At 50.9% G+C, this 72,089-nt stretch overlaps 4 protein-coding genes; 1 reads left to right on the forward strand and 3 right to left on the reverse strand.

Moving 5' to 3' along the window:
• Positions 1-29,740: 29,740 nt before the first annotated feature.
• CHC_T00001568001 (hypothetical protein) lies at positions 29,741-29,974 on the reverse strand. Its single transcript, XM_005712410.1, has one exon. It carries the CDS (start codon positions 29,972-29,974, stop codon positions 29,741-29,743), a length of 234 nt encoding a protein of 77 aa, XP_005712467.1.
• A 7,706-nt stretch (positions 29,975-37,680) lies between these two features.
• CHC_T00001569001 (hypothetical protein) lies at positions 37,681-38,880 on the forward strand. The gene has a single exon (XM_005712411.1). The coding sequence runs from the start codon at positions 37,681-37,683 to the stop codon at positions 38,878-38,880; it is 1,200 nt and encodes a 399-aa protein (XP_005712468.1).
• A 1,852-nt stretch (positions 38,881-40,732) lies between these two features.
• On the reverse strand, positions 40,733-42,142 carry CHC_T00001570001 (hypothetical protein). XM_005712412.1 is given in 2 exon segments: positions 40,733-41,872; positions 41,873-42,142. 1 exon segment carries the CDS (start codon positions 42,140-42,142, stop codon positions 41,873-41,875), a length of 270 nt encoding a protein of 89 aa, XP_005712469.1. The 3' UTR covers positions 40,733-41,872.
• Positions 42,143-44,234: 2,092 nt separating this feature from the next.
• CHC_T00001571001 (hypothetical protein) lies at positions 44,235-44,639 on the reverse strand. The gene has a single exon (XM_005712413.1). It carries the CDS (start codon positions 44,637-44,639, stop codon positions 44,235-44,237), a length of 405 nt encoding a protein of 134 aa, XP_005712470.1.
• Positions 44,640-72,089: the final 27,450 nt, after the last annotated feature.

Consider the following 72,089-nt stretch of genomic DNA (forward strand, 5'->3'; position numbering starts at 1 on the left):
TGAAACCTTCCATCCGACGAATAGGCCTTCCGTCCGAGATTCGGGACTTCCATCCGCCACGGAGCGTGGGGAGTGTTTTGGCCCGTGCTTTGATATAATTTTTGCAGATATTTTATGGAGCCAGTAGGCCTTTCATCCCAGGAATTTTCAATAGCGATGCCATTTTCAGCGCCTAACCTCCCATCCGTCCAACCCATGGGTATAGGCCCCAAGAAAGTACATAGGTTGAAGTAAACTGATCAGAATGTTCTTTTCCATGTTGCCCACTACCTAGAGCGGGAAAATTGCGCGACACAACATTCTATACTCCTACAACCAGGCTCATTCAGCATGCAGTCGAGAGCCTGCCTTTAAATCCCCATGTAGACGTTCTTGAACCCCTTCTTTTCCGCTGTCCCTGACTTCCCAAATAGAAAATATCTCTTACAGGACACCCTCACCGGTAAGGCGCGAGGTTTACTCTCCGCTGCGCGCAGGGTCTACTTTTTCAACAAGTACTACCAACTTTTCAAGGCATTCCTACTTCGACCCTAGTCAGATTTCTTCTCCTCATACTCATCTAAATCTGGTGTTACCTCCTGTTCCTGGGTATCAGGATTGGCAATTGGACAGGATTCCCACCTGAAGTCCCAACAGCAGCTTTCGCGGTCGAGCTACCCTCTTTGAGAATTTGCACTGGCTGAGTAGCAGGTACTACCTCCGTCATTACAACATCATCCCCTTCTCCATCGACTTCCACATCATCCACATAACCGTCATCCCCATCCACATCCCCTTCGCCGACAACCTCGCCGGTTGCATCATCCTCACCGTCATTTACGTCTTCGTCCGTATCGTCGTCCAGGTTGGTCTTCATAATGGGATCAAACTTTTGGAGCATATGAACACCATACTCCAAGCGATGGCTCATTGGCACAAAATACAGGTGATATCGAAGGCAGCTCCCGTCCCCTGCTGAATCTCCATATCCGGCACCAGCATGAAACATGTCCCCACGACCGACGAAGATAGAGTACGGCGGTATCCTGAGGATTCCTGCCACACTCCCTTTCGACATAGCGCGAATACCTCGTTCTGGGGCCATCGACACCGTCTTATGCGAGAACGGACAAACCCAGACCGGCACTTCTAAACTGCCGGTGGTGATAGTAAAGTAACCGGGGTTTCTCTTGCCACGAACGGTGTCCGTTCTGCTCATAGAAGGAAAATCCGTATGCAGTGCCTGGCGCTTGCACCCTTTCGCCGTCAGCAACCACCGCCCACCGGTCTTCGGAATTTACATCTCCTCGCTACCGCTCTTATTTTTCCATACCACCAACGCCGCCAGAGCTTGCGAAATACGGATGTGCAAAAGCGCTCTCAGCCGAGCAGTCAGCACCGTGCTTGCGTTTTGCTCTAGATGAGTAGTCACCTCGAAATTGGTAGTGGTGTAGCGAGCAATCCCTTTCTCACCCTTCACAGCATCGACATCGAAACCCTCATTCACAATCCAATTCCACACCGTGCGATTGTCGGGATCCCTCAGAGCCTGAGCGCCAGGAAAAGAGGCCTGCACTTCAGCCCGAAGACGTGAGAAAACATGCCGGTCCCCATCCATCTGCGGTATTGTCACCGACCCCACCTTCTCCGGGTTGCGTCCATCATCCAGAAAGTTGCTCAGAACGCAGTACCCCTGAGATTCAAGCTCTCCTCGTTTCTCAGCGAAATATGCGAGAGCAGCGTAGTCATTTGCAATGGCAGACGCCCAAGGAAGCAGGTTCTTGGGGACTTCAGTAAAGCGTTCATCGCCATCGGGAACGACCTCTTCTTGTGGATGATCGACAAGGTAGTTCAGCGCTGCACGCCAGAAGACCAAGTGGTGATTATCTCGAAGCACATCGGCTGCACTGTTAAAAAACACGTTCGCCCGGTGTTCATGCGGAACGACTATCGTCTCCAAAAACGGCATAGCATGACCAATAGGGTTCTTCTTTGGCCATTGACTAGGGAATAGAAAAGCAAACCGGCACCATTGCGGATGCTCTAAACCTTCGTATGGAACCGGGTCGTCATACCCTATCGGCAGTACAGCTGCAACTTCATCTTTAAAGCCGCTTCCATCCGTGGAGGCAAACTTCCCTTCATCTCGAACAGTTTCCTTTTCCGGACGAGAGACGACATCCAGACCAAGGGCATCCATAATCCGAATAACCTCGTTCTCAGGCAAGCCTTCTAGAGCACGCACCAGATCATCTCGCGGCATATACCCGGACCCCTCATCCGTGGCAGCAGGATTGACATCATCTTTCCCCGTCCCCGCAATCTTCGGCTTTTTTCTCTGTCTTCCCCTTCCGGAGTCGGGCTCGAAATCCTCTTCATCTTCCCCGCGCTCGCTGTAGTTCCGCTTTTTACTCTTTCGCTTAGGTCGCTGACTGGAGCCTTCAGTTTGCTTGGTCCCATTCCCTTGTGGCTGTTTCGGCTCCTTAGCCAGCTCAGAGTTCTGGGCAGGGTCCGGAGTCTGCTTCGGCCGCAATGAATCTCCTGGTTCGGAATTAGGAGGTGTTCCTGGAGGCGACTCCGATTCTTGCTCATGGTCGCCATCATTCCTCCCTGACGATTCTGAGGTAGTGAGGGTTATATATCCTCCCTCCACCTCCGAATCTGATTCCGACTCAGCCTCGTAGTCTTCGACTCCAGGCAATGCCTTCAGACGCTTCTTCAGATTTGTCAGCTTGGTTTTCATAACGCCCTTCATCTTCTGACCTTCGTCAAACCTTCCCATGCCCGTCCGAATGCTCTCTTCAACTGTTACCTTCGTCTTTCCTACCGTACGCTGCAAAAACTCACGGACGGGCCACCCGCAGAACTCTGCAGCTTTTTTGACCTCACCGTATTGTTCGGCCACTGCATTGTAGAATGCTCTGCTTAGTCGATCAAACCTTCCAGTGGCCCTCCATCCGGTTTGTTTTGCAGTTTCAATTCTCTGCTTCACGCACTGCAGTCCAAGCCTGAACCCTTCCAAGTCCATACCAAGGAGAACATCCGATGCCACGTGACTAAGATTCAAATTCAATTGAGTGTTCGTCTCCTCTAAAAAGATATCAAACATGGCCTGGTTCTGAGCAAGTTTCAGGCCAATCATTCCGTAACGTTGCAACTGCCTCATCTTCTGCTTCCCTAAAGTCTTTCCGGCGAAGAGGGCAGTCGCCAGATGGGAAGAATTAGATGCGCGAATATCAACGTCTTCTCTGGCATCAAGCGTCCTTGCTAAAGACACACAAGCATGAATCTGGTCCTGCAAGGTCATCTCTCTGTTCGTAGAGGTACTCTTGTTCAAAAAGGCACCAATGCTAACAATCTCCGCAGAGTGGAGACACGGAACATCTCGACGAGGAATCCACAGCGTCACTTTGACAGTTGGATTCTCTCTCTGATGATCACGATGAGCCGGTGCCGCCCATCAATCAACCACACCTCCCTGGTGATCTTCCCATTCGTAATCATCTCTTCAGCCAAGGCACAGGTTAACCCGTTGCCCTCCTTCAGTGTTACCGATAGCGTGCCAGAGCTGGTCATGTATCCATTTTCTTTGATGGACTGGCGCATCTCTCTGAGGTGCTCCTCATCCACCAAACGAATGCTCTGCTTTGGCTCACTTATCAAAGAAACATCGATTTCGAGAATACACTGGCGGTAGTTGTTCAAATCTACCTCAGGAGCCAGCAGGGGATTGTCATTCTTAAGCCTGTCCTGCGCAGCACGCTCCTCTTCGTCAGAGTCCACAATTATGACGTCAGCAGCTTCTTCCGATATTCCAACACCGTCTGAACCCTCCCGCCTGTAACCAGACCTTCCTGCTGTTTCCGTATCGGTTAGGGTTCTGGTTCCTTCCTCAGCGGAATTTGATGCTGCTCTCTTGATCGTTTGGCCTCCCTTCTTTCGGGGTCGAGGTGGACTGCGCACGCGCAGAACAACTGGTCCAACGGATATGGGCATCGCAGTCGTAGCCGCTGCTCTGCCCACGGACGCAGCATCCTCAGCGGCACCGCGTGCAGCAACACTGGCGCTCTTGCCTGCGACGGAAGCCGTTTCTTCTCCACCTTCACTCCCATCATTCGCAGCACGCGCACTACGACCACCACGGCCATCACGAGTACCACGAGTGCCACGAGTACCACGAGCACCGCGAGAACCACGACGACCACGACCACGACGACCTCTGCGCCCCCTTTCAGCACTCGCCCCATTGCCAGAGCTATTGTCGGTCCGAGCACTAGCTACGGTACCAGCTGCTTCTTCATTCTCAGCACGAGCGCGTCTTTCTCCCCTATCCAATCGTTTCCGACTCGAATCCTGGTTCATTTCGCCTTCTGAACCGCTTTCAGATCCACCTTGACGTTCCTCATCCGCAACTGGTCTCCCGTCCACTATATCAGAGCTTTTAAACAGCCTGATAGTACGCAAAGTGAATCACTCTTACTCAACGCAGCCACACTACAGCTCTCGTGCCAAGATTCCAAGCAACGGTCGCGATTCAGCGTGATCCACGTAAACCAAATACAACTCCAATGCGCAGCAGCTCTCGTCCAGCGATTCCCGAACGATTCACCTAAGCGTTCGCGAATCCCCCTAGTATAAGCCCCACGTTCAAAGCAGGAACGACAGAAATCCTCTCAACACACTCTTCAACCGGTCGCCTGGGCACACTCATTCGAGATAGAAGCCGTTGATGGGACCATCAATAGAGTAGGAGAGTGGACGCCACCACCAGCAAGGGCCGTTACATTGAGCCCCTCCATCCCGCCAATCAGCGCCCTCCACGTGCGCAAGCCGGCATGGAAGCCAGGGCATTCCCCGCTCATCCCCCAAAATTTACGTCGGTCGACCTGGCGGGCGCTTCGAGTATGATTGCCCAATCATACTGGGAAAGACCTACTTTTCAGTAATTTTTTGGGGGTTCCGGCCAGTATGATTCGGCAATCATACTCGGCCAAGCATGTTTTAATAATAAAATTTCCCACTCTTTGCCAGTATGATTGCCAAATCATACTACACCTGAAACCAATGTCGTACTACGCTGTACTACGTCATCTCAACCCAACTTCCCATCGCCCTCCACACGTCTTTTCTTCGCCCTCCCTCGCCCTCCCACGCCGACTAAGCACGCTCAAACCCCATTTTATGACCATTCTCCACCTCGCGATCCCTCGATTCATCAGAGGATTAGCGTTATCCGTCGCTGTGCCTCCCCCACCCCAACAAACACGCTTGGGATCCCCTTCTCTGACCACTGCGCTAATCCGTCTTTGAAAGTCTCGGTCGACCCATTCACCTCATCCGGCTGACTTATCGTCACATTTCCACTGCCGTGTCCCTCTTCAGATCCTTCGACCATTCCCCTTCATTCTTCCAACAACTACAATCTTCAAAGCGTCTCCCATCCAGCGTCGGCACACGTCGTTCCCCATTCGTCGCACTTACCCGATTGCTATCCGGCGCCTTCCTACTTCTTTTGTTGCCCCAATTTAAAAAGACTACCGACAACAGAATCCACGCCGCCCTCGCACGAGTCAATCACCACCCCTGCCTTCTACCTAATATATCCTCCCATCCTTCATCTCATAGCATTACCATGGCAAAGCTCACTACTTTTGCAAAGCTTTCAATAGCCGTTCGGGATGCTTGGGATGCTTTGGAACCCACCGCGAAAGCCAGAGACCTTCCTTTTGCAAAGTTCTGCGAATGGGTCCAGAAGGTTTTCGCTAACCGTGCAGAAATGGAGATGCCACCAGCCGTCAAGGACATACTCCTTTTTGTTACCGAAGGCAACGACTACAGAAACTACGAAAAGACTCAGCTCATTGCCAAGCTCCAAACTAGTAGCAATGGATTGTACTTTCGCACTGCTGCCGCCGTTGATATGATGCACAATGAAACCGATAGGCGACTTCGAGACGTATTCGAGCACACATCACGCGAAGGATTCCGTTTAAATCACAGGCACTTGGTTTGCTCTTTCTTCACAGATAGTGGCCTTTCATGGACGGAGCCTAAAAAAGATAAAACCTACGCCTACAAAACGGAACCTGTCACCCGATTTGAGCAGCTCATTTTCGTATCCGTGATTATTGACATTACGAAGAGCATCAACGAGGAGAGGCCTGCAAAGAAAAGGAAAATAACAAGATCAATAGCACAACCGACCTCGTACCCTCCCAGCTTAACCGTGAGCGCCCTCACTACCGAAAAAGCAGTTAGAATAGGAGCTGCAATTCAGCAAGTGGTCAGAGCGTGGGATACGTATGCTGCCAGCTTCGGTTTTGACGGTGTCGAAAGCATGTTCCTCCCATATCTTCAGTTGACCTCGGATTTCGTTCAGTTTGGGGTCATTCAGTCACGTACAGAAGGCTTTCTCAGAAGCTCGCAAGCGAAGCGATTTGAGCCCCATGCTTCTCTGACACACAAGAAAGAAGAAACGTTCGCACACGTCTGTGATAGAACCAACAGCCTGGATGAGTGCCTACGCACTCTTGCCACAGAGTTCTTCCAAGACATTCATTCAATGACGCATGCGCACGAGCTCTACGCACTGCCATCTCACATCAAATGGCCCGGTTTCGTAAGGTTCAAAGTGCACAACGAAGGAGTTCCTCAACGCTTTTCTAAAATACCGCTTCGCCTTACCAACACAGTTCGAAAGGAGTTAGAGACGGAGATGAGATTGCGGTCAGCTGTACAAAACTACGTACGTACAGCCCCTCAAGTCAAGGAAATTGTTGGCAACATTATTCCAGTAAGACCTGAGCGGTCGGCTGCTGAGACTCCACTCGAACCATTCTCTACCAAGATCCCAGCCAATGGAACTCGCGCCATTTCAAACCAAGCAATAAAGAAAAAGATGGAAGAGTTGGAAGATGCACTGAAACCATATCTGAGGCTGTACCGGTCAAGCTTCGAAGAAATCATCGAGCTGGAAGATTTAATCGCACCTACGGACCCTTTAAGTTCTTCAGGAGCTCAATTGCTTCTATGTGACCCTCCCTATAACACGAGAAGACAGTCGGACAAGAAAAACTCGGCCCATGATTGCCTCACAAATGAAGACATGGACGAGGTCGTGAAAACTGCAACTATGGTCCTTAGAAAAGGTGGACACGGCATCATTTTCTGCTCGATACAGCAATTCATGACATGGCGTAGAACGTTCAAAGCCTCGACTACAGACCTCGGTAGGGGCCAAAAGACGCCCACATTCACTGTGGATTTGATGCCTTGATAGTCGAGAGACATCCCTCAGTCATCACAGTACCCCCGGGAAAGAAGTGTTCACTCGTAAATGGGGCCGAATTGGCAGTCCATATCAAGAAAAACGGTCTTACATACAAAGAGGAAGAAGCGATGGTTAACTACAAGAACTTTAACTACGTCCCTTCAACATTTCCGGCCTTCAAGAACGTCATTAACAATTTCATGTGGCTTCTTCCCGGTGGACAGCTCCGAGGATGCAACAGCAACGACCCATCAAAAACCTTTGCTCTCCGCGCAGAGCAGAAACCAGTTGCCCTCCTCAAGGAACTCATCTGCAGGTTCTCTCAGCCAGGTGATATCGTGGTGGATTTATTCGCCGGTACCTTCTCAACTGCCCATGCTTGCATGACTCTCCCCAATCATCGCAGATTTGTCGGGTGCGAAGTAGATGAGGCATGCTTTGCTGTGGCTTCCAACCATGTCTTACGAAGAACAGCATCAGCCATTGCTACCAAGGCCACAGATATCAAACTATTGTCGAAGTTCCTTCCTTTAGTTTGTTCTGTGCATGAACAGTACGCCCCTCCAGAGATGCTTGATCCCAGGTGGAACGCTCCAAAAGGAATGCCACCATACCAATGCTTCCCCGACCATATTCTGTCTCATCTAGCATCCACTTGGGATAATCGAGGATTCCTGATTGACCGCATGAACAAGCCATTCCATGAATGGCCCCGTCAATACCAAGGCCTGCTTGAGCAATCAGACACGAAACAACTTTTGCAGATTGATGCAGCTGCCAACGGTTTGTTCGTCGCAACCTCAACCATCAAGCACCAAATGGCTGGTCAGGGTGTATTTGCGGCAAAGACTTTTCAGAAGGGGGACCTAATCTGTTCGTACTTTGGTACGTTGGTATACCACGATCTCGGAAAGCCCAGGCAGATGGCAAAGAAATATGGCGGCGGTGTACTCGGGGTAGACATACATCGCTACAACAAATATGCGCTGCAAGTGAATATACGCGGACACGGATTCAACGCCGTCAAGGACCTGCTGAACGGTCGAAAGGCAATATGCGTTGTCCCTACACCATTCACAATGGGTTGTTACATCAACGACGCGCGCTATCACCACGACGACGAAGAATTCGAAGCACATAGACAGGGGCAGCTGCTGTTTCCCCGCCCAAAAAACGCAAAGTTAATGGCACCGCAAGCTCCCACTCATCCGTCCCAATTAGTCCAGCCGACTATTTTGGTCGTGGAAGCACAGACCCTAATCAGTCCAGGATCTGAAATTTTCGTAGACTACGGTATAGAGGGCTTCGTCTACCACAGCAACGGTAACGGTGGGGATTCCATGTAAAGTTCCAATACTGACAGGGTCTTAACAAAAAAAAAGCAATTTCCTGCACTTCCAAACCAAGTTTGAGATTATGTGATTACGGTGGACATGAAGATGATTCACTACGCTATGGCGGGTGCGTCCATGTAAGACGGGTAAGTCCCTGGCGCGCTCTTGCGGCAGTACATAACCGCAGCAAAAGAGTAGCACGACCAACATAATAGCCACTACAGTAGTCCCTCGCTATCAAAACTACCCCGTGTTTCTTACCGAGGTGTGTTTCTCAGAATATTGGAATTTTGAATACATTTACGCAAGTCCGCCCTGGTGGTTGAATAGTAACCAGTGTCTTCCTTTCGTTACTAATTAGCGCATGTTGTAATCATTATATATTTGTTAATATTGAGTTTTCAATTAGTTAGAATTTTCCTGGACTTGGGAAGCCGTCAGCGTAGGAAAGTCGGTCGAAGAATTTTTTGGAAGTATACAGCCACCGGCCCCCAGTGTTAGGAATGTACATGGACAACTGTGTTCCCGTAATCCCCCTCCTCCCCCTAATCTCAAATTCGAGATGCACACTCATAACTTCAACCAAAAGCAAAATTGCTCAACCTGCACCCCATTCAGACTCTGGCAAACCACAGATCAAATTCACATCCCCGCTCCCTTCTGACGCCATACAACGACGTGTTTCCCTAACTCACGTAATCCCCCTTAATTGCATGACCCTACTTCCTTGACACCCACAACTACTGTAACTATGCCAAATTCTCCACATCATCGTAGAACTTCACCACGTATCGGAACGTCAACCCTTCCTTTCTGTGCTACCCAGGCTCCCCGTTCTCCTACTCAGTATGAGCCCCTCGCAGGTCTTATTTCGACGCAATGTTTACATATACAGGGTTCTCGTACTCACTGACCCCCCGCTCTCTCTCTTTCCCTCTTCTCTTCTTCCCCAGCGTTTCGCATCCCCGAAACCCCTCACCTCTCGCCTCCTTTCCCGCTCTCTCCTGACTTCACGCGCAATGACTACGCCATCGCATGCCGCCGCTTTCGTCCGCAACGATCCTCGGGTGCCACCGCATCTCGCACCTACGTCCTTTTCTGTTGGTTTCCATTCCATCCCCCTCATCCTTGTCTGCGTCGATTGCAAGAGCGGGTCCCCCAGCGCAAGGGCCTTCAGCGACCACTTGCGCCACGTTCACAACATCCCTACTCCCCAGGCCGCACAGCGCTCTAGACTCGCAGAAGAAGCCCTCTCCTTCCACCGTACCTCTGTTTCCGATTCTCCGCTCCTTTCCACCTACCTGCAGGCTCCCCAATTCCTCCCCGATCCGGCAATCACTCTTCCGATCAAGAGCCTCCCCCCGCTTCAAGGATTCACTTGCAAATTAGTCTACTTCTGTCCTCTTTGAAAGCTCTCCAAGGGCACCCCGAAACGGCTTCGACAGCATATGAACTGCGTCCACCCGCCTGATGCACCGGGAAACCCCTCGCCGACTGAGGTTGATCAAATCATTGGCCGCGGTGCTGTTCGCGCCCAGTCTCTGTTTAGTGGTGCCAAGACCAAATACTTTCCCGTTACGGCCGAAGAGCCAATCGGGGAAATGGTCACCGTCTCCCAAGTCCCCGTCGGCATTCCTGACTCAGAAGAAGAAGATCCCATCCAATCCGCCCCGGTGTCGTCACCCCTCCCCATGGACACAACAACCGACTCAACTCTAGACCTCATCACTCCAGACCCCAACTCCCCGTCTTATGAGCTCCACAGATGTGCCGCCGACGTACTGGCCCGTCTAACGAGTTCCAGTTCGGACCTGGCCCCGGGTCGACGATTTCATACCGAATTGGAGGAAAATGACGCAGACTCCGGCATCGCCCTCCGCAACACATTCCTGTCGATCACCGACTTTGATGAAGCTCTCGACGCTCTGCCTTTACGCTGTGAGAAGGCAGCTCAACTCACGAGTGCCCTCACGACGGAGGACGTTCAAGCGACTTTATCCACGGTTGCAACCTGCGTCCATCTATACTTTCAAAGTATCGCCAAGGTCGTCAGGGACGTCACGCATGGATTTCGTCAAGCGATAAACCTCCACGGCACTACGCCCTTCCGACTGGTTCAATCCGTGGCAGAACGAAGATATGCTAGTCATGTCGCCCGTCTCCTCTTCTTCACCCATCAGACACGGGACGACGACATTTCCCGTAATGAACAGACTTCCGTCGCGATCGACGCCTTCTTTCATGAGCTCAATTGCACATCTCTCCACGAGACCCCAGGTGAAACTCTCGCCCACGCCTTACACAGTCGCCTTCACGATGCCATGAAAAGCTTGCTCCTCGTCCGGCTCAGGCATGTCGACCTCCTCACCAACTTGGCCGTTCGTAATTTTGTTGTCGCCGCTACCGTCGTTGCAAGTTCCGCCCAACTCTTCGCCGAGACTTCCCCGACCCTCAGACTCGCCGAAGCCGGTGACATGAGTCACATTCTTGCCGCCCTCCAATACGCTGTTTCCGTGACAGCGATTCAAGAACTCCGCCGAGTAGCAGAAACGCCCCTTCCGGCCGCCCACCTCAACGAGAACCACCAAGATCCAGCTGCTGCCATCATCGCAACCGTCGATCAAAATGCCAACACTGGCGCTACATTCATACGAAAAACTTTGGATGTCATCATGCGAATCATAAAACATGAGGAAGGTCTAATCTCTTTCGCCGTCTGTGCCATTCACAAGCAACACCCTTGTGGAATCATCAAATCTCACCACCTCTCCATGCCTCTTTTGGAGACGATCATCACAAACCAACACAAGACTTTCGACAAGTTCTTCTACGAACACTGTCTTCTGGGGGCCGAGCTTCCTCCTGATTTCCAACGACTCGTTTTATCTCTGCGTGAAGACCCCACGAACCGCACTCCTGGCTTTTCCTTTCTCTCCTCCCTCACTCACCACGCTTCCTGGGTGCAGGCCAACGTTTCCCATCTCCTCCATGCTCTAATGAATCCATCGTCCGATTACCTCCATCGCACACCTTGCGTCCACCCCACATGTTCCTTTCCGCGCAGGGTTCCTACACAAGACGAGGCATCCGGTCTTGGCCCATCCCCTACCTCTACTGCTTCCTCTGGCCAAGACCGAGAAATTCAAGTCGCTGGTGTTCGAATGACGAAAACAGGAGTCTTGCAGTTTCTCGCTCATTGCCAAATCATCCGAGACTCCCTACTTGCTATGATGCATTTTTCGTCCGGATCTCCCTGTCGAGCAACCGAGATATGCACTTATAGGCTACAAAATGGGGAGAACAACATCCGGAACATCTTCATCGGCCACCACTCGGAAATTTTGTTCAACCCTGGCTACTGCAAGTCAAGGGCCGCGCTCGGTTACAACCGCGCGGTGTACCGATTTCTCGACAAGCAAACTTCGTTCCGAATGATCTCATACTTGTCGGTCATTCGCCCCTTGGAATGCGAAATGGTCAGAGCTCTCCATGGTGACGAAGCCATGAGAACCCATTGGACATTCTTATTCGCCAACAACGGCCAACGTTTCTCACCGGCACGTGTCACAAAGGTCATCAGGACTGCCCTGCAATCCAGGAGCATTCACATCTCCTTCAAGGATTACAGGCAGTTTACCGGTGGAATGGTTCCGCTTATATGTCAGAATAAGCTCCACAGCAGCATGAATGACATATTGGCAGAACACACCACAGCCAGACACCAACAAGCTGCGCATACCTCCTCTATCGCCCACAAACACTACGGACGAACTACCTCGCTAATGCCCGACTGTCCCGCCGCCACGCTAACAAAGCACCGCCAATTCTCCCATGAATGGCACCGCCATCTGAAGCTGCCGTCATTTTATAGTGACCGCGCTTCTTCACAACCGCTCCCCCTCCAAAATTCACAGCAACCCCAGTCTCGAGTGACCTCGCTATCCCAACATGAGCCGCAGCCTGTCTTCCAGGTTCATCAACCGAAACGCCTCCTTCATGCTCTCAACGGAAGCACAGCAAACGAACTGCAACAACTGCAGCCAAACCCCTCTGCTCTCAAATTCCCCAACAATTTCTCTGTAGGGTCCCACTCCAATCACAGTATTCGCCTCGATAACCCCCCCGAACCATATCCTCCCTCCCCTCGTCAGGCCTCTACTGTCCGCTCTCAAAAAGGCCACACGTTCTAAATCTGCGGAATTCATGTCTCAAACGAAGTTTGCTGTCACAGCCACTGTGTCCGCGTCGCAGAACAACACCCTTGTACTGATGCCCACCGCATCAGGCAAGTCTATGGCAGTCCTTCTACCTGCTTTCATGGAAAAGAATATCAAGTCCACTATCGTAGTCGTTCCCCTCAAGGCCCTTGTATCGGAGTACATGAGGCGCGCGACAAACTTCGCCCTACTCGCATCACATTGCGCGAATGGACAAGGATCACTGGAATTTGCCGACCTCTACATCTTCACGGCCGAACAGTTGTCGCGGCCGTCCTTCAAAGAGCTGGTTGTTCGACTTATGGATACTAACAGGCTCGCTCGAGTAGTCATTGATGAGGCTCATCTCACAGCCATGTGGCAACATTTACGCCCTGAATTGAAGTTTTTGCGTCGATCCCTTTCTATCGTCCCAAAGTCAGTCCCTCGTGTACTCCTCAGTGCCACCGTCCCACCCTGCGAGAGAAGAATCATTCTAGAGCGCCACGGCATTAACACAGCCTTCCTTTTCTCAATGCTTTCTCAAAGAATGAATCTCGAGTTTGTTGTTCATACCTTCAGAGACGACTCTGACCCGGGCCTAAACACTCGCACTCCTGAAGGCTCCTTTGCCACCGCTCAAGAAGTCATGAAGATGAATGCAGTAAGCTTTCTGCATCAGCACTTCCTCGATTGCACCGACGCCCCAAAGCCGTTGCCCAAAATATATAGAATCATCGCTTTCGCCCTGACCCGCCAAGAAACAACTTCTCTCCACAAAGCCCTGACGGCCACATATGCACAAGGAAGTGTTGCCCACTCCAATCAACGCATCGCAGTCGAGCCGCTCATATATCATGCTGGCCTCACTAAAGAAGCTCGCGAAAAGGCCCACAACGACTGGACAGCAAACGAAGAGCTCTACGACATCATAACAACCAAGGACCTCGTACCTTCAACTCTGTTCCGTATTATGGTTTGTACGTCCGACTTCGGTACGGGAATAGATGTTCCAGATGTTCGAGCAACAGTTCATCTTGGCGCCGCAAGAAGCCTCGTCGAGTTTGCACAGGAGAGTGGCCGGTCTGGACGCGACGGACACCACGCATTTGTCTTCGTCCTAAACTCAACCCAGTACAATAAGAGCTTCGAAACCTCCCTTCTCAAAAAGGGCAACATTGACGAAAATGATCTCGCAGTAACGAACCGAAACGAGATGATGAATTGGGTCCTCAGTACCACAGATTGCCGCAAAGATGCACTTTACACAGCCATGGATGGCCAAGTCTCTGGTGTCTATCGCTTCGACAAGCACGCAGTCTGGTGCGATGTTTGCAGATCTATGTTCCCCTCCCAGCCAACTAATGCACCGCACACCCCTCAGAGTTCACAATTTCACACACCGGATACCTCTAGACCTTGGGATGCAAATTCGCAATCCCAGTCTCAGCAACATTCGCTTCCCACCACATCATCGCAATCGCAGTTGCCACCTCCACATCAAGATCAAAATCAAAACCATCTCCAGCCTCAACGGCAAAACCAAATCGGAGCCACCACATCCACGCAGCACAACTTCGATGAAATGCTTCTCTTGCTTGAGCAATCCGCTCCAACCAACCCCCCTCCAGCCCCTCCAGTTCGAAGAATCCTTAGCTTCTCCCCACAACAATCAAGTGAACGCTTGCTGCCTTCAGCATCACCTTCAATGCAGCAAGCACCATTTCCAGTCCGTCCACGGTCACTTCCGACGGCGTCACCATCTTTGAGGCAAGTCCTTTCGGGCAAACGGCCCGCATCACTTCTACCATCGGGAAGAAATTCATTCAAGAGCTTACGAACTTCTCCCAGTATGGCGGGCCAAACCCAACCTAATGTTCTCACAAACCCTTTCCCTTCTCCGTCACCTCCCCTATCGTTGCCATTTAGTCACTTCCAGGCAATTGACACCGAATCCACGGTTCATTTAGTAACTCAATTCCTCTTCCTAACCAAGAAGACGTGTCTCTTATGCCACGCTTCTCCCCGCCGTTCCGGTACGGAACATCCTCAGAATGACTGTCCATTCATGGAAAGAAGCTGCTATGCCTGTTTCTCTACGACCCATTTCGTCCCGTCTTGCCCCGTCCCAAGAAAAGTCCCTCTCAAGTGCTATGATTGCCGCCTCTCGCACTGCCTTGGCCAACCACTTCACCCCACATTCGGCCAATACGGTCGTTGCGATCTACGTCCTATGATATCACTCGCCTGGAACCTTTGGCGAATGAAGTCTTTCCAGCAACAGATCGCCAAAAACCTGTTCCCTTCCGAAATCCTTTGCCGCTTCAACTCCGTTCTCCGTGACCGCCCGGCCCGGGTCACTGCGAAGGACTTAGCCGTCATCTTCTCGGATGCATCCATAGAGTCCGCTGACGAGAATAACAACGATATGCCTCTGACAATATGGCTCCCACTGGCTTGGGCCATACATCAAGGTCTTCTCCAACTGGACTGCCAGTAGTTTTCGATATCCACATACTGCAGTATTAGGACCACATTTTCAATAAACTCTCAACGATAGAAAGCTTCAATCTTCTCGAAAACGGAACCATTCACATGTCACAGCGATCCTCACATTTCCATGTGCCCGTGCGATCACTACACGCCGTTTTTGTTGAATCATTCATTTATACATCTTCTACGTCGCGCCATATCCAACTGCTATGCTCACCAATTGTGCTGTTTTGCTGTTTCTCCACTACACAAACAACCCCACAAAATTTACACTTGTGCTTTCGTAACGGCCATCTACTACAGAAGTAGCTGAAACAGAAAAGAAACATGCAAACGCACCGTTCAGGCCCCTTTCAGGACGCGTCTTGCGAGTAGCCCTCTCCAAAGTATCATTCTCCCACCCTTCCAAAACGCATCGTTCTCGCGCCCCTCCAGAACGCATCATGGGCGCACCCCTCTCGAACGTATCATTCTTGCACCCCTTTAGAACGCATCGTGGGTGCACCCGTCCCGAACGTATCATTCTCGCACCCTTCCAAAATGCATTGTTCTCGCGCCCCTCCAGACCGCATCATGGGCGCACCCCTCCCGAACGCATCAATCTCGCACCCCCTTAGAACGCGTCGTGGGCGCACCCCTCTCGAACGTATCATTCTGGCATCCCTCTAAAATGAATGATGAGCGCACCACTATAGAACACATCACGAGCGCACCCCTCTCCAACGTAGCATTCTGGCACCCCTTCCAACGCATCATTCTCGCACCCCCGCAGCTCGCATCCTAGACGCACCTCTCCAGAACGCATCGCGCGCGCATCCCTCCCCAACGCATCTCTGACACAACTGTCCAAAATGCGTCGTTGAGGCAACGATCATCGAAACCTGCATACGGCGCTTTTCAATTTCGCGCAGTAAATACCTAAGAAAGCTTTGATGTTCAGGACATAAATTACGCCGCTTTATTGTGTAATTCGTACATGCGCATTGGGACACTGTTAGTGCAGTATAAGGCCCTGCCACTAAATCTGCCTGCTGTAATTGCCACCCCAGCACGATACGTTTTGAGCATCTGACAATCTTGGCAGACGAGGGACATGGTACGTGATAAAATATGAAGTTAATAATATTGCTCATGCGCCTCTAATCGCACACGGCTAAAACTAGATTTTGCGCACTGACATTTTATTGGCTGTGCGCCGCTGTCGGTAAACTTTTAGTCAGAAATTGCCAACAGCAATGTTGCAAATACAGCGCGTATGATGGTGCCGCCGTGTAAATCGGCCTAAAACGTATCGTCCCACCAGAAAACTGTCGCCGTTAAAACCGCCCGGCACGATAAGTTTTGGGCCATATACCGTAGGCAGTACCAAAATCGCACATACGTCGAATCAGGCCTGGACGATACGTTTTTTGTCATTACGTATCGATCTTGACATGTGCCCAAAACGTATCGTCCCGCGGGAACTGACGCCGGAACTAAACATAGGACGCGGTCCCTTAACGATTGTGGTATCACCACTTGCACAAACTCGGCCGCCGTACGGCATAGAGTTCCTTCGAATTCCACTGCCTTCGTTGTGAACGTCCTCGCTTTTCCAGCGTTCATCTCCTCCTTAATTCGACTGCAGAAAGGGTCGACGGCCTGCTCGCAAATAAGCTCCTCCGGAGCGACAGCTTGGAAGTGATCGACGCGATCAGAGGCGGCCTCCCTCAAGAGCGAGGATGTTGTCCAGCCTTTCAAAATCTTCCTCATCGTCTTCTGTAGCGTCGGCCGGTTCGGCCATGAAACATGGGATTTCATCGTCGATTTCGTCGACGGTTTCTCCTTGCGTTAACAGCCTTGACAAGGCGTCAGCCTGGCTGTTTGCCTTTCCTTTCTTGTACTTGATTTCGAAGTCGAATTCCGAGAGGCGTAGCTTCCATCGGATTAATCTCCCACTTGGGTCCGTCACGTTCATCAACCACCTGAACGAGGCATGGTCGGTATGCACAATAAAGTGCTCGCCATATAGATATGCTCTTAGGGTTTGGACGGCCCAAATAACCGCTAAAAATTCCTTCTCTGATACAGAAGAATTCCTCTCGGCTGCAGCCAACGTTCTGGAAAAGAACCCGATGGGTTTTCGTTGTGCATCCGAATACGTTTGAAATAATGCAGCTCCGATTTGATAATCACTTGTGTCGGTATCCACTGAATATGGAAGGTCCTTCTTTGGCAGCGCCAGCACCGGTGGTGCCAAGATGGCCTCCTTGAGCTTATGAAAAGCTTTCTTGCACGGTTCGCCGAATCCTTCCAACTGGACTGGTTGTCCTTCTTCAATAGTTGATTGAGCGGATGCGCGATTTTCGCGTAATGTGGGACAAACCGACGGTACACATTACAAATTCCCAAAAAGCTTCTGAGCTGGGTCTGCGTTTGAGGGTACCTCACTTGTTCCAACGACGCAATGCGAGCGGCATCGACCTCCAACGTACCTGGCAGAACGACATGGCCCAGGTACTTGATCTTTTCGACGAAAAATTCACACTTGCGAAGCTTGAGCTTCACTCCTGCCTTCTCCAATACAGACAGTATTTCATCAACATGAACAATATGTTATTCTCATGACTTACTGAAAATGATTATGTCATCGAAATATACCAAACACGACTTCCATCGGAACAGAGAGAGCAGGATATCCATAGCTCCCTGAAACGTCGTCGGCGCGTTGGTAAGCCCTAAGGGCATTCTTGAGAATATGTAGAGACCTGAGTGACATGAAAAAGCTGTCTTGTCGCGGTCCGCTTCCGGAATAGGCATCGGCCAATACCCCGAAATCGCGTCCAACGCGGAGAAACCCTTGGTGTCACCAAGCCAGTCCAGACACTCGTCCATGCGCGGCAAAGGGTACGTGTCCTTCACCGTCACCGCGTTTAACCTGCGGTAGTCTACGCAAAAGCGCATTGAACCGTCCGGCTTGGGCACTAATAAGACAGGCGACGCCCAATCTGACTGCGACGGTTCGATGACTCCTGCTTCAAACATCTTCTGTAATTCTGCGTCCTCGACCTCCCGAGCCTTTGGACCGGCTCGGTAGGGAGCTTGTGCGATGGGCCTGGTCGCCGGAACCAGCCCGATCCGGTGGACCGTGGTATTAATTTCACCAAGGGTCCCATCCCACATCTTAGAGTATTTCTTCAACATCCGTCGGAACCGCTCGCGCAGCCGTTCCGGCACGTGGCTCAGGTCGAGGTCCTCCACGTTCGGCGGTGGGGGCTCAATCCGCTGCTACGGTTTCGACGATGCTGTCGCAGAGAGTCCACTCGATCGTTCTTCTGGCTGGTCCTCGTGCCGTTGATCCGACGGTTTGCATCTTTTCTCGCCCGTAGGCGTCTTGGTGGAATTAGGAAAAATTTCCTTCCTCCTTTTTGGAATTCCGAGAACTTCACCGATGGTGGTTTTGCTCTCAAGCACGTCCCTCGGGTGCGGTAATAATTCTGCCACTACTTGGCCTTTTTGCACCCTGACAGGGTACGTCCTAAAATTCGCAACGAGTAAACGAAATGGCCTGTCAGGCTCAACCTGAACGACACCATTCGTGCACGTCAACCCGTGCCTTTCGTACAACGACGAGTACGGCTGAACCACAACGAAGCCCGCCCTCTTCGAGGTGCATTCCACGACGCGTTGCGTCCCTGGCTCGATAGTCGTGGCTCTTGCCACTTTTACCTTAGGGGAAATTCGCTCCCCCTTTCCATCATTCTCGTCTTCTCCCGGGACGAGATTCTTCTTCCCTTTTCTCGGCGAGAACCGCCTAACTATCGGAACCTCCGAGAAATCCGCCACCTCAACCGTTTTCTTCCTTAGATAAATTGTTTCCACGAACCGGTCACAGTAGTCCGCGCCTAGAATTAGCGGGACTGCGAGTTTTTCACGTACAATAAACTCGGCTGCGGCCACGAAACGTCCAAGCCTCACAGGCATTTTAATTGTGCCGAGGGTTTGAAGTGGCCGGTTGTTTGCATCGCCGACGTTCTGGGTCGGTCCGAAGGACACTAGAGATTCCATTCCAGCCGGGAGTTCCGATTTTCGCACAAGGTTTGGTCCCGCGCCGGTGTCTTATACAGACAACACCCGGCTCATCAATCCAACCGTTGGTCCAATGTCCGCGTAAACGTTGTAATTTTTTCGCGCAAGAACCAAGATCTTCTCGGGACTCTCCCTTCGCTTAACCCTGTACCAGGGTCTCCGAATTTCTTCCAGCGGACGATCCTTGACTCGACGCAAGATTTTCTTGACTTGAGTCGGCCCCTTCGGCTTATCCACCCAGCCGACAACCTCCTCAGCGAGGCCTGATTTTTCCCTTAGAGACGAGGAACGGGGCTGAGCCCCGGGCACAGTACGTCGACCCTGTGCCTCTCGCGACTCAGGCGAGATTCTCCTCACTAGCTTTCCTGCTGCTGTGGGTTTTTCTTATCCCCCAACCAGGGCCCCGCGGCTGGCCCTCTTGACGGTCGGTTCGGCCCGTTCGCGGAGGCACTCGGTGTGCTCGCCGTCTGAGACTCGAACCAATTATTGACCCTCAAATAGTTGGTCGATGGAATCCCCAATCTCTCCATCGGAGACAACGCCTCGTTGTTCCCCAGAACCTTGTGCATTTCCGGAAGGGAAAGTATGCACTTGGGCGCGGCGAGCCCCTTTTCGGAGCAATGAAATCATATGAGCCCATGCTTCTTGACGGGGTACTGCGGTCTCGGCCTTCCGTTGACCTGCGGCCTTCCTGTCCAGCCTGGACGTCGGAACTGAGTACCCCTGTCCTCCATCGGGGGGCGCGGCGTCGGCGTGTGGCCGCGCCCTTGGAACGCTAACACCGGATTCGCGGTGTCGTTGTACGACTCCGTCGCGCACGTGGGCGTCTGTAGAGTGGACGTCCCACTCCCTCCGTATCCTCCGTATCCGTAGCCCTCCGATGGCTCATAAAAGTCACCTCCGGCGACAAAAGCTCGGTCAAAATAATTTTCGTTGCTCCTTTGCGCACTGCGTCCCTCCGAGCTGTAGTATAACCCCTTGGGACTAGATTTAGATTAGATCAGCTACTGTAGAGCCCGAGCTCTACAGTACGACGCGCACGGGCGCGCGCGCTGTCAGTACCGAATGCTGACAGCCTTACAGTACGCACGACCAGCACCCACTACTGTAGCGACCACATTAGCACTACAGTCGAGTACGTACTGTACTGTAGTATGATAGGACTTAATTGTACATTAAATAGGCGAGCGGACCGACGGCGGACGGGGGAGGACAAGCACGAGCTTGTCCGGGACCCACGCCTCTGGTCAAGCTCGCCCTGCTTATTCTAGAACGGGTTCCCACTAGCCCGTATCTAGTTAGGAGCCGAGCGGGCAGGGGACGTGCGAGCACGCGAGCGAGCCTAGATCCGCCTCCGCCCGTCAGCGCTGGTACGTCACCCAGCGCTGCGCTGGGGCGTCGAGGCGTAGATCGGCCTGCGCGTGCGCGCGTCCCCTACCGTACCCGCTCTACCACTGCTACCCGGGCTCGCCCGGTTCCGTTAGCTGGGGTTGCTTCCCTTCTCCGATCAGAGTCTAGCAGGACTGTGCATACACCCCCTCGACGTTGGGGTGTTTATGCTACACGAGCCTGAAATTGAATCTGCCAGATGGACCTGCGGCGCGACTTTTCCCAATCGGGTGAGGTGCCTTCGGCTTGCTCCCCACCCTCAGCGTTGCTGGTGCTTGGATCGTGACCTTTTTGGTCTTCCTCTCCTTGGCGCGGCTCGCCGAGCCATGCGCCTTAGCGTAATTTACTAGCCTTAGAAACGAAATGTCCCGATTATCTTGACGATACTGAGACACCATGGGCTTGATGCCCGCATCTAGCCCCTCGATGAACATAGTAATCTGCTCTTCCATGGAATAGACATTTCCACATCTATTATTCGCGTCTGTCGGACGGATGTAGAATTCCATCTCGTCTTCAGACGGTCTCTGCTGAACTTATCGCAACGCGAGAACGGCTTGGCGGATCGCCTCATCGGTGGCGAAACTTCTCAATAACCACTGTACGGCCTCCGGCCGGACTGACACCTTCCCATGATGAGACCCGGCCGTCTGTGACACAGAAGTGTACTGTCTCAAGGCGATGCCTCCAAGGAAGTCGGGCAGCAAGCGAATTGCTTGCCCCTCATTCATTTCCTGAGTATAAAATTCCTGAACCAACTTGGCCAAAAAAATCCAACACAAGGACCCCGTCTTCTCCAGAAAACGTGTTATCCCTCTTCACCTTCGGTGGTATGTCTCTTCTAATTTTTCGCACGGCGGTCCGCCGAGAACTTGACAAATATGTCTGTGGGTTTCTCAGACGGTACTTCCGGTACGATCACAACTTCTTGAAGAGGTAGTTGGTCCGATTCAGCTCCTCCAACTCCTCCCAACGCGGCCCGCGTCGCGTTGCGACATCCTCTTGCTCAGCGTCCTTGTCCCTCCGCGAGGCGGACGAAGTGATCCCGCCCCGTCTGGAGGTAATCTTCTTGCCCTGCGAAATTCCGTTTCCTTCCTCCGAACGATGTTCGGAATTACTGGCATGGTTCGACGAACCGCCGTCACCATCTTCGGAAAGACCATTCGACTCGGTCATTGAGTCTTGGTCCTCCGGCTCTTCACTACAGTGATTCTTGCTCATGCGTCGCAGATTCTTCTTCGAAGTCTTCGACTTGAAACCCCGCTGTACAGCGGCCTTGTCCTTCTTCGATCGACGGTCGCCTTCTCGACCCGTAGGGAGCGGCTCTTACCCGGCGGCCTGTTCAAGGTCCTTGAGGCGATGAGCGGCGCGGTCAAACCTGTCGTCGATACTGGCTCTAAATTTTCGCAAGGACTCCAAAGCTTGATTCGCGTCGCGCCTTGCGTCCTTGACTGAAAGCTTCAACGAAGCTAGGGCCACCGGCTCCGGACCGTCGGTCGCATCACCTCGGTCCTTCTCGACGAGATCCACTCGAGCCGATAGCTCTCCTAAAACGGTGTGGAACTCGGATGCTTGCAACTCCAGTTGCTTCCGGACGAGGGCTAATTCAGCCTCGAGAGTTTTCGTCATCTCTTGGCAAATTTCCTCGCCCATCTTCTCGAACCTGTAGGATAGGTTATCCTTGTCGGCTTCAATCTCCGTCGGGGATTCCTGACCTTCGGGATCCGTGGCCGTATTGGCCTGGCTTCGGGTGCGAGGACCTCGCGGGATCCTCGACGACCTTGCCGATCCGATTCTGCTCGCCCCGGGACCGACGTCCCCGGGGGCGCTTGTCGACATGGTTCGTTTCCAAAAACGAACGTAACTTAACACAAAAGAATAGAAAATGCTACAGCACCTAAATAAACTTACGTCGCAGAGACAACTCCTATAGTCCGTTTCAGCTTACGCAGTTTCTAGGTCGGGGTCTCCTGTACCCTAATTCTAGGTCGAGAGACCACTTTTGTAGTGCAATGCGCCTGGCAGGCCGCGAACACAGTCCGACGGTCAAACAAAAAGAAGAAAAACAGCAACAGAAACAACCACTGCCGATGGCACGCGCTACGGAGCGTTCGAGACTCCCTTTCCGCTTGTGTGGGCTTGCGGCCCACAGTAGCTCGACTCCGACGGGGGGGGGGTTAAGGAAAGATGCCGGGCCCGGGAGGATAATGGTGGTAGAGACTTATGAAGACTTGGGTGCTCGGCGAGTGCGGGTTGGGCTTGTGTACGAGAATGTAACCGCGGTTCGCTGGGTTGTAAGGCCAATGCTCGACGAGCGTCTTCAGCACCTTGCGTATAATTCAAGGTCTTCGACGGGGGATCGATTAGCACTACCCGACGGGAACGCAACTATGTAGCAACGCTACGACCAACGTGTTGCCCGATGGCAAAACACCGACACCAATACGATCGCAATCGCGGTTGGTGGTACCAACACTGTCTTGTATGATAAGACCTTCGAAGGAGGCGTCGTAGCAACAGCCTTCCGACGGAACAGGACACTGTAGCAGCGCTACGAACTACGTGCAGCCCGATGGAAATCACACCAACACCGGATCGGTCGCGACCGACTCCAATGGAACCAACACAATTAAGGGAAAAATAGATGTGGAGATAGAAAAGGATAGGAATTAGAGATAGAAAAGGTAAAAGGATAAGGAAAGGGGACCCCGAGCAATAAAGGATGTCGGTAGCAGCGTAGAATTGAAGCGCGTCGCGTGAACGGAAGCGGTCTTCGACGAAGGCGAGATCTAACTCCGGCAACTCGGGTTACCTTTACTGACTTGGTGGTCAGCGGGCTAAGGTATATATCGCACAGCCGGAGCCACTACAGTAGCTCACGGCGCTAGATCCTAGATCTAATCTAAAGTCAGCAAAATTAATACTGACTAATTAACTAAATAAAATTAATAATTAAAATAAAAACTGTGCAAATATTCACACGTGTGTCCCCCAATCCCGGACTACAGTATTCACATTCCAACTTAGTTTCTTTTCCCTTCACCCCCTTGTGCAACCCCTTATTGCACTACAGTATTGCTAGATGAGTGGATCGCTGTTTTTGGACCAATGGAGAGGCTGATCACGGATGGAGGCACCAACCTCGTCAGCAAGGTGGTCGAAAATCTGGTGGATCAGTTAAGCGTGGGGAGAAGGAGGACCTATACCTGGCATCCTCAAGCTAATGGCACTGTTGAGCGATGGAACCGGACCCTAGCAAAAGGATATCACTGCTTTTATGGCCACCGGACAGAGTGACTGGGATGAGCATGTGGCGCTGGCTTGTCTACGCTACAACACGAGCAGAAACACGGCTACCGCATTGTCTCCCTTTCAAGCCATGTTTGGAATTGACGCTTTGGAGGCCTGGAGTGAGGTGGATCTTGGGGGAACAGATGAGGAACCGGAGAGTCTAGCTGAGAGGTTGGCCACGCTGCACAAGAAGCTGCTGTCACACGGAAAGTAGTCACGGTCATACGGGAAGTCACAGTACGACAAGGTGGTGAATGAGACTCAGTATCAGATTGGAGACAGGGCCCTGATGTGGTCTTCTAAACTAGGGAAGGATGAAGGGAAGAAGGTGGTGCGGCCATGGATCGGGCCGTACGTGATGAAGCAAAAGCTCGGGCGAGTTGGATATGAGCTAGTATCTGAGGTGGGCGCAAAGATAGTGCGAGTACATGTGAACCGGCTGAGAAAGATTGGCTCGGAGATTGTGGAATCTGGGGACCCGCAAGACGGCGTATTCCCGGACAATTTGCGATTGTTCCAGCGTATCGAGGCCTGCCAGGTCAGGCGCCGCCCAAACTCGGAGGAGATGGACTGGTGGTTCAAGGTCAGGATAAACCGGCGTCGCTCTTCTTCTTCGATGTAGTATAACGACCGGCGAGCGCGCGGGGAGGTTATTAACCGTGCGGCCGTGCACGGTGCACACGTGGACGGGTGTGCCCACGTGTAGGGAGCGCGCGCGTTGAACGACCGGCCGTGGCGTGGCGCACGTGTACAGTAGCACACGTGTCGTCCGTGCCGTAGTCTACGCGTGTTACGTGTGCGCGTTAGCACACGTGTCGTCCGTGTGGTAGTCTGTAAGCAACACGCGTGTACAGTAGTGCAGACGTGTAGTAGCAGCGTCCGTACGGTAGTAGTAATTATGGCGCTAGCTTTTTAATTGTGTACAGTACGCGGCACGCACTAGGCGGCAGGTACTGTACTACTGTACTGGGATAGATGTCCGAGGCGTCCCTCTGAGAGGTTAAGACCTGACACCCGTCCCCACCAGTAAACTGGGGCAAGCTCGCCCCCGTCCCTTTCGTGCCTATAAACGTCCGTTTCGGTTGTCTATCACGCGCGCTGGCTTCTAACCCGTTACCGGTCGCTCTCGTTCATGCACCACGGGGCGACTGCGCGTAACCGGCCAGTGAGCCACTCCCTTTTCGCGAGCTCGTCCGATCAGTTCAATTAGCGCGTCGCGTCCGCGCCGCGTGCTCCCTCGCTAAAGCCTCCGCCTCTCACCCAACCCAGGGCGGAGAGGAGTTATCCCACATTGGACAAAGGAATCGGATCTACCTGAGACGGTGGTCAGGCTGTTTGATGCGAAGGACCAAGCCGATGCTCATCAGCAGATATCTAGGGCAGATGGTCCGTCCGGGAAAAGCCCTCTTGCATCCATTTGGCCTCAAACAATCTTTGATATGAACCCCAAACTCCGCACTGCGGACCAGGACAGCGTGGGCCCGTGATGTGACCAGGACAGCGATGGCATGTGACGTGACAAAGGACGTGTGTTGTATTGTTGGATGAGCGCGGCACAGCATCTCACGGCCGGTGTTTCAGGATCGAGATCTGCCCGGATAAATGATCCCGATTGGTATACACTGTACGGTGGTGTGAGCTCCGTGCAAGGAAGTACAGAATCGTTGAACGGAGGCTCAATGTTGTCCGCCGGCAGACCGTTGGGATGCGGACTGGGCGACGGAAGAGCGTAGTCTGATACAATTCCCAACCGCTCGAGCAAGGCGAGTCTGGGGACGCTGTGTGGGGGCGAGGACGCGAACGGGTATCGATACGCCCCCGTCCGTTGGAGAGGAGGAAGACAGGGGCTGTGAGGAACGTTGTGGGGGATGCAAACTGTAGGGGAAAAGTGTAGAGCTTCTGAAGTCTATATGAGCGTAGGCAGGAACGCGAAAGGGAAAGGCGGCATCGATCGGGGGCACGAGAATGGGAACTGGAATCTGCGGCTGTTGTGTCGCTATTTTAGCTGCTTGCTACTGAAGTTGCTGTCGCCTCTCGTCGGTCTTGTCGCGACTGTTGCTCGTTGCACGGCTGTTCGTCGTTGTTGTCGCCTGAGGTGGCGGCTGGAGGCACGTTATATGTTTCTATGATACGTGCAGAACTAAAGTGAATGCTGTTTCTTTTGTCTTTGTTTACCTATTTGATTGTTCTTTGGGAGTTTGGTCTGAAGATTTCAACCAAGAACACTTGGAAGTCTTACTGCGAATACGCTTGCAGTTGGTATCTGCAACAGTACCCATGGTACAGTATCCGTCCTCCCGTCCTCCCCTCCTCCCTCTGGAGGAGCGACAGCGGAACTCCTATATACAGTACAGTGCCTCCTAAGATATAGTGCTATAGCGTGAAAGACTTCTAGCTATGGCACTATTCGAGGGATGGCACTATATAAAGCAGGCTCATAACCATATATTTGGAAACAACACACAATCCATTAACACTGCCCAACCGTAACATATTTACATCTTAAAGAAGTCATCTATGACCGCTTGTCTTGTATCATGTTTCTTGGCATGAGCCCGGGCAGAGATGAAGGCCTGTTTGGCTTTCCTCAAGTGCATAGCCGCTTCCGATACATCCCACTCGTACGCTAGAGATTCTAAGTTGATAAACATGTCTGATAGTTGCAACGAATTTGGGACCGGTAACAACATCCTCTGGTCATTTGATTCGACATCATCGTCGGTGCAGTCGGATTCGTTATTGTAAAGGGTGCCATCCAGCTCGACTGCATCATCCATGGCATCATTCAGAATTCCCTCACGGGTAGTACTCTGTGTCTCCACCTCAATCCACTCCTCAACTGCGCCACAGGTCAATCCCTCGTCCCTGTATATCGCTAACGGATCCGTTTCACAAATATTTATGGATAGACATCTCATCATTGAAATTATGTCATCCAGCACGCCTTTTTTCAATTGTCAGCGGACTGCTGCGCATTTTCCCGTGTGTCGCAGCCAAACTGGCCTGCATTTCCAACGGCAATATGTCCGCTTTATTCCAACACCGAACTATCGTTTGCTGTGTGACCTCCCTCCACGTGTCAAAGACCATCTCCGCGACATCGAGCATGTAGGGGTCATACCCTTCCCCAATACCTCTCGTGCCCCTCTTTTTCGCCTTATTTGTCTCTCGCCTCTCAGGTCGATGCTCTATATCCATAACGATTTTCCTCAGCATGCAATGCCTATACTTGCTCTTCCATGACGCAATTATTCCCAAGTCCATAGGCTGGTGAACAGCAGTGCAGTTAGGAGGTAATGTTATAATTTGTATATGTCCTATGTGGTCTACGATATCTGTGCCGTGAGGACCACAGTTATCCATGAGGAGAACAACTGGCTTGGACGTTTTGCTTCGCACAAAGGGTATAAACAAATTATAAAGCCATTTATTGAATGTCACTGAGTCGGACCATGCGTTGCCCCGACTAAAATACGGAACAAGTGATGTCCCAAGCCTAAAGCATCTCGGATTCATAGGCTTTCCAATAATTTCCATAGGCAATTTACATGTACCATCTGCGTTCGTACCCACATACGCAGTGATACGATCCTTTGCCTTCATAGCTTTCGTGCCACGTACAGACTTCTTGTGCTCATTTGTACAAATGTAAGTTCTGCGGGGAAAAAGTTTAAAAAACAATCCCGTCTCGTCAACGTTATATATATTTGATGGTTCATACTCGCGAAGCTTTTCCCGCAAGGCTACAATATCAGCAGCAACACCAGTCACGTCAACACTTCCGGCTTCTCCATGGAGCGCTACCGAACGCAACTAATGACGCCTTGCGAATTTATCCGTTCATCCCCGGGAAGCTGTAAAAGTTTCAAGCATACTTGCTTCGTCAACAGAAATGTCTTGCTTGAGAAATTCCTCTTTCAAGCATAATGCTTTGGCTGGTATTATGGCATGATTGACAGGCATATTAGCAGAGCGAGCAAGGGATATAAAATGCATAATTTGTGTTTCGAGCTTGGGAAATTGCGCAGACCTCATCGTCTTGGTATGCATCGACACGTTTGCTGCCTGCGCTTTCTTCATAATTGCGTCAATGTTTGAAGATATGTTGGTTACAGTTTGCCGTGACACATGATAATTCTTCATGATATGCTCAGCTGAATGACCGAGTTTGAGCAAACGTCCCGCCTCAATTTTCTCACTTAGAGTGAGTCGTGTGCGGGCATGTTGTGGGAGTTGGCGAACTGAAACTTGAACGTTATTGATAGGCGACATTGAGGTTGTTGATAAGGGATCAAGTGGTGATGGGTTGAAAGACAATGGGGGAAAGGGGAGAGCGCCAATTGTACCAGGGCTGTCGCAGGCATTACTTGACTGAAGCTGATCCTGATACAGGTGAGCACTCGTCGCCATGTTTTCCCGCCGCCGCACCTCCATATCGTAACATTGAACCATGCCAGATGATACACGTGTGGGCTTATGATAACCTGTGCAAGAGGCTGAGGCATAGCACTATATCACGGGCCTGCTGGAGAAAGAGGTGCTGTGGGGGAGGCTTCTTCGGCCCGAGCACTATATGATATGATCGCTGATGAAGGGGAGACAGCCGCAAAGGGCAAAGGAAAACCGGAGACGGATGCGGAGAAGGAGAAGGCGGGGGGCGAGAACAAGGCGAAAGGGGAGACGTCGAAGAAGGACGCGGGCGGGGACGCCAAGCAGGTGGAAAGGAAGAAGATCATTCGGAGAAGAAACGGGCAGCGCTGGATGGTGCCGCACATGAAGAACAAGGACATGCCAAGGCTGTTCACGCCGCCCACTGGCACTGAGTTTGGACTCTTCTCGGCTAGAAGGGATCGCAATGAGGCTCGCGTTCTGGATCTCGAGCTTGCTTGTCGTTGTCTGGGGGATGCTCGCGAGCCAGACTTGCGCCTCGCCGCATCTTGTTTTCGTCGTTGGGCAGAAGTCTCCTTCTTTCTACCGGATTCCAACTTGCGCCCGACCTATAGTGTTTTCAACGGCCTAGGCGTTCACACGCGGCCATCTTCCTATCTCCCACTCCCCTCCCTCCCCGTCCCAGCTTCCCCATATGTCCCCGTCCGTCATCACGGTAAGTCTGCACATCACTCTTCTCGTCCTGCACGCCCTTTCCATGCGCGCGTTTTCCCTCAAATCGATCAGTCTGGGTTGTGTGCTTGACGAGACGCCGATCTTGGGTTGAGACGTTCGATGTTTCCTCACGTCGGGCCGCCCTCGTCCTGCATTTGCTTATCCCATTCGCACTCTGGGCACGTCATATCAATGGCGCATATGCCCTTTCGTGAGACTGTAGAGCGATTTCATACTGTATATTCTATGACTTGGTTGCAGCGGCTTAAATTTGCTGCCGCGGTGGAGATGCTCTAAGAGCATCTCCACCGCGGCAGCAAATTCGATCCAAATATGATATTTACCAAGTCAGGGTAAAGTTTGGTCTCCACCGCGACACAAGAACGCAAATTGCATCGTAAATCGAATTCTAAATCGGCGTTTGGAGTTTTTCTCGTGGCAAATCAGGCCGATTTGCAACGAGATATATCCCAAAGCGATGATTGCCACGAGCTCGTCACAAGCTGATTAGGGCGCGCGACCATTAATTCTGATTAAATCTCACAGTAGAAACACCTGGGGTGGCGGGAAGCCAGCTAGCAACTACATGTGGGCGCGAAAAACAGAACAGCTGGTCCTCAAAAGGCATCCGAAATCACGTCATCCTCGTCATCGTCTGTAAGGAAGTCCTCAATGTCGCACTCGTCATTCCCCTGCGCAGCGGCGCTGCCTTCGACCGCCTCCAGCGACGCCATCGGTTTTAGGGCGCCAAAGTCGTCCAGAGAGTCCATGTCGTCCTGCGGGTTAACGAGTGCGCGCGATGGAGACGAGCAGCGCATTCGGCATAGCGCATTGCAAACAATTTGGAACATGGGGTGCCCAAAGACAGCGACCAGCTAGAAAACTGACACGCGTCCTAATTGGAATAGATTTAGCTGCAGCGCTGGAGATGCTCTTAGTCAATTCCGGCTCTAGTAAAACCATACCGCGGACAAGTAGATTTCTTTTCCTTCCTTTCGCATCGGACTTTTGACTTGGTTTGCACTTAGCTAACATGTTTGTTCATCGCACTTGTCGCCACTTTTGATCATTTCTTGGGCAAATTTTTACAGCCTGCGGATACCGCGAAGCCACGTGCAGATTCATCTCATCCTTAGAAGCTGTCCAAGGTCGAAGGATTAAAAACTTCTTCGAACCAGTTGCGCTTCCCCATAGTGGAATGACGAAATTTTCATTACCGAAAATGCCGTCCAGATGAAGTTGCACGGCTCATACCAGCAAGATGACCGCGACAAACGTGCCTGCGGCCAGCAGAAGAAGTATCAGTTCATGCTTAATCTCAAAATGCCCGCCGGTGAGTTTCCCGCCGAATTATATCAGGCTCTAGAAAACATCTCAACGAAATATGGCAACAACACTCTTCGCGCCACTACAGATTCATGGTGTTCTCAAGAGTGACCTGAAGCCCATGTTCTCCGCTACCATGAACGCAGGTGGATCTTGTATTGGTGCATGCGGAGATTTATCTCGAAACGTAATGTGCACTCCAGCTCCTCTCACTAGCGAGCTGTATAAAAACGCTCGTTTTGTTTCTGCTATGCTTGTCGAGCTGTTCGCCCCACAGGCAGGGGCCTTCTAGGGGATTTGGTAAGATGGGGAGAAGGCTGCCAGCCTGGAATTCTGGAAGGAGGATCTTGACATGAATTCCGTGCAAGAAATCATGCATTTTGATAACGGCAACGGAGTCGTCTACAATGGCAAGGAAGAACCCATTTACGGTGAAGCTTACCTACCAAGAAAGTTCAAAATTGGGGTCACTGTTCCCGGTAATAATACCATCGACATTTACACCCAGGATATCGGAATTGTTTGCATACCCGATGCGACTGGAAAAGTTGTTGGTACAACATAATCGTTAGAGGTGGCATGGGTCGAACTCATCGGAAGGCCACCAGGTTTGCTCGCACTGGTGATCATCTCGGATACGTCCCGGCGGATAAGTTGTGGGAAGCGTCTAAGGCTATTGTCTCTACTCAGCGGGACCACGGTAATCGAAGCGTCCGGGCCAAATGAAGAACCTTGTGGACAAGTTAGGTATAGATTCGTTCCGCACCCTGGTCGAAACTTACTTTGGTGAACCATTCGAGTCTTTCCGAGAAATGCAACCTTGGAGGTACATGGACTGGTTGGGGTGGCATGAGCAAGGCGACGGGAATCTATTTCTCGGCCTGTTCATCGAAAACGGCCGTATCAAAGACGAGGCTGATTTCAAGCTGAGAACTGCCCTCCGCCGCATCATCGATGCCTATGAATTCGACATGGTGGTTTCGCCGAACCAGAACAAATCATCTTGAAGAATATCACTCCCGATCAGAAGAACGGTATTAAAGCTATTTTGAAAGAACACAACGTCAGAACTGCGAATGAATATCTCATCTACAAACGGCTGTCTATGGCTTGTCCGGCGATGCCCTTGTGTGGGCTGGCAATAACTGAAGCAGAACGGGTCATGCCTGACATGATCGCAAGGATGGATTCTTTACTCAGGAACAATGGCCTTGATGTGCCGGTCACCATGAGGATGACGGGGTGCCCTAACTGCTGTGCGCGACCTTACATGGCAGAACTCGGGTTTGTTGGTTTGGGTCAGAAGTCATACCATTTATGGCTCGGGGGATCTCCCCATCGGACAAGATTAGCTTGGCTGCATCTGGATATAGTGAAGGATGCGGATCTGGAAGGCACGTTGACACCGGTTCTGACCATGTATCAGCAGAAGTCTAAAACGGGAGAAGCATTTGACGATTTCTGTCATCGCATGGGCAAGTCTGACATTGCTGCGTTTGCGGAGCATTTCAATTCTGCGCCGATTCAAGTGAACCGAGCACCCCCCACGTTGACTTGCGAAGCACCTGTTGTCGTAATACCGAAGAAGCGCGTCACAGTGACACGAGGTGCTGCTAGAATCACTGTCCTTGATAATTCTGGACTCTTAGAGGCACGCCCCGAGCGGAAGGAAGAAGCGAAGGTTGTCATTCTCCTACCTCCAGACGCTACGACGACGGTGTCGGCATCCAGCACCGCAACATCCACCGACGCGTCTTCGAAAGAAGCGTCCGAGCCCCCTGCGGCGTCTACTACCGAGAAGATGACCTCTAGTGCGGAGAAGGCGAAAACGACGCGCAAGAAGTCTACTGTGAAGCCGAGGCCACGACTAGCCGTCAGCGACGAAATCATGGAGCGTCTCAAAAATATTGCGGCTCTCCGCCGTCGGCTTCCAGAGTGGCTGATGAAATAATCTCTGCATATCTCTCTGGCGTAGAAGACGAGGACTTGCTCGGGGATGAGATGGTCATTTATATTCTAGCATGAAGATTGAATTTGAACAGTAAAGTTTCGGGGGGGTTTCACACTGACGACACATGCACGTGCTTGCGTGAGCAGCTGCATGCACGGAAGCTCGCATAGGGCGCCTGCTGCTTTCCAGAGTTGCCTCATATCGGGCCGTTTGAACCCATTCTGCTTGGCTTGCGTCTTCTCGAAGTTGCCCGCAACACCAGATCCGACTTCGGTGATCCGGCAAACGCGACCTCATCTGAGGCAAGATGAAGATCCTTAATATGGTGATGCCCATGAGCGGAAAGCCGGTGCCCGACGAAATCCAGCCTGGAGTCCGAGCGCGGGCCTCTTGAACTCCCACGCAGCTCCACTTCGCAATGCCCAAGCGAGGTCTAATCCGCGTAAAGGATTTGCTGAGATAAACAGCTTTACCCCGTTGGCACATTGTAAGAGCATTATGACGGTGGGGCAAAGCACTGGACGAAACCAAATCAGAAGGTGTGTATTCAATTCAAGCGGGCCCCGGGATCTTCGCTATTGTTCCCTAGTACTGGAAATGGGTCTACATTTTCGAGAAACGAGCTCGTGATGCGTCTGCAGCCGAACGAAACTGTTTACATGAAGATGAACATCAAGGCTCCGGGTCGAGCAGGAAATCCTGCGATGTCTGAGCTGGATTTGTCCTACAAGACGCGATTCGCTGACAAGTTTTCCGATCCACCCGACGTGTACACCAGGCTCATGCCATAAGTCTTGCGAGGGGATTGATCAGCGTTTGTGAGACATGATGAACTTCGGGATGCCTAGAAGATCTTCACGCCGCTAATGCACGGCATTGATGATGGGCGATTGAACCCATCAAGTGCAAGGCGTTCAGCCGTGGTCCAGTCCAGCTGGTCGAGATGGCAGAGAGGCATAGATAATATGTATGCTGTATTGCAGTGGGGAGGCTGTGACTTTATTCCACAACTCCTGTCGGGTTTGTCTTATTTTCTGTGTCGTATCTCCGGCACTGCCTTAACTCTGGATGGAACCAAACGGAATGTGCGGAAAATGGGTCAGAATTGGCTCTCAGCTGCCTCTAAAAACACCACCACCATTCGTGGGGGTCTGAAACTTTGGCTGTTTGCAACAGAGACGCGCGCGGTAGTCAAGGGGATTCCCTGATGACATAACCATGACTACCGTGATCTACAGAGTCTACAGCCAGGAAGTTCGTCACTGATATATTTTGATCCATCACCGCCATCAATGCAAACTAGTTACGTTCGCCTGTTACTTCTTGATGAAGGAAGGGAGAAAGTGTTGATGGAAGAAGTGGATAGATTACATTGGGACTTGCCTTACGTTTTGCTGCCTGGGGGTTTGAACAATGATGTGATGGGATGTTGCATGGATCTCCAGAAGCAGCTTGGCTACAAGGGAGAGAGCGTTTTGTTCACTGCTGTCGCTGAGCTGTTGGGAGAAGCCGGATGTATGCATCCGCGTGGACAGAAGGACATGGTCGAGCTCGGACATGCCAAGCTTCTGTTCATCGAGGCGGCGCCGAATACGAAGGTTGATGAGATCTGTGAATTGTCGCAGAGATTTTCGTGGAAGGACCTTTTGTTCGTAAAGAACATCACGCATCATGAAGACTTTGACCCTTCTGCTGGCTTTTCTTACAGTGTAGTGCAAGAAGCCCTCTGTGGCGAAGAATGCTTGAAAGAGCTGCTCCCGAATCCTCCTTTCCAGCTAGGATGGTTTCGAAAATCTGCTTCCTGGCTCACACGGGAAATCGAGAATTTAGGAAGCTATACAACATGTCGTCCCATCCAGTATATGTTGAGTGCATCATCTGCTATCGTTGCAGTGGATTCGAGTGACGGAAGCTTTTTTCTGAAAGGTGTATGCCCTGGATCTCGAGAACTTGAAATCACTGCAGCTGTGACGCGTATATTTCCGAAGCACACCGCCTCTTTGGTTGCGACTAACGAGGAATTGCGGGCTTTTATCACTCGCGAGTTCGACAGGTGCGATGAAACAAGCCGTGGCACTATACTTGAAACGCTCTTTGATATTCAGAGCGAATCTTCTGTGAAAGGGAGGGGACTTATTGCCGGTGGAGTATTGCGGCGGGTTCGACCAGTTGATATAGAAGGCATTGTAAAAGGTTGGGAATCAGATCCAACCTTCATCGAAGCCGTTGGAGCTAACATTTCTGGCTTTAAGAGAATTGTGCTGGGGTTAATTCAAATGGCACAAGAACTTGCTGAGTATAATTTGCCCATGTGTCTAGTACATGGAGACTTTGGCAAGCGAAACATGGGCGTGAAGGAAGCTGAAGATGGATCTGGAACCCAGCACCTGATCTTTCACGACTGGCAGTTTGCGGTGGTTGGACATCCCTTTTATGAGTTTCATGACACGAGCGAAGGCTGGGATGAAGAAATAAACGAGTATCTGAAGAAGTGGGACGGATTTGAAAACATTACAAGATGCCAAGAGGCCTACGAATTAGCAAAGGTCCTGGGCTGGCTCCCAAAAGTGATCGGTACATTAGAATGCATTCGGCAAGGGGACATTGTCGCACGGTTTGGAGCATCGCTGACGCGAGGGTTCCTGCTACACGTTCTACTGTACCTTGAACGGCAAGTAGACTATAGGCGCGAAGCAGGTTTACTAATATGCTGATCGATTGGTACTGTGTGTGTCAAAAGAACTCATGTTCACATGAGTGTACTCACATGAGTACATCAGAACAAAAAAAGGTGTGAGTGTAGATTCATTACGAACTATGAACAGCTAACATGAGTACCCACAGAACAGAAGACGAAGACGTTCAGCATAGAATCGTTACCCAGTGGACCGATGATTGTTTCATTTCTAGGACTTATTTTGCATACGGTCTGTAAGAGGCCGGGCGTTGTCGGCGGCCTTTATGGGATTGTTACATGAACAACTCTTGCACTGCACGTGGCACAGAGGGCACATGATCCGGATAATATTTTTGCATGCAGGTGTCTTCTTGCAGGTCGCCGCAACGTGGGCGCTTGCCTTGTGATTGTGGTTAGGAGTGTCACAAACTGCACTCATCCTGTCTATTGAATATAGTGAAAGGATGCGTGTGCGGAGTGTCCTTCGCGCAGTAGTCGGCCGTTTCTTTGAGTTGTCTCTTACGCAGTGCATGGACCCCGCCCGATGTGCTTTCCTTTCGTTTGGATGACGATCTCGCCGACATTAAGCTGCGATATAATGTAGAACTGAGAATTGCCGAAAGCAAAATAGGGAGTAAAGGCCACGCACAGAGGTTGCAGGCGACCTCAAGCTTGTGGAAAGTGCGTAGCTTCAGGGTTGACCTTGAAGCTACGCACTTGCCACAGTTGGTGCTAGTGTCTATTGGACAATGCGCCTCATTTGAGGATTTCGCCTCATATGAGGCTTTTTTGCCGCGCCGTTTCTGGCGCAAAGAGGGAGAACTGAAAGCCATAGTTACCGCGAAACAGTAACAGTAAGAGTAAAAAACAATGTCCAAGTCCATTGAAGGCACCTAGTGTCTAGCCGACAAGTGACCTCAAATGAGGCCATTTGACCTCATAAAAATAATAAAATAAGTTGAACCTCAATCTCAAATGAGGAAAATTGTCGGCTAGACACTAGAATGCACGGTATTTAGGAGGGTCTTTCTAATGCTCTGACAAACAGGAAAAATCCTCATGATCAAAAACGTCCGTCCAATAGACACGAGTGCCTGCCGACGAGCCTGCCGACGAGATAAGAAGCCTGTTACAGAGAGAGAAAGGGTCTGCTGGTGAGAAGAATAACAAAGGAGAAAATTACAGTCTCCAGGCATAATAAATCGCATTGCATCATTGCGAAACACGTGACAATGAGACTCGCATTAGTGCTGCTTTTGTTTGTACCACCCTCCCACTAGTGCATACCCAGACGCACAAACACAAATAATGCCACGTGTCATACGGCTCCGGGTGTTACGCTGCCGTCCGTCCGTCTACTGTGAGGGCCGTTCCTAACGAAGAGTTCGGGGTGCCAGCACCCGAGCACCCTGAAACTTGGCATGAATGTATTGGTTGAAAAAATTATTGGAAATGATTTTACTCCCGTTCAACCAATCCATTCATGCCAAATGTCCGGGTGCTCGGGTGCTGGCACCGCGAACTCTTCGTTAGGAACGGCCCTGAGTACAGGAGACCCTACGCATTAGGGGCGCCTGTCGCAAAAAAGAAAAGAAAAGGGGGAAACAATAAAGGTTAGGGAGATTTTGCGTTTAGGGGGGCGATCAGGTGCATTTTGGTGGCAACAGACGGGTGAAATTCACTTTTCTGTTGTGAACAGGGTCCGAATCATGAATTGTTGTTGCAAGAGCGGGGCGAAAGTAGGAAAAACAGCAGCAAATAAACCGCTATCGGATGGGTACCTCTTTCAAAGTTACCACCGTCACCACTTGTTTGCTACAACTTTTCCGATTTCACCCGTCTGTTGCCACCAAAATGCACCTGATCGCCCCCCTAAACGCAACATTATCTCCATAGAGAATGGGCCAGCCAACTACTTGGCGCAATATTACTGGTAGACGGCAACCCCCCAGAGCGCAGTTCCGAGGGGCACCGAGAGACTGAAAAGTACAAATATTGTATTATTATATATGACAACAGTAACACGTGTACAGTAGTGCATTCGTCATCGCCGCGATGGCCTTCTCCTTCTGCCGGAGAGGACGACAGGCAAAAGGGAGGACGACGGAGCGGGACGGCAGAGTTGCAGGCGAGTCTCCGACACCGGTGGCCAACGTCGACTCGATGTTAATCGAAAACACTCATCTGTACGCTACAGACATAACGATACTCGGTTTCCATTAAAGGCAGAGTAGCCGACTTTCCTTACCCGAATCTACAGTATGTATCGGTCGCCCAGTTTAGCCCATCCCTCAGTCGGCCTCCGACAGCTTCGTCTGCATGGCTCCATGGCTCACCGCCTGCCGCATCGCTTTCGCCGTCTCGCCGCCGACTCGGCGCGCGCGTCACGTACTGCGATCCGCATGCCGGGGCGCGGCCGCTGCGGCGCGTGGCGCTGCGCGGCTGCGGGACGAAGCAAAACATCACCCCCACGCACGCGGTGCTGCGCCGCGCCGCCCACTCACAGGGCCTGGACGTGGCGCGGCTCAACACCCTCATGCGGCTCACGGATCTGCTGCTGAGCGAGAGCAAGCAGTACAACCTCATGGCGATCCGCACGCGCGATGCCGTGCTGCTCAAGCACGTCGTGGATGCGCTTAGCCTGCTACCGGCGCTGGTCGCGGAGGCCGCGGCTGCTGCCACCGGGCTGCGCGTCGTCGATGTCGGCACGGGCGCGGGGTTCCCGGGCCTCGTCCTGGCCATCGCGAGGCCGCAGTGGAACGTCACGCTGCTCGAGGCCGCGCGCAAGAAGACGCGCTTCCACGACATCGTGGAGCGCGAACTGGCCCTGTACAACATCACGTCCGTGTGGGGGAGGGCAGAGGAGGTCGGTCAGAGTAAGATGCATTGGGGGCGGTATGACTAGATCGTGGCACGGTCGTTGGCGGAAATGCGGGTTTGCCTCGAACTGTGTGTGCCGCTGGCAAAGGTGGGGGGCGCGTTTTTCACGCAAAAGAGGGTGGGCGCGGGCTCTGAGGAGGTGGCCGCCGCGAAGGAGGCCATCAGAAGGCTGGGCGGGAAGCTGGAAGATGTGCGCGAGGCGTGGCCGTGGGAGTGGATGGAGGGGCAGGGGTAAGAGGCGGAAGAGGTTGACGGAAGGAAAAGTGTATTGTGGCCGTAGGAAAGGTGAAGGCAACGCCACGGGCGTTTCCGAGGTTGCCGGGGGTGCCGAAGAAGACGCCTTTGTGAGATTGCGAATAGGTTTGCGAGGGGAGAAAGGCGTCGGGAGACCGGAGAGAGGAAAGGTGTCGTTTGAGAGATGTGGCAGGGAATGGGAGCGCGTGTTGGGTGAAAAGCACACCGAACATTGCAAGGGGCGTACATGGGGCGTACATGGACGTGTTGCGAGAGGAAGAGCGCAAACGCGTTGCGAAAGGCACAGTTCGCTGTGGCAATGTGACATACGAGCGCCGAGGGCGGCAGGTGGCGCGGGTTGTGGGACAGCGTTGTCACCAGCAAATGCGAGGAGGTGGGCGTCAGGGACGCCCCCTCCGCGAGGCCGCGCGGGCAGGAGCGCCGCGGATTGTAGAGCGGAGAGGAGGGCGGAGGATGTGTGGTATTTCGGGGGAGGGGAGCAGAGAGCTTGGGGGGGAAGGAGGAGGAGGAGGTGTATGTACGTGAGGCGGAGGGGGGTGGACATGGCGGCATTGCGGATGAGGAGTTGGGGGAGGAGGGGGGGTTGGGCAATGAGCGCGGGGAGGAGGACGGTGTCGGGTGGGGAGAGAAGCTGCGGAGAAGGAGAAGCTCGATTTGTTATAATATAATTTGTTTTAATATTTTCTTTACAGCTGTGCTTCATTATTGAGTGCATTCGAGAATTGCCATTTTTGCCATACAGTATCGCCAAGTCAGAAACGTGCGAGCCAATGAGATAGTTGATATTATGACAAAATTTGACGGAGCAGCTCCAATCTGCTTGGCGGGCAGGGGCAAGGATCAAGCTTGACACTTGTACGAGCAGGCATGGTCTGTTGCATGTCTCTTGTACCGAGGGCGTATATATCAATTAGTGCAGTACCGTGCCACGCGGTCGAATACTGCACTATTGGCGTACTATTGGCGTATTGCAATACTCAAGGGGAGGATCTCGCAAATCACTTTTACAACGTGGTTTTATTTTAAAAAACCCGTCGCAATTGATTGTCCAACTTTTGTTCTCTATTGAGCGTGATATTGTACGCTTGCAGCAATGCACGCCTTGCTTTTCTAAGATGCATACACGTGTCAAAAGTCGTGACAAGCGGTTTTGACCTGCACTATTGGCGGTTTGCACTACTCACAACTGCACTATTGAGGACATACACTGTATATCAATTTTTACACTTGCCCCACCCTATCCCTGATTCACCTTATTTTGCGCAGACGAGCACCACTGTGCTCATTTTGGTCCAGGCCTTACTTGTCAGTTTTCAAATGGTAGGGTCTCTTGCTATCTTGTACAGCCTGTCCAAGCATTACTACCAGAAGGTCTGCGATAATCTGCGATCGCCTTAGGGCAAACTCTCAACGCGCTCTACGACAACGAGCACAAATGATGTAATTGGAAAATATCACAAGCGCGACGGAAAGAGCACACAAGACTGCTTCCAGGATTGGAAGAGATGTTTCGCAGATAACAGCCTATCTGCGAGTCGTCTAGAGCACGCCGTGAAAGGGATTTGGTCAATGAGGTGCAATTTCTCACCTTTGACGTGAGCCATCGATATGTTTTGCTTGAGGCAAACGGTCCCGATGAATGGAGGCTTCCGGGATTTCTTTGTGACAAAGTAGATGCCACCCCGATACTGGGTGTGTGCAGCGCTGCTAAGAGAGTCATTGTCATAGACTTTCCGTTTCTTGTTCTTCGACATTGTCACTTTGAGGAGTGGTCCGTTGAAACCCCTGATCGTTTAGACGCGGGAATCCGAACTATTCTTGTTGTTGGGTGCCTTGAGAAATCTCAACGAGTGCCTTCTGGATTCAGTTGGGTGGCCATCACCAAAGATCACGGAGCGGGTGTCGTTCATGTCTCGCACTCGGAGAAAAGAGCAGAGCAAGCCATTCGGCGAGAACCGGAACAGACCGCAGCCAACGTTTCGCCGCCTCGACGGGTGCCTTGGGCCTCGGTTGGATGGTATCAAGAAACGCTTCGAAAAGTGCGCGAAATATTGCATGGACACAATTTGCACGTGATGGGGGAATTGGTTCAGATCCATGCGTCATACAGAGGAGCCGTGCTAAGTATCAAGACGAATTAGAGTGATTACTACCTAAAATGCAGCCCATCCACGTCGAACGATGCTGGAGTCACGTCAATAATGTCAAGCGTTGCTCCTGATCTTGTCGCCAAGCCGTTGTTTTGCAGACGTAGAACGTCGTCAAATGATCCTTGTGGAACACGATGACGAGACTGGCTTCTGTGGATTGAAATACGAAGCGTGTAAACAGGGCGTAAGAGATCTGGCGCGTCTGCACCGCGCAAGCGCAAAGGTGTTGCCTGATTTGTTGGAGGCCGGACTACCATATTATTCACCGCTGTGGATGCGTGAGAACTTGAACTCACTTTTTTAGTGTAAGGAGCTTTTGTCCGTGCTAGAAACGGAAGCAAGGCAGAAACTGTCGAGCGTCAAGGTGAAGCTGCAAAATGATCTGACGGAACTTATTGATTTGGAAATGCCTACCTGTTTGATACGTAATGACACGTTGGAAGGGAACCTAACCAGGAAGAGCGCCGATGAGGGTCCAGGGTTCTGGTTTTTGACTTTGACAAACTCTTTCGAAAGCCATCCTTTGTTTGATGTGCACCGGTGCAACCGGGAGTTGCTGGAGGTCTATGCACAAGAAATGGACATAGATGACATTGACGGATTGTTTAGGTTGACGAAGAAAGTATCCGATCTTGCGTCGCTCGTGCGAGCATATAGATACTTGGACATGGCTAGGGAAGCGGAAGACGGTGCTCTACGAGAAGACGCCCTTCAGTGCCTAGAGGAAAGTGTTTGTTTCTTGCTGTTATGACCGAAGAAGGAAAGGGTGACCACATATTTTTGGGCTGAGTCAACGTGCACGACGTTGTAGTCTGTGACGAGCGGCTCTGAAGTTGGCATCAGCTGTATGCGCTTCATAATGAGCACAAAAGAAAGTGCGAAAGTTTTGGGGGGAGCATCATGGTTAGGACGACAGTAGAGGCATGGAAGTGTTCGGTTCCCGTTCTGCATGCATCACCCGGCTTTATGAAACGCTAATCCATCTTCTGATAACGGGACATACGCACACTGCACCGCTGTCACCGGATTCGTAGCAGACAGAGCACGATGGCCGTGATGTGCAAAGTCTTCGGTCGCACTGTGCCATTGGAAAGTCAGTCTTCTACGCGCGCTGCGACACAGCAGTAGAAAATCATGTGCGGAAATATCACAAGACTGACGGAACGAATGCCGCCGACGCCGATCACGTCAAAGGTGAGAAGTAGCACCTCATTGACCAGATCTCTTTCACAGCGTGCTCTGGACGACTCGTCGATAGGCTGTTCGCTGTAGATGGACATCTCTTCCAATCCTAGCAGTCGGTGGCCTTCTTTCCGTCGGTCTTGTGATATTTCTTCACATGATCTTTCTTTTTCTCTGTCCCAGTGCGCGTAGAAAGATTCTCCAATGGCTCAATGCGACCGCAGACTTTGCACATCAAGGCCACCATGTTCATGATGTAGGCAGAAGAAGAATGTTGGCATACGAGTGGGAAAGGGCGGAAACGACAAGAATATCAAGATAGCAACTCCTACCTCAGGACAGTGTGGTACTGTCGATGAACATTGAACGGAAAGTCTATACCAACGACTGTCTTAGCAGTGCTGCACATACCCGGTATCGGGGTGGCATCTACTTTGTCAGAAAGAAATCCCGGAAGCCTCCATTCATCAGGACCGTTTTCCACAAGCAAAACATATCGATGGCTCACATCAAAGGTGAGAAGTTGCACCTCATTGACCAAATCCCTTTCACAGTGCTCTCTGGACGACTCGTAGATAGGCTGTTCTCTGCGAAACATCTCTTCCAATCCTGGAAGCAATCTTGTGTGCTCTTTCCGTCGCGCTTGTGATATTTTCCAATAAAATCTTTTGTGCTCGTTGTCGTAGAGCGCGTTGAGAGTTTGCCTATGGCAATCGCAGACTTCCTGGTAATAATGCTTGTACTAGAGCTCAGCCACAATTATCGAGCTATTGCGCAAAGACCTTTCGGTGCACAATTGTCTAGACATTTCAAACGACGCCCGTCAAAGTGCTCATAAAATGATTAGGCCAAAGGCTTTGGTATTGCAATAGAAATTTATTGTTTTCCGACATATCTGTAATTACCGAACACCTATTTCATTTCAAAAATAGTTCGCAACAACAAATATCCTAGAGCACCAATCACGGAGACTGAGTGTCTGCGTCAGAACCAATCATGCTGCGAAACCTGGTACAGAGGGGGACGCGCAATAGTGCCGCTTTCATTATTGCCGCCCTCGAATTAGTGCCGCCAAAACCGGCAGACACAGGTTCTCCCACGTGTCATGCACGACGTCGTCATCGGCCACTCCTCATGCGCGTCAGCTCAATTGGTGACGTGATGGCACCTCACTCAAAGACCCCAACATGACTCCTGAAAAGATCGCCAAAGCGAAGCGTACGCGCTTTACGATTGCACAGAAAATCGAGGTTGGGCATCTGCTGCAGGTCGGGAATGCGAATACCACAGTTATGCGTCAGTTCAAAATTTCAGGGCGAACCATCCGAAACATCAAACGATCTCTTCCTTCACTCCAACAAATTGTGACCAACACCGCTACAACGCTCGGAACAAAGACTTTGCACTCTGTGATGTGGAGGAATGGATTGAGATCGAGACAAATGAGCTTGTGGCAGAAGCTTCTATTAGTGATGCTTGCGATTCAATACATCATGGTGGAGAGCTACAGAACCAGTCTGCCAGTGATGCTATGATGGATGATTGTGTGGCAGAAGGCGAGTGTGAAATTACGGAGAGGCGGGCCGTACCGAGTGCTGTAGTGTTAGCAAGGTTGTTTGGGTCTTTGGAGAGTCTGGGTGTGCAGTGCGATGTGAGCAATGCCTTATCGTACTTGAGGTCCGCTCCGCAAAACGAGCTTTTCTAGAAGCTAGGCATGAGAGACAGGGTCAAAGGCAACAACAGCAGACTCTAATAACAGAGTTCTGGCCGGGTAGTGATTCTGCTTTCTGATAGTGCCGCTCCGAATTAGTGCCGTATTATTAGTCCCTACACAGGGCGGCACTAATGCGTAGGGTCGACTGTATCCATCTTTTGTCGACGCCTGCGACAGTAGCGTTCTTGCCGCAATTTGCGCTTCTCTAAAAGCTCACCCCCGATACTGTAGTTGCGATTTTTGAATCGCTGATAGAAGTCCAAATCGTCACAACGCAGACCGACACCAACATGCGCGTTTGTCAGCGCTAGGCAGAGCCTAAAAATGGGATCATAATTGGCTTCACTCCACCGATACTTGCTCCCAACCACTCCTCAAAGCGAGCATAAACGTCCAAAAAAAATTTCCACTATGATTCTATCCGAAGATAGTTTGCGGTTAAAAGATTCCTCCTGGAAAGACAATATCCCACGGGCAGGACGCTTGTGGGGTGTAACGGCGCGCACAAATTCCATTGCCCCCTGATAACTTTTGTCTGCAATAAGGCACCAATGCTCCGGAAACTGCTCAGAATAAAGTCCACCATCTGTCATTTGCCCCTCTCCCTCACACTTTCGCAAGGGCGTGTTGTGAAAAGTCTTGTTGCGGTGCATAATATCGCTGTCCGAGTAGGACCCCGGATAATGTTGTGTAGAATCAATCTCAAACCCGGTCGGTAAGACCGAAACCTCTACTTTGTAAACATATAATTTGAGCTTCCCCGAAAAATATTTTTTAGATTCCTCATGATTTCCCGATGGCCGATTCGTATGTTGAAACGTCACATCGGTTGCGTACACCGCAGTTGCGTACACCGCATACCTGAAATTGCTACAGTTTTTCGCTTTCTCTTCCAATACAGTCATGCTGTGATGCTCCATCGTCTGGACTACAAACTGACGATAGAACTCATCCGTTATTAGACGGATGAATTTCATTATAAGACGCTCGAACGTTGGCCCTTTGATCTTAAAATACGCCCTAGGAGGTCCCAATTACCGCCGTGCTTGAGGACCGTAATCACCATGAAGAAAACGTCTTTGCCCGTAAACGGGGATTTGTGTCCACGCCCGACATTGAATTTTGACGTTATAAAATCCGCGAACGTCCTCCAAATGCTTTGAAATTGCCGAATATTAAAGTTTGTTATTTGGACGATTGACGCAGACCCCCCACTCTGGTAGAATGTGTCGAGAATGCGGGACGGAGAGTCGCATTTTTCGTCAGGGCTGTCATTGAAAGGTGTAGTCTCATATCGAGAAAATGCTTCATCGCGGCGGAGGGCTGTGTCGGCGAGGATCTGGATACCGGCGGTGGCCTCGGTGGCCGAAATATTCTGCATGCCGGAGTCCGTGATGAGGCGGGGCAAGGCGCTTAAAGTAGAATTCGTAGCACGAGGAGCGATCTGTGCTTTTCTTACAACCAGTAGAAGGCAGTACAGTGCCTCGTAGGGGAAGGTGCGGCTGGTGTGCGATCGGGGCACTGTAAAAGCGTTAACAAGAGAGAACGAGGTGTGCCCGGAGTTGCAGTGGGCGCGCGTGGGTGCAAGGAGGAGGGGAACGGCGGGGATGATTGCGGGGGGATGGGTGGGAAGGCGGCCGAGGAGGACGGCGAAGGGGGGCAAAGGAGCCGCCGTTGGGGAGCTGGTGTGGATTTGAAGGGTCGGCAATGTGCATTTTCAACTGTATGGTGAGATGACGCAATGCGTCTACGGGTCGACATCGAGGTATTGCCCAAATACAGCGCGTTTTTTGAAAAGCCCGCCCAAATGAGCGTGGTTGTCTTTTATTGTACAAAAGGCTTGCTGTCGAGAAAGGATCTTTGATGTACGAAATCTCCTGAAAAATCGTGCTTTGATTAGTTCCACAGATGTATATTGTCATTTCTATATTACTTGGTCCGTTCTATTTTTACCCCTGCTATTTTGCAATTATCAGAATATATGCTAAGCAATCGCGGATGTGCGTGGGAGGTCTACTGTGCAAGATAGCAAGGTACTCTACAATTTTAAATCTGAGAAGCCAGGCCTGGACCAAAATGAGCACAGTGAACCTCGTCTGCGCAAATTTTGGATTTCTTTTTATATTCTTTCAAACGCATTCCATTGGAGACCTATCCACAGGGGGTTTTGTTTTTTTCGCGGGGAAAGTCGCTTCCTCCGTCGCAGTCTTCAAGCATCAGGCATGGTACGGCTCGAAAGATTCGTGTCGCGACCTGACGGAGGTAATGTGGACAACTCAGCCGCGATCTGAAATTACTAATTGTAGTATAGTGGCGGTCGCCAGCTATGAGCTAGCTCGAGGAAAAGGTAACAACCAATACGGGGTTTCCCGCGGTAGATTGGGACTGTGGTAGAGCAAAGTGGAAGTACGTCTGCCGACTGTAAAAGCACGACGTACTGGTCAAGGTGCGGACCCGGAATGGGACCAGCACTGGAAGCGGTGGTGTAAGAGCACACAAAACAGGGGGGAACCCGAACATAGAGACTAGTGTCAGAAACGGGTGTAGCGCCGAGTAGCGGGAACTGCTAGAGTGAACAAGCGGGACAGATGTCAGTAGTGCCGCCAAGGCTAGAGGCTTGTCGTAGCCCGCGGCCTGACAATCGTCAAAATATAGGGAGAGAGAAATGGGTCGTACGACAGGTAATACGACGAGGTTAGAGGCTAGTCTTATCCTGCGTAGTCGCAACGACCGAAGGAAAAGAGAAAACAATAGAAACGTCGAGCGACAGTAATACGCCGAGGTATTAGAGGCTAGTCTTAACCCGCGTAGTCGCAACGACGGAGGAAAGGAGAAGGAAATGTTAAAGGCAATGGATCCAGGTAAACGTCTCAAGACAGATGCTGACAATGTCGCTCAAGTCAGAGGCTTGTCTTGACCCGCGGTGTCGCACTTTCGAAGGAAATCCGTTCCCAAAAGATCATTGACTGTTTACTGTCATTGCCTGGCGCCGTCGCTTAAATAAGCGAGGTCGCGGGGTCTCGTACATTGTCCATCCTACTATACTACTGCACTCTATTGTGCAATGCACTGTACTATGCCATTACTACTGTACTTTGTCATATACAACCACCGGGCTGTAATGTATACAGTACGTCGTCGGCTTGTAATGCCCACGTGTAGTTCGTTCGCCTGTAAGGCAGACGTGTAGTTCGTCCGCCAGTAATGCCCACGCGTAGTTCGTCCGCCTGTAAGGCGCGCGTGTAGTTCGTCCGCCTGTAACGCACACTTGTAGTCGCGTGTCTGTAATGAACCCGCGGCAGCGGGTGCTGTACAAATTACAAATCTGGGCTGTGATACCACACAAATCAGTCTCGAGCGTAAGCCCATGATATGTATTCCATTTCTGTAGCAGCCAGACGACCAACTGTAGAACCCTGCGCATTGAGCACAAGCGCACCAGCCTAGGTGGCACATGGGATCATAACTAGCCTTTTCCGTCCGGAACGCCTCCGCCTGCATGTGTGCTATCTGCGTATGCATAGAAATTGGTAACCTATGGAAATTACATTGACTCAATATTTTTTGTCACGGACGGGGAGCTCGCAATGTGCGACCTCCAGGGTGAGATCGCAACCTGCGTTCACCTCAGCGACCTCGCGACCGGCAAGAGGCGCAACCTTTTTATCGCCTACCTGGCACAGTAATGGCAGCGTTCTCCCGGAGGACTTCCGATGCAGATCAACATCGCCTCTTTGCCCCTCGACCGTGCCCGCCTGAAATCAACTAGGTGGTACAGTAATTACTCTCTTCGCGAAGTACTCATTAGTGTCAGCGCGTGTGAGGCACTTACCAAGATGCCCCCGTGGGCTACAAGGAGGACTACGTCCACTAATGCTCATGATGGCTCTACAGTGCGTCAGACCATCGTCAAGACGCTCGAAGCGCCTAGGCTTATTGATATTGCGAGTGCCGATTTCGTGGCATTCAAACAGAAACGCACAATCTGCGAGCGACGTGTGCAGGAGAAGAGCGTTAAACAGAGGATCGAAATTCCGACTACGTCCTATTGAAACTTCAAGGAAAGTCCGTGTTATAAATTTTCGTTACAACTCAATGGGTCCCCGTGAGTACTGTCAACGAAATTACCGAAGCACACCTCAAAAATGGTGTTGATGAGCGTGCCAATGTCAAACCTGAAGATTGCGACTTGGCGCAGATAGAACGCGGTATTAAGGATGTTGAGTCAGGTCAACCGAAGAATCTGGAGATGGAAGTCTGGAAACTCGGACTACGCTACGCAACTACCCTTGAGAACTAAGATCACTCCACCTTCATCGAATTACAGCCCACGTTGGTTGTTTAACGCGTTCCGGAGAGTATCACTCGTGAGGAGCTGACCAAGCGTACGACAATATAAACTCCGAAAGGAAGAGTTCAAGGGCAACTATTAGGTGTTCATGCACGAGCTTGGCAAGGAGGCAAGAGCCTTCGATCGTCCCAGCGCAGCCTCCGCCAGCGCCTATCACGACAACGACTCTGATTCTGATCGCAACATTAAGGATTCTGAAAAAAAAACCGACAGCCGTCGTCACCACAAACGTAAAGAACGCCATCCATCTGGAAGAGATAATGCCAAGGATCTTCAATCCAACGGTGGGGGGATTTCTAAAAAGAGGAATCGGCCTCATTGCTTAAACCCAGATTGTGGTGATAGGCATTTCATGAATGAATACCCGAATACGCCCGTATCCCGAAAGAAGAAATTGTTGTAAGTTTACCGTGCCAAAAAGCCGAAGCCTAACAAGAACGGCGCCGAAAGTGTCGGGCAGATCTCTTCATCCAAGAAGGAGGACAATTGTTCTATTTTCGACGCTAGGGTTCGCGACAGAGCCGTCGAAATAATCTCTTTGCAGACAGTAGTACAATTCCGTACCACGACCACCCCGGGGAGATGATAACTGCGCGGGAGGACGGGTGCTACTGTAGCAAGCGGGCGTACACGCGTCCGCCGCCGTGTACAGTAGTGCCCCAAGGGTCTGTCGTGGGACACCCGGTAACAGCGGGCGTGGCCACTGGTAACACGTGGTACAACCGTCGGCCGGGATCGTGGCCACGGGCACACGTATATAATCCGTATGGTGGCTAACTAGTAAGTAGTAGTTAACGGCACAAATTTGGTGATTGTGTACAGTAGCTGGTACACAGTAAGTGGCAGCTACTGTAGCGGGACAGGTGTCCTGGCGTCCCACTGAGGGGATCAGACCGGGGACACCTGCCCGCCCCAGGAAAGAGGAGGCAGACTCGCCTCCCTTCCCTTTACGGCTAATTGCCATCCCGTTCCGGTTTCCCTTTTAGTCTCAGGCTTCTAACCCGTGACCGGCCGTCCGGTTAGAACATCACCGTCTGGCTGCGCGTCACCGGCCACGTGAGCCTTCCCTCTTTTCGAGTCCATCCGTACGGTTTGCGTTCGCGCGTGGGTAACCCAGCGGCGCGCACTCCCTTACCTCTAACCCCCCTCGTTTCCGAGTAGTTGGGACGAAGGTAGTTATACCACATTTTGGTGCTCTTGTGGAGGGTATAACTACAGAGATTGAGCACGAACTGAATCGCCAACGCGAGAAATTACCGAACGAATTAAAAGAGGTCGAAAATCACTGCGTCGATCGCCAGTGATCATTGACGATGAGCCATGCGGATTCCGCCGGAGAAGACACCGCCTCCGGGCGAGCAAGCACCCGTAGTGGCAGAGGCGCACAGCGCCCCCGGATCGACAACCCGGAAGCCCTGCCACTCCCACCGTCTACCAGGGTCCAGAAGACCCCTTCTGCTTCGGACACCATCGCTGGGTTACCGGCTGGTGGGGGGAACCGCGTACAAGTACTCTACGACGCGTTACTACGGCGACTACAAACCTGGATGGAGGATTTCCTCGCTGAGGAATTACCTCAGGTCGTCCAGGTTTGCGTCGACCAAACGGCACCAAGACTAGTGGCGGGGCACGCGGACACCGCGCTCCGCGCCCTGTTGGACGAGAAGATCGCCCCCCTCGTACGCGACGAGGTAGTGGCAGCGCTCGCCGCGGAGGAGGACTAATCTCCGACCGCATTGGCTCTAAAGGGAGCTATTAGCTCCGCCGTGGCCATCCGTCTGGCCACGATGCCACGACAGTTACCGAAACGGGAGGCGCAGTACCGCCGCCCGCGCCGCGCCGTGAAACCGTTCCGGACTCAAGCTTTAATATCCCTGATCCGATCGGCGCCGTAACCGGGATGGATAGGATGGACCCTCACCCGGATGGTAGAGCCGTCTATCTCCCAACCGTTCACGGTGCTACAAGGAGGACCACAGAAAAAATATCCCGAAGCAGCGCTGGGTGACGTGCCAGCGCTGACGGGTGGAGGCGTATCAAGGATCGTTCGCGTGCTCGCGCGTCCTCTACCCGCTTATTTTCGTCTAGACTCGCGCTGAAAGGGAGCGCTCGTGTAGAATAAGCCGGAAGTCGGACCTAGGCAGAAGATCGATTAAAACTGTTCAAATAATCACACGTGTGTCTCTCAACGTCAGACTACAGTATCCAACATTCCAGCTTAGTTTCTTTTCACTTCACCCGCTGTGCACCTAGGTATTTCACTACACCGATGCCGAAGGGGTGTCCACGGTAATGGTAACTTACAACACTACCAACCTCTCTCGAGGGTGGCGGATATGACTCCGAAAGATGGGCGAATAGGACTACGACCCGGGAAAGGGAGAGGGCTCACTGGGCAAACGCTGCCACCATAGGGTGGACCGAGTAGTCTACGGAGCGGACGCTTCCAAATCGTAACGGACAACCCAGGCCGGACAATCTGCTTCCTCTTCGAAAAGTCCCGGGTAGTATCTTGCCCCAGGGGTCGTCACCCCCCTTTGCTGTGGTAGCGTACTGCTTAGCTCCCTAAGTACGTCGATCTCTGGCGGCCGGGGAGTACTGTAGTGATCCACTTCCACTTTGGATAACTACAGGGATTACCTGTACTGTACTCCACCGGGAAGTAATCTACACAGCGGCACAGGTGGCTGCGCTCCTGCCACCTGTACTCGTGGTAGAGCGTGCACCGCGTGTGCTAGCTGGGACTCCCCCGGCTGGCACTCCTATTACACTTCTTTCTACGCCTCTACAGTAGTTCCTCCCGTTCTACGGTACCCTACTGGGACGTAGTCCGTACGGTGATACACGTGGTTGCGCCGTCGCCACTTGTACTCGTGGCAACGCGTGGAACCCCTGTACTGTCGTGCACTGATGGGAACGGGAATTGGGAAGGAAAAGGAGGTAAAGGACACGCCCAGGAGGGGCGCAGCAGTAGTGACGGGCCGGCTCACGCGGATACGGTAGGGGACCGGGGCGAGCACGGTATAAGTAGGTGGGAACTGAGCGATGTAGATTAGCTCTCTCAGTATAGCGGTAGGCTAATACTAAGCGTGAGACCACATCTCCCAGTTCCAAATACTCAGGTTGTCGACTCAAGGCTTCGTGTTGTTTCACTTAGGACGTCATCTATATAGAAGTCGACGTCGGACTATAATATTAATAACTAACTAATGTAAAGGACCCCCGCGACACGTGTTGGTGGCACACGAGGATCCGTGGGGTATGACACGAGTACACGTGGTGAATGACACGGGTGCTCCTGGGATACGACTGTCAGTACTTCGACAGGGCTCCATGGAGCTTACACCCGGACGAGGCCGGTAGTTGGTGCACACGGCTGCACGTGGTAGATCACTTATGATAGTTTGGTATGCCCGCGTCGGTTACCGTACAGTACCGCGATTGAGCGGGGCGGTCAGTGCTGTACATAGCCCCCTCTTGAAATAGAGCGTCCGTACGAACGGTAATTTCCACGAAAATTTAAGGACCTGAGGATTACGGACATCCTTCCACCGTCCTGACACCTCTCTGAGGTAGCTTTGAGTAGGGCGTGCCGAGAAGGAAACGAAGGAGACGTCTCGAGATTTCTCCTGCATCCTCACCGTCCGAGATGGCGGTTTAAAGTACCCTTTTGGGGGAGAAACACCCCGTAGAGGCGGAGAGTGGCCTCATCCACGCGAGTTATGGGGTGGCAACATATATGGCGATGCCCTCTTCTTCGAGAGGGCGCTGTTCATGTGTGCGGGTGGATTTCGCGAGGCGGAGGTTTTTCGACGTTACGTGGCATCGACGGGAGAGTTCCCGGGAGGGCTCAGCTTGTCAGCTGTGATGTCCAGGGACTTCACGCACTGCTTGGTGGTGGTGTCTGAGTTTTTACGCCCGGGGTATCGGCGTGTGAGCACTGAGACCAAGGTGGCCTTCGTGGAGTTGGTACGGCACAGGCTACGACGGACGCGGTGTAACCGGCTTGTCCCCCGAGCTTGGGGCTGCGACACCTGGGCGTAGCGGGCCGAGGCCGATCGGGGTTATGTCGCTAATCTCAAGCTCGTTCTGGACAATCTCCTTGATAAGGAGGAGGAACCCTCGGTGACGGTCATGTCCCGGAGAGACCCGATACGTCCTCGTGGGTTTGAAGATCGGCCGGAGGGTCTGAGTGACCCATCGATGCACGTGATTCGGGAGACTTCCCGTGGGGTAACCGGCACGGGATCCGGGCACGTTACGCGGTAGGGAATTAAAGGAAAAGTGGGGAGACAGGGTTGCCCGGTAGGGGCGAAGTGAGCGGAGTAGCTCGCGCGCGTAGTACAGTACGTAGCTCTGGGCGCGCGTGGTTGAGCTAATTGGGAACCGGGGACGTAGATAGCTCGCGTGGTACCGTCGTGTGACGGGGACCAGCGCCGGGCTACGACTCCGAGTTCCAAAGACTCAGGTTAAAGACCCAAGGCTTCGTGAGGATTTACTTCGGATCGGACGTCGGCTATATAGTAGCCGACGTCCGAGTGGTAATTAATAATTAAACTAAAAATACTTAATTAAAGCGGCAACGTAGGCCGGAGAAACTGCTGGTGGGGAGGTATGACAACCTCTTACACGTGGAGCGTTGACATCTGCGCACCCGGGGTAGCGGGTGGTGGCTACACGTGACACGTGGTACATGAGTCCATGGGTACACGTGGGGAGGAGCTGCGCTGGCCGGGGACAGGTGTCCAGAGCAAAAGATGAGGTGTGTCAGTGCACTACAGTCCTCGGCAGAGCGGCGCGGCAAGAACGCGTGCAAAGCCTGCTCGACATCCACGAGGCCATCAACTGGCCTTGTGTGCCGTATACACAGGAGCACCATTTCGATAACCCCCGAGCGCGCCACTACCCTCCAAGGCGGAAGTACGACGCTGGCAATTCACGAAGCGGGAATTCGGTACGGCTCGAAGCTGGTGCATTCACACTCGCCCAGCCCGAGTACTTACGGCAGGCGGAGGAGGTCGACGCCGGAGGTGTTGGCGGAGGGGGTTGCGTTTGGAGACCAGAGGTCGGGTCCGCAGAAGAAACCAGCGGGGCACGCGTGCGAAGACGCGGGGTTGGATTCGCGAAAAGACACGGTGCCGGACGCAATCGGAGGCTCGCGGACCGGACAATGGAGGGCGTAGAAGAGCCGGAGCCTCGCCGGTAAGGGCGGTTGAGACACGCGATCCGATATTGATGTCGGACGCGAAGTTGCGCGTGGTGCTGAGTAACCCCCGCCTGAGGCAGAAATAACGACGCCGCGTCACCAACGAAACGTTGGGCGAGGAGGCGGGGGAGACCGCGCTGTCTACAGAACAAGAGCGTACGACCATCGGACCCGCGTCTCCCATCGCTCCCGGGGCGGCAGCAGGGGGTCTCGCCTCACTTGCGGGGCGCGAGGGCGCGGTCAATGTAGCAGCTGCGGAGGGACCGACGGATATGTCGGTAGAAACAGCGCACTGGTAAGTCATATAGTCAATTTTGTTACTAATATAATAGTATGCATTGCCTATGATGCTGACTTTGGAACAATGATTCAGTAATGCTGGCGATTATCATAGTGGTCGGAATGATTCCAAAATCAATCCTAAAATTTTGGGGATTATCAATAAGAGTGGTATTTTCTCACTCTTTTTGTCATTGCAGCAGAGTAAGATATATATTTTAAAAACGCAAATTTCTCGCATCAGGCGTTCAATTGAATGTTCTGTGATGTGATGCGAAATGTCACGTAGCCAGCTTATCTTATGAAATGTCTGGTCATCGATTTCATGATGCACTGCGTTGACGCTTGGAGCGCACTGTGTCATAGATTGTATGGCACCAGAGAACATTTGAGTGAACTGAAGCTGTCCATTATACCATTAAGACCCAATAATGATGCGAAATGGCAAAGTTGTCATCCAAACAATGTGCATTATTAATTCTTAAACGTAGCCAGGCAGTCTGAATGGACATCCAGGGCACTTAGTGCTCATGATTCAGATTGATTACTTTATTGCTTCAGTTTTTAGTGTCGTACCTTTTCAGTGAGGTCGTGGTGCTGTTTCATTCATTTGACATTGCGGAGTTCTCGGCGACTTAGTAGCGGTGAGTGTGACTAATTTTACTGAATGACCACATTACCATAAATTGTTCTGGGGCTTTTAAACAACTCATCCAGTCCCAATACCCCACCATTTCTCTTACAACCCAGTTCAACGATCTTTGTAAACCGTGCCTCACCCAGCCTCGCCAGAAACATTACAAAGGGGCCCTGCCTACCGCAGATACCTTGCTCCCAGCGGGACCCATCTCCTGCCCACACCCGTCTTGCGTACGCGTTCATCCCGCCCCTCCCCTCTGCACATCCTGACCCCCGCCACCACCCTCAACGAAGCTGCCCTCCGGGCAGTTCATCCAGACCCTCCAACTACTCGGCGAATGCCTCAAACCGCGCCCCGAGACCCTCTAAATCACCACCTCGCCCCTTTCCCATTCCGATGACCCCCTTTCAACCCTCACAGTCAGCGAGGCTGCCGCCCTCCCCCACGACCGTCGCGATGCCGCCCGCATCCACACAGAGTCCCACTTCTCATTATCACGCTCACATCCGCCTTCCCCTCCCTCATCGCGTCGACTGCAGTCGACAAGCTCATGCACTTCCAGACCGACGGCATCCTCCTCGCCAACATCCACGCAACCCTCTCCCCCTCCCGCTTCTCTCTGCGCCACTGTTTCCTCGATTAAAAGACGGGAACATGTTATTGGCAAACATCCAAAATGGTCCCCAAAGGAAATAGAAAGGCATTAGTAAGAAAGCCAAAACAATAACTCATTGAAAAATTAAGTACTATGGAAACGGATAGACTTACCGCTGTGTCAATATGTACTGCAAGCAGGTCTCCTTGGCCATGCACATAGTTTTGCTTTTCGAAACGGCTGATTTGATTCCCGGAGCCTATAACGAGAACTGAATCTTGGAGCTGCGGCAAAGAGCCGGGTTGAAGGAAGGCATGTTTTGTATTATCCATGCCGACTTGATCTTCTAAGTCTTCCCAGAAGTCCTCGCTTTCAACGTACAATTGAGCTATATCGCACTCATTGCCGATGGCGACAACCCTTGCCGGGGCCTTTGTGTCACTGTATCGTTTTGTTACTACGACTGAAGTGTAATGGTCGACGGAGCGCGTGTTTGTCAGAATGCGACGTCCATGAATGACAAAGGCCGAAGACGTTGATTGTGGCTGCGGTGTCATGACGCAGGGCAACTCGTAGTTTGGTTCGCAATGAGTACAAAAAAAAGTGAGAACGCAATCCAAAATGTCAGGACTTGAATCCGGCATATGCGGCTCTAGGATTAGTTAGGACGAGGACGCTTGACCAAGTGGCGGTGCCCTTCTATGGTGGGGGCGGCTAAAGAGAGGGGACAGGAGGTATGGCCAGCATAAAAGCAGCGCTCATGGCGAGCAGTCTTTGGGAGAGAGGAGGTCGATACAAGGACTGCAAAGACCGGGTTTCGATTGCGATAGAGATGAAAGTGGGAGGCGGAATGGCAAATTGGAGGCAAAACGAGTGAATAGTGTGATAGAGCTGAGAAATACTCGCCCGACTTTCCAGTAAGTCCATCATGCAAGGATTCGATGATGCTTGAGACAAGGAAGCGATGAGGACGGAAGTGGTGCTACGACGGTGCGAGTGAGCACTTGCCATACGGTGGGTAGGAGATCGACGTTTGCCCTCACCCCCGGCGTCGTGTACAGTGCACTCCGAGTAGATGTAGTGACACGTATTACACATGCCCGCATGTCACAAATTTCCGGTTGCGCATGTTGTTGAAACGGTATCAGCTCCAAACCTCACGTAGTGGTAGTCCATGCGTTCTACCTGTATCCCGACCACGGCCTTTTTCTATCAGCCCGTTGCGCTTGGACGCTCGGATTTTTGATTTTTTTGACCTGAATATTTCTCCCATTTTACTTTCCGTGTTTCTGCTTCTGTCGATAGCCAAGATTCCCAGATCTCTGATTTCGCCACTGCCACCACCACATATCCCTCTCTATCGATCCAAGTTTCCTTCTCTTCGGTACCTATCAGGGAATACACACAGATCTGCTTTTGTTTCTTCCATTTGGAAATCTACACGGATACTTGTTGCTTCTTCTACACTTGCTTATCAGCGGAGAATCTGACGGGGCGATTTGGGGGTTTCCGCACGGTCATAATCAATAACTGGAATGCGCGAGCTAAGGGAAGGGGACTCCATTGAAGTTCTCTGGATTCTTGACGTTACTGTGGAGAGTGGAAGGAGGAAAGGTCAGAAAAACAAAAAGGACGTTTGGTGGAGGGGGAAAGTGAGTGGAGTTGGGAAGCGAAGAGGCGAGTTCGTTGCCCTCGTGCAGTATGATGCAGGCTACGGCATGGGTGAATCTGGTGTGAGCGCACGCTTCATGAAAAACAAATTGCAGCATAAGCAAGATGACGGAACGCTACTGTGCATGCAACAATGGCGGTATTACAAACGAGATTTCTCCGAGTGTGATGATGGAATCTCGAGTTTGGACGATGATTACAGCGCCCTCGAGGCCTCCTGCACGAAGCGGAACTGCTTTACTAGTCTATGTGATCATACCAGAACTGCATCTCGTGTAGCATCTCTGGAACTGAGAGTGGATGACATTCAAAGGCTTCTGAGTGCTCAAAGCGGCATTTATTCCAGATTACTGCGGTATAAGACCGAAAGTGATGTCATTTCTAGCCGGGCTTTTGGATTCCTAAGGCAAAGAATGGCAAATGCATGCCAGAGAGCTATTCAACTTCCAAGAATTCGAACTGCAGTCACGGATGTCGTCGCGCAGGAAGGAAGACATATTGGTATGTGCTTCACAAGAGCTTTACGGGCAGATACGGACTGCACTCTTGCTGAAATGGAACAAATATGCCGCGTGGTCAGAATGCGGACTCCCACGGCAACATTTTACCCAACCTACGAGGAAACCCAGTCTCCCCGCTCCGACATAGAAACAATAACGATATTGTTTGATTCTCTCGGCTGTCTTGGTAAATGCATCGGTTTCACAAGTGTCTCTGATCTACAGTACTTCATGGTGAAGGGAAGAAAAATGAGGCGCATGGAAGTGTCTGACCAGAGCGCCTCTCGGCTGCTAGGGGGGACTTTGGCTGACAATGATTCAGAAAAATCCATGTTCATTTTTCGAGTTGCGGGAAGTCAAGTTTGCACAGCCACAGACAAAATGTGCGAGCTACTTTTCCGGGAGAACATGTGTTTCGATCGACGAAACAGAACGTACGCTAACAGACTAGAAAAAAAAAGTATGATGCTTTCTGACGCCTTGAAGATCTCCAAGGTTGCCTATCACGGGAACAGGATACCAGAAAATCTGGGAGACCGTGCATTTCATTTGCTGTGGCATCGGACATCCGCGGGAAAAACAAAACAGCTTTCTAAGACGTTGAAAGATCCTGATGAGGCACTGGGCTGTTTAGAGATGAGCTGGCCTTCATTAATGGTACGGGGTAAGCATATCATAGAGGAATTTCAAAGAATAGTAACCCAGAACATGGTGAAGAGAACCATAGAATGAAAACGATTGAAGTTATGCCAATGCAAAATCGTCAATGGCCAGCCAGGCACGCCGCAAACGCTCACCTCATCTCTTTGTGTCGAATCTGACTGCCCTCTGCCCTCCTGCTCTCATCAATCCAAACACACATCTTTTCCTCACCCACAAATGTCTGCCCTCAGGCCCCGCGCCACCCCTTCACATCCAAACAACACCCCCAACCGCCCCTCCGTAAGAACGAAAGGCGCCTTTGATGGCAACCAAAAACATGAATGGCATGGTCACATTACTTTACTTACTTATCAACGTACACAAATGGCTAACTCTCTCTATAGCGGGCTGGCCGTTTCCCACAATTCTATCGGCTGTGAGATATGCATAATTTACCCCATTCGTGGAGGGTATCCTTGCCGCTTTGTAAGATAATAGAACCTTTCGCCTGAAAGAAGTCCAGCTGCGTGCGTAATCACGCCGACATTTTCACTGATGTGACAGTGGGTCTCTGGTGAAGACATAGAACACGCATGTATCAGCCCAACCCTTCTCACATTTCCAGTCAGTCTTAGTAAGGTTAATGGTGTACCGGGGGGAACGTGTAGGGTTCTATCCTCATGTAACGTGCATTTTCGCACAAAAACGAATGGAGAACTCTCGATACAATATTCTCCAGCACCAGACTGGTGGTCCTTCCAAGATACAAATGCCTCGACAGCAAAAACAACAAGTATGTAATTGTCCGGACTGGCCTGCATTTCAAGAAGACTCGGCTGCTCCTCGAGTAGGTCTCCTGTCATGTCATGACGCACAAGCGATTGAATGGCGTTTCCTACACGAATACAATCGTGAGGATATGAATGCCCGGATGTGCTCGACCTAAATATGTTTTGTTTAAACCGGCGCGCCTTCTTGAAGAACGTTACTTTGCGCTCGCCATCGAATTGGAGAATAACTGACTGATTGAGCAACTTCATCATACCTGTATGCGACGTCGATGTCTTTTCTGTACCGTTCAGAACCCACTTAGAATGTGACCCATCACCACGCGGACCGGGCGATGTTTTTCCTACCAGCTTACGCAACAACGGCTTGATTAGTAAGTCCTCTGTCAGCTGGCTTTCGAATGAGGTAGTGTCTAGATGTTCCGATGGAGTACTTTTCTGACCGGTCAAGAATGTACCGAAGTCGTTTTTATGTTCCTGTGACAAGGGGTTCTCCACTATCTTTTCTGTTAGTGCCGCAAGACGGTCTTGCCAGTCGTCAGAAAGTGCATGCTGTACTGCTTGTAAATGGGGATTTCTTCTGTTAGAACGGGAAATGCCTCGCTTTAATGGCTGATGGGCAAACTCAAAGACGAGTTCACCAAAATGGCGCACATGACCCATCGCCGCGACTGAGTGAGTATACAACTCGATTAGCCTGTGCAAGTTTGGTTTGTCTATGTTCTTCTTTGCTAGTTCAGACTGACCACAAAGCTTATCGCACAAGGAAACGTACTGACGAGACATGTCCTGTAGCTCAACGGTACTCGCCCGACCACGATCCGAGTTGAACAGCCTCACCGCCTCTTTCCCGTCGATAAGAAGGCTTGGATACCAATACGTTTTTGTTACTAGGGCTGAATAAAGTTGTAGGCATTTTACAGCATGTAGAAGCGCACTTGATTGTTCATCATTCCGCCGTGCTCCACAATCCATGTTTTCACCGCAAAAGTCCTGAAAAACTTTGTCAGCAAGGACAAGTGTGCAGAACACGCCGCTGATCGACGTGGAAAAGAGCTTCTTATCCTTGAAATCAAACAATTTGTTTTGAATCACAAGATTGTTTGCTCGGAGCGCCTCGCAAACCCGTGATTCAACGTGTCGAACAGCTTCTTCATCATGAAGTAGCATGAAGCAAGTTGTTAAAATATTGATAGCGTTACCAGACAGCAAATGGTCAGGTGCCACCAAAACGGAACGGTAAGGGTCGAACATGGCATTAAAGATTGGATGGCCGCAACTTGCGATCGGTATTTTGCCGCTGGACTGTGCACGCGTCAGTTTCTGATATAGCAACAGCAAAGGGCTACCAGAAACCTTGCGGGATGATTCTTGCTCCATACCAAGGTGATGTAATAGCGAAGAAAATTCCCTCTCATTTATGTTCGCCCCACGAATGGCATCTGTTCGTGGACCTGAACGAAAGCTGCAAGAATCTGCGCTGTGCTCGTCGGTGGTAAAGCCATGACGAGACTGTGCTGGATCAAGTTTCTGAACTCTAAAAGAACAAAGATGACAGGCTGCATCAGCATTGTGGCCGAGCAAGTCTGAAACATGGGCAATTTCGAGAAAATCAGCAACATATGCCACGACTTGGATGAAAACGGTGATTGCAAGCCCAGCTCCATCAACAGTTTTAATACCGTCGGTTGCTGCAGTCTCGAGATCTTCTGATATGATGCGCAAAACTTCACTGGATTCTACTCCCGGGGGAGTGAGTCCGAGCAACCTGACCGACTTGCGGCCAGTGCGATGCCTTGGTAGTAAGTTGAGGGGAAGCATGTATATTCCTCCGGCAGAACCTTGTTTCTCCTTGTATTAAGAGAACCCGTCCGAGTACAGTAGTATTCTGTACACAAAGAAACGACTACCATCCAGCAGCGTACCAGTAGACTTGTCACATGGGCATTGAAATTCATCGACATAATTTCTAACTCCTATTGTGCCTATATCAAGTACGTCTTCATGCGATGAGTTACAATATGGGCCACTCTGTTGCTTTGAATTTAATACAACGTCAGATACCATCTGTTTGAATGCTCTGCACCACTGGAATTTACGTCCTTCTCTGTCGCTGTTGGTAGTTGGAATCCAAACAATTTCAATCGGCCATGTTGTTCCAGTATTGCTGCAAAGTCTGTGTGCAAGAAAGCACACGTGATCTGATATGGACAAATACAGCTGAGTGCAAAGATCGCCCTCCTTCATGAATTCCTCACCTCCAGGGCCCCAGAAGTGGGCAATGTCCGAATCGGCGTTCAGTCTGAACTTGGAGCTCACCAGTACAGTTTTCCCTATGTTAGCATGCAGAAGGTAGTGGGATCTTTCTCCCCTTGTGAAAGAGAGTCCGCTGACGGAATGATAAGAATGTCTGCCGCTGTCTGTAGACCCGTCTCGTTGCCCGGGCGTACTTGACATTGCAATGTTCACAGATGTTCCAACCTTGTAAAAAGAGGAACGGGAAAAGTCTCCGTGTTGTTTCGAGAATGCACTAGAGTTGGGCTGACACAAGACTGAATTCCTTCTTGAAACCATCGGAATTCTGTTAGCCGTCGTGAAAACCGGATCGAGAACACCACCTTTGGCTTCAGCCAAGCATCCCTGTTCCAAGAGCATCCACGTGGGTCTGAATGATACATCCCGCCGCGCCCAAGAGCTTGGTAGAATAACTTCGGCCTCAGCTACAGCCGAAGTTGGATGAGGATCCACCGATAAATCGGAACGCGATACTGGGGAAGTCGATTGCCTGGCACCGGCTTTTTTCAAGTCGACGGGAAATACACATCTCCGAGAAACAGGAAAGCTTTTCTCGCGCAAGTAAGGCAAAAGATTGCGCTGGATCGATGAGTATGAAGGCAAAGGCTTTTCGTGGGGCGCATATCTTCCAAGTAACCAGTTAACTGTGTCCCGGAAGTATTCGAATTGATCAATCGTGAACCTGTTCGTACCACTGACGGCTAACAATGACAACAATTGCTGCCACGTTGATACGCATCTCCGGTCCAAAGGTATGTCCTCATAAGAAGCGCTCACATCTGAAGTAGGGGAAGGAGGCAATGCGCCATCGATAAAAGCATCTTCACTTGTATTAGAGATGGATGCCAAATGCTCGTCTCTTTCCTTATCCTGAGTGGTGCCCTCTGTTTCAACGAGTGGATTTTCCGTTAACGCATTGGGATCGTCTTGATCTGAATCGAAGGAGAGCCTTCTTTTCACTAAATCGTCAAAAGATTGAGTTTCAGCTCCAGATTTGTTCTTTTCAATAGAATGTAGGAAACCGGCTGGACTTGCAACTTTGTTTGGATCTGTGTAGCGCGGCAATCTTTCAATCCAGCTAAACCGCTCCTTAGCTCGCTTAACGTCCCTCTTTGGCCGAGGTCTTTTCCGTTGTGATGACTTGTTACCCGAATGACTCTGCATATCAACGAATATGTGCACAACAGTGTCTGGAAGAGGGAGAAAGTGGAAACGGGAGAGGTGCAAGAGGAAGAAAGTCGGAACGGACGACGATAAAAAACATATGCCATTGTATGGTGGGATGGTATGGTAGCCACATAAGAACGGGACGACATACCGACAGATACAAAGACTTTTTCGCGGGAAATGGAAACGAAATTTGAATCTGAGAAGTCTACAGCAATGTTTAGCATTAAAAAGTGGGCTCCATGGCTCTTGTCGCGCGCCGCAAGTGGGGAGGAATGGTGTAAAGTACTTTAAGGTCCATTTTTACCGCTCTTCCGCCTCCGCCTCTTCTCCATCCCCGACACAAACGTCGCCCTGCCCGCCAATCATCACGCTGCTCGCGTTCATCAAGAGCCCCTCCAGTTTAATATTGGTCTAAATCATTACTTCATGATCAAGAGCAAAGCAGTCCAGAGCATTGATTTTCAAAATGACGGGTAAGGGTGAAGGTGGCCGCACAAACAAGGCAAGGCAGAAGCGTTCTACCGGTGTCGGCCCAAGCTACCAGAGAAGAGTGAGAAGAAAGGTAACGGGGAGCGATGCACTGTCGATATTTCCCAGAAGTGACTCACCTCCCATCCATGGGGGCCATGCGGAGAGACGGAAACGTCCAACTCCCATGTATTGAAAATGTGCGACCACATGCTGTTATCTGAAAAGTGCAAAATCGAGTGACACGTGTACATGACTGCACGGTCCGGGCGCTCTTACCCATATCACGACATGACACGTGTAAAATCCCAGATTTTGGGGTTCCGGGGACGAAAGTGGCCTCTCGGAGGGTCATGCAAATTTGCATAGTTTTGCCAAGTGGAACCTTGGCCCGTAGCACTATAGACTACACAGGAAATACTGCAATTCTATTGGCCCTCAGGTCTAATGCTGCATATCTATTGGTCGAGCGTTGTCCACGTGTGCGTCATTGGCCTTGTGATGTACTTTAAATGGCCTGTATATGCCATAATTACGTTGTTTTGGGGGTTTCAAGTGGTTTGCCATGGTTGTAATGGGTAACTGCATGGGGCCCCCGGGCGGGACACATGTATCCCGTGTACACATGTACACGTCGCCAGGTGGATTCGTGTACGTACACATGTACACGCATCCAGGTGTATGCACATGAGGGTTTACAGTTTTACAGTGTCAGACTGTTTGCGATCCTGCGCGTGTCTGAGTACAGTACATGTGAATCAAAAGTACAACAAGTACTTCTCGCGAGAGGAATACAGTTGTGCGATTATTCTGTGTACGCGTCACGCTGTATGCCAGTCTTGCGTGAGCACGCGCCGTTGCACTGTGCTCTCGTCATGGTGCGCCGTTGGATGCAAGTTCATGACAGTACTCGTGTGATTTACATGTATTCTCATGTGAGTTGTGTAGAAAGTCTGGATGCACATTGTTATAACTTGCCATAATTATCTGACAGTGCTTGGCGAAATTAGTAAGGTGAGAAACAAGGATACGTATGGCGATTGTGATATGAGAGACGTTTGCGTTGTTGGAAATAGACAAGTGCCAAGTTGTTCGTTGCACAACAATGAAGTCTGGCATGACTGGATGCAGATTAGTAAGGTGTGAAACAGTTGCATGCATAGGGCCATGGTTTACAGTCATTTGGAATGTGTAGAAATAGTTGTGAGCTAATAGTTACGAATCGATTCGTAAGGTGGAAATCGAACAGTATGGTCGGGCCACAAGAGGACCGCGCTTGGTCGCGCATAGTAGAGTATGGTTTACTGGGAGTCGGAGTAGAGCGATAGTGTAGCTAGCACTCGAAGTGTATAAGTATCGCAGGAAAACGGCTTCAAAGTAAACCTCGGCACCAACTCCTTCACTCACACACATCAACCTGCCTTCTTTCTTTCCCTTGCCCCTCCGAACCTACCATTAGGTTATGGGCCCAGTCCCTCGCTGTCGTTTCACTGCATGAGTCTGTCGTTCTCGTTCCGTTGTTTCTGCCGTCGTTGTCGCTGTCGTTTTCGCTGCCGTTTCTCGTCGTTCTTTCCGCTGGTCTTCTCGCTGTCGTTGTCGCTCTCGTTCTTGCCGTCGTTCTTGGTTTTGGTTTTCGCTGCTGCTGTCGTTCTTGCTCTCTTGTGTGAATTGGTTTTGGTCATCGCCCCCGCTGTCTTCGTTGTCTTCGTTCTTGGTTTGGCTTTCGTTCTTGCTGTGGTTCTTGCTGCTGTCTCTGTCTTTGGTCTTCGTCTTCGTTTCCGCTCCCGCTACCGCCGTCGTCGTCAATCTCGCATTTGGTTTTTCTTCGTTCTCTCATGCAAAGTAAGTTTTGAGTTTCTTTCCATTCCCTACACATCTAAGTGATTGTCTTTGCACGTTTTGGTGGTTCTTAAGAGCAATAATTCCAAAATCTGTTACTGACGATTATCTTCATATTCCTTATTGTGAATACCTGTTTTTACGGGGTTGTGTTAGATCTGGAATTAGTACCGGTGCGCTCTGCGCCTGGGAAGCTGGTCACCGGTCGAACGGTTCGGACATCGGAGGTCGTATCCGTTGAGGTGCTTGAGCCTGAGGATCAACCTTCACCTCGGCTCGCGCTTCCGGGTCCGTCCTCGAGTTGCGCACCATATAGGATTCCTCGTATTCCGCGCTCTGTTCCCGCACCAATAAAGAGAACTACGCATCGACTTTCTGCTCGGAAAGCGGCTGTTCTCGCGGATAAGCAGTTTAAGCGTGAGCGCAAGAGGAATCGGAAGGTGTGCCCCCGGTATAAGCGGTATTGTAAAGTGTGCGGCGTTAGTGGCAATAGTGCGAAGGCCTTTTACGACCACATTCAGTCTAGGTCTCATCGCATTCAAGTTGCCAACGCTAAGGAGACTCCGCGTTGTATCCCTTGCAATCGCGTCTTTGAGTCTCACGGGCACCTGAAGTGCCACGAGAACGGTGCCGCACACTTAAAGGTAGTTTGTGAACAGAATCGTTAGGGATTTCTTCCAAATAAATTCACATATCTGTTCGCAAATTTCTCCTAGTGCAACTTCATAGTAATCATATCGAACTTCTTAGACGGGTGGGCTTGCCATTGTGTTGACTATCGGTTAACGGCTTGGGATCCCCGAACGGATTTTCGAATACTTGAAGTTTATTTGCACTAAAATGGAAGATCAAGGAGGAGGAGGATCCATCAGAATCGACAAACTGACGGACTCCAACTTCTACGTGTGGAAGCAGAAAATACAACTTCTGCTTGCTCTACGTGATGTTGACCAATACATCGTTGAGGGAAGAGTTCCAAGTGAGGAACGCGCGGAAGAGCGTAAGAAGTGGATCAGAGGTGACAGTAAAGCTAAAGCACTGATTGGTCTCTCCCTATCAGATGAGCATCTTGAGCATGTACGTGATGTTGATACTGCTCATGAGATGTGGGAAGCTATTGTCAACGTGTTTGAGAGGCACACTTTGCTGAACAAACTAGCTGCACGTCGTGAGTTCTACACTGTGAAGATGCTTTCCGGTGAAAAGGTGCTTGCATACATCAATCGTGTCAAACAGCTGGCAGCCATCCTCAAGTCAATGAGCGTAAACATCGATGACAAGGAGATGGCCATGGCAGTGCTCAACGGTCTGCCTGCCCGTTTCGAGGCTCTCATCGTTGCACTTGATGCTCTCGGTAATGAGGAAAAGATATTCAGTTTGGACTTTGTGAAAAGTCGTCTGCTGCAGGAAGAGCAACGAGCAAACATGAAGTCTAGCTCCTCACAGACATCGGCTCTGGTTAATCGTGCCCCGAACAATCGGGACATAAACGATTACAAATGCACGAACTGCGGTCATACAGGCCATACGGCAACCCGCTGCTGGGGAAAGGATTTGAATGGGCGTCGCCCGGCTCCTCCTAGCGGATATAAACCGCGTATGTCTCAGCGGAAACAATCTGCATTTGTCACACAGAAACCTGATCCCGACATGGTTGTAAACAGCGTCGACTTCACATGTCTGATGTCGAAAGCTTCGCACACGAACGATATGGAGATGTTGCCTTCGTGGCTCGTAGATTCAGCTTGTACAGCTCATATTACATATGACCGATCTCTGTTTGCAACGTATGAGCCGCTTGAATCCGCCTCTGTTCAGATGGGAACCAAGGCTAGTGCAAAGGTTGCCGGCCGTGGTGACGTTCACTTGAAGTTAAATGTGAATGGCCGCATCGAACCGTGCAAGTTGACGGATGTATTGCACGTTCCGGACTTTGCGTTCTCTCTGCTCTCTGTCAGTCGAATGACTGAACTTGGACTAAAAGTTGGGTTTGAAAATGGAAAATGCATGATCAGACGAAGCTCAACTGTAGTGGCGACTGCGACATTGGTTGGAGAACTTTACGTTCTCGACATCGTCAGTGACATCGGATCTGCACATGCTGCCACCCTGCAAACGTGGCATGAGCGCTTTGCACATGTGCATTCTCAAGGTATTGCTTCGATGATTCGTGACAATGTGGTAAGTGGAGTCAAACTACTTGGTAATGAGGCTAACAAAATCAACAATACTGACAATGATTGCATCTCTGAAAAATGTTCTGCGTGCGTCTACGGCAAAGCCACTCGATCTGTGATCCCAAAAGAGCGGTCCTCGAGGCGGGCATACTTCTGTCTAGACTTAGTTCACTCTGATGTTTGTGGCCCCTTAGAGGTGCAGTCCATTGGTGGTGCCAAGTACTTCATTACCTTCATAGATGATCACTCAAACTGGTCAGTAGTGTACCCTATGCACCATAAATCAGAAGCATTTGAACGATACAAAATGTTTGCACAACTTGCTCAGACTCACACTGGTCGCAAGATCAAAGTGCTTCGCACCGATCGAGGTGGTGAGTATCTGTCCACGGAGTTTAAGTCTTTTCTGATTGCAAATGGTACTCAGCATCAAATGACGACCGCGTACACACCGGAGCAAAATGGCGTCGCCGAGCGACTGAACAGAACTTTGGTAAACTTGGTGCGCTCCATGCTAGCGCACAAGAAAGTTACAAAGGGGTTCTGGGCAGAAGCACTTGCCAATGCAGTGTACGTTCGAAATCGAGTCACGTCACGTGCCATTCCCCCCAAGATGACCCCATACCACTTATGGATGAAATCTGTGCCAAATGTTGGTCATTTGCGTGTTTTCGGTTCAAAGTGTTGGTATACATTACCAAAACACAACATCCAGAAACTTGACGCCCGTGCAAAGGAGGCAATGTTTCTGGGGTATGCTGAAAATACGAAAGCTTACAAGTTGTGGGATGGTGATTTGCACAAAGTGATCGTATCCAGAGATGTTACTTTTGACGAGTCCACGGGAGGCAAATCTGGTGAACCGATGGATACAAACGAGGAGGCTACAACTGATGATGACACAATCAACTTGAACATCGATGAGGAAGTTGCAGAAAATGATGCAGTGGCATCAGAAGCATCATCGCCGGATGAACAACAAGACTCTGATGAATCCTCCAACTCCTCGCCAACTGCAGGGGAGGACGAAACTACCGAAACAGTTGAGCAACACGTAGTTGAGGAAGAAACAATTGATCCGCCAACTAATCTCCGTCGGTCCACTCGCGTTCGCAAAACGCCTGGGGCGTGGTGGGCAGCAGCTTTGGTGACTGCTGGACTCCTTAGCCACGCCCACGTGATAACGGAAATTCCAAACTCGTACAAGCAAGCTATGGATTCTCCAAAAGCTCGCTTCTGGCAGAAGGGCATCGACAAAGAACTTGCTTCACAACACAAAAACAAAACATGGACACTTGTTCCAAGATCTCAAGCATCAAACGTCCTGACGTCCAGGTGGGTTTTCGGAGTGAAGCAACTTCCTGACGAGTCCGGAAAATTGGTCGAAACTGCAAAGGGACGTCTTGTGGCACGAGGCTTTCAACAAGTAGAAGGCATTGATTACACTGAAACTTTCGCCCCTGTCATCAAGTTCACAACTATCCGTCTGCTGCTGGCACTGGTTGCGCACTTTGACCTTGAGCTGCATCAGATGGACGTGGTGACTGCCTTCCTCAACGGTGAACTTCACGAAGAAATCTATATGGAGCAACCTGAAGGATGCATCGACAAAGTCAAACCTGATTCGGTGTGTAAACTTTTGAAAGCAATCTATGGTCTTAAGCAAGCCCATCGCCAATGGCATAGTAAGATCGATGAGTTTCTGATCACTGAACTTGGTTTCAACACTACACGCAGCGACCCATGTCTTTACATTCGACGTCAAGGCAATGTCATCATGATTATCGCGTTGTACGTGGACGATCTGCTGCTAGCTGGAAGTGACTTGGAGGCCATATTATGGATGAAAAATGAACTCAACAAACGATTCGATATGAAAGACCTTGGCGAAGCGAAGACTTGTATTGGTCTAGAGATCGACCGTATACGTTCTAAACACGTCCTGACCGTCACGCAGTCGAAGTATGCCCAAGCAGTACTGAAACGGTTCAAAATGTCGGCATGCAATCCTTGCGTTACTCCGACGGAACAGTCTCGACATGTCACAATGCAAGTGGCCGAAACTGGCACTGATGACAACCCATGCCTTGAACCATATCGTCAGGCCATTGGATGTCTAATGTTCCTAATGGTCGGGACCCGCCCCGATATTGCGTTTGCCATTGGAAAGTTATCTCAACACTGTGCCGACCCTCACGAGTCGCACTGGTCAGGTGTGAAACGTGTTTTGAGATACTTGCGTGGGTCCCAGCATCTTGGAATAGTGTTTGGTAAAGATGATCTTAGTACGGAACTTCATGGGTATAGCGACGCAGATTGGGGTGGATGCCTTGAATCACGAAAATCAACGAGTGGGTACGTGTTCAAGCTTTGTGATGGGCCTATCAGTTGGGCTTCCCGGAAACAAACAGTAGTTGCAAAGTCTACTTGTGAGGCAGAATACATCGCACTCAGTGAAGCATGCAAAGAGGCCGCGTGGCTTCGACGCTTCCATGCCGATGTACTTGGTGCGAATTCGGATCCAACAATTCGCGTTGGATGTGACAACGCTGGTACGATTGCGTTTGCTCAGAACGAATCTACAAATCGTCGCAACAAGCACATTGATATTACGTATCATTTTGTTCGAGATGCGGTGCAGCGAAAACTGGTCACATTGTACCATTGTCCGACAACAGAAATGCCAGCCGATATGCTGACCAAACCACTTGGTCGCGTGCTGTTTGAAAAGTTCGTGGGCATGGTTGGGCTTTCCGAGTGCAAAGCTGCCCAAAGCATGTGATCGAGGGGAGGTATTGAAAATGTGCGACCACATGCTGTTATCTGAAAAGTGCAAAATCGAGTGACACGTGTACATGACTGCACGGTCCGGGCGCTCTTACCCATATCACGACATGACACGTGTAAAATCCCAGATTTTGGGGTTCCGGGGACGAAAGTGGCCTCTCGGAGGGTCATGCAAATTTGCATAGTTTTGCCAAGTGGAACCTTGGCCCGTAGCACTATAGACTACACAGGAAATACTGCAATTCTATTGGCCCTCAGGTCTAATGCTGCATATCTATTGGTCGAGCGTTGTCCACGTGTGCGTCATTGGCCTTGTGATGTACTTTAAATGGCCTGTATATGCCATAATTACGTTGTTTTGGGGGTTTCAAGTGGTTTGCCATGGTTGTAATGGGTAACTGCATGGGGCCCCCGGGCGGGACACATGTATCCCGTGTACACATGTACACGTCGCCAGGTGGATTCGTGTACGTACACATGTACACGCATCCAGGTGTATGCACATGAGGGTTTACAGTTTTACAGTGTCAGACTGTTTGCGATCCTGCGCGTGTCTGAGTACAGTACATGTGAATCAAAAGTACAACAAGTACTTCTCGCGAGAGGAATACAGTTGTGCGATTATTCTGTGTACGCGTCACGCTGTATGCCAGTCTTGCGTGAGCACGCGCCGTTGCACTGTGCTCTCGTCATGGTGCGCCGTTGGATGCAAGTTCATGACAGTACTCGTGTGATTTACATGTATTCTCATGTGAGTTGTGTAGAAAGTCTGGATGCACATTGTTATAACTTGCCATAATTATCTGACAGTGCTTGGCGAAATTAGTAAGGTGAGAAACAAGGATACGTATGGCGATTGTGATATGAGAGACGTTTGCGTTGTTGGAAATAGACAAGTGCCAAGTTGTTCGTTGCACAACAATGAAGTCTGGCATGACTGGATGCAGATTAGTAAGGTGTGAAACAGTTGCATGCATAGGGCCATGGTTTACAGTCATTTGGAATGTGTAGAAATAGTTGTGAGCTAATAGTTACGAATCGATTCGTAAGGTGGAAATCGAACAGTATGGTCGGGCCACAAGAGGACCGCGCTTGGTCGCGCATAGTAGAGTATGGTTTACTGGGAGTCGGAGTAGAGCGATAGTGTAGCTAGCACTCGAAGTGTATAAGTATCGCAGGAAAACGGCTTCAAAGTAAACCTCGGCACCAACTCCTTCACTCACACACATCAACCTGCCTTCTTTCTTTCCCTTGCCCCTCCGAACCTACCATTACCATGGAGCTTCAAAATGTCCCTAACACATCTGATATGGAAACACAGCCCCCCATGACAAGAGAAGGTGAGGAACCACGGCCAAGACTAGAGCAGGATCCCGAAATTTTTCTTCCTAATCCGCGAACTCCCGTGCACTCGAACCGAGACAACTTTCCCATTCGAGATGGAGGTGTCCTTGGCAATTCAACAGCTCCGATCCGTGATTTTCAAGCTATACATAGGAATGGCAGGCAATTCCCGCAAATGAGTGAACGAGAGAACGAAACCCCTGGTGGGCATTCGAATCGCAATGCAGTGCTTGACCGTCGAAGGGTTCTTGGAACGTCCGAAATCGCTCAACTTAAATCCGACCCGTCTTTTAGGATATTTTTGGAGAACCTTCAGAGAACTCTTTTAACCAAGTTCAATACAGTCGAAAGTGCGATCAAAAATCTAGGACAAGAAGTTTATTCTGTCAAAAATCTCGTTACAGATGGCATGTTAGGAATGAAGGCAGGTTCAAGTTCTGGTTTGCGGAAGAAATCGAAGAGAAGCTCCAACTTCACCTCGAAATGGGCGTTCAAAGACCTCGTGGAACAGGAGAATGCTTCCTTGGGAGCGCAAGTAGAGTTCGTGTTTGGCTCTTCTCTGCTGTCAGAAACTCTTACAGGTTGCGTATGTCACTTCATGGAGTATACTTGGTCCCTTGGCATTAAACTAGCTCACACACACCTGGCTATGGCTGCGTTCTTGTACGGGCACAACAAAACAGCAACGAAAAAGGCGTTTGCATGCGGATTGGCGCTAGTGCATTGTGATTTCAAGTTCAGGTACGTAAAGAAGCTGTTCGAGAGTGCTAGAAGGCGCAGGATTGACGTTTCATACAGCGAGAGAAACGATGACAGAGACAGTGTTAGTCATGAACACCGCCATCCTCAGCGTGAAATGCCTCACTGGCTAGAGACTGGATATGTCGGAAAAGATATACTGAAGATAACAAGAAAACTGGTAGAAACGAAGGAGAAGCCCCCCAAACCCATCGTGGAAACCGTGAAGGGACGAGAGGCCATCTACATCGCTCAAAGTGTGTACGCAATGGTGACCGACTTTTTTAGGGAGTCCCGAGTTGCAGCCAAGAAGCGTTTTTTTGAAGATCTTGGGTTCATGCTGATTCCGTGGGAGTCGCGACGAGACGAGGCATACCGGAAGGCTTTCAGCCCCCGAAGTTATCGTTTAAGTATCCAGATCACTATTTCAACATCGGGGATCAAATTACATCTGCAGTTACGTCTGACATTCCAAACGCGGTGGCATTAAACAAATGCCTTCTGCGGGAAATGAGTGATTCTCGATTGGAATTACATGTTCTACTGGAGTACGATGTTCTTGTGGGTGAGGGTTTACTAAAAAATGGCGGACAGAGGAGAGGCTTTCAGCCAGCCCAACGCAAACGTATGCACCGCACAATTAACCTTGCTGTAGTATCTCTAAATTTGTTTCTAGCGTACACCCAAGGCAAAGACGTGACTGATTTTCTTTGCAGTCATTCAGGCTCTCTACGGACAGTTTTCCGAACTGCATTGCTATTTCGTTTGTTTGTCAACGATGTTATCAACGGCAGGAGTCATTTGGCTTTGCCGTCTACCTTGCGTACCATGGAGGATGATGAAGGGGTACAGGAACAAAATAACAGTGGCGGCGGTACATTGTTGTTTCCGGGCGAAGCAGAGGAAGATGAAGCAGACCAGCCACAGCATAGTAACCATGATGAATACGAGGAAAGCGAAGAAAACGGTAGCAACATGGCTCGTGTGCGGATTTTAAACTTCCTGCCAGGTCTTTCGAAACAGAAAGATGTATTGGATGCACAAATCCTAAGGATATCTCCGGCAGCATTCGACAAACTGTGCACAATTTTTCCAACAGGTACCTCAGAACGAGAAAATGCGAGAGAGGCGGGTAAAAGTGTCGAAAATATGCAACAGGTTCAGGATCAATTGTGGGAAGATGACTCCAATGATGATGATGAGTTTAATTTCGAGCACCTTCTTCAGGGTAGCAGCAGAAACAGGAATGAGGGGTGATTTGCCTCATGTTACAGTATATCCATGACTACTTATTTCACGCGATACTTGAAGTTTTGAGTCGTGGGAGAGTGTACTCTTGCA

Source organism: Chondrus crispus, genomic scaffold (genome assembly GCF_000350225.1).
Source record: "Chondrus crispus Stackhouse genomic scaffold, scaffold_103, whole genome shotgun sequence".
Lineage (NCBI taxonomy): Eukaryota > Rhodophyta > Florideophyceae > Gigartinales > Gigartinaceae > Chondrus > Chondrus crispus.

Excerpts from the sequence above, each read along its gene's own strand:
- CHC_T00001571001 (XM_005712413.1), bottom strand. The coding sequence starts at position 44,639 with ATGCAGAATATTTCGGCCACCGAGGCCACCGCCGGTATCCAGATCCTC.
- CHC_T00001570001 (XM_005712412.1), bottom strand. The coding sequence starts at position 42,142 with ATGTTTCGCAGAGAACAGCCTATCTACGAGTCGTCCAGAGAGCACTGT.
- CHC_T00001568001 (XM_005712410.1), bottom strand. The coding sequence starts at position 29,974 with ATGTTCCAAATTGTTTGCAATGCGCTATGCCGAATGCGCTGCTCGTCT.
- CHC_T00001569001 (XM_005712411.1), top strand. The coding sequence starts at position 37,681 with ATGCCGTGCTGCTCAAGCACGTCGTGGATGCGCTTAGCCTGCTACCGG.